This window comes from Halichoeres trimaculatus, unplaced genomic scaffold (assembly GCF_033239565.1).
Source record: "Halichoeres trimaculatus isolate MK-OKI-2021-1 unplaced genomic scaffold, fHalTri1.1 fHalTri1_scaffold_2, whole genome shotgun sequence".
NCBI classification, from domain to species: domain Eukaryota; kingdom Metazoa; phylum Chordata; class Actinopteri; order Labriformes; family Labridae; genus Halichoeres; species Halichoeres trimaculatus.
The window spans coordinates 11,788,630-11,860,718 of NW_027437180.1; the positions used below are offsets into that span (position 1 = coordinate 11,788,630).

Consider the following 72,089-nt stretch of genomic DNA (forward strand, 5'->3'; position numbering starts at 1 on the left):
TGTCCCCCGCGGAAGCCCGTGCCATCCCAGGTGAGAAAAATGCATCCTGAATCAAGTCTGAGGGCTAAAACCTCTGTTTCAGGTTTTACCACATTGAGCTCAGAACGTAAGGGCCGGACCTGAAATTTGGAGCCAAAATTGAAATTTTCAGTTTGGATGAAATTGCATGAAATATGTGTCCTCCGTGGAAGCCTGTACCATCCCAGGTGAGAAAAATGCATCCTGAATCAAGTCTGAGGGCTAAAACCTCTGTTTCGGGTTTTACCACACTTAGCTCAGAACGTAAGGGCCGGACCTGAAATTTGGAGCCAAAATTGAAATTTTCAGTTTGGCTGAAATTGCATGAAATATGTGTCCCCCGTGGAAGCCCGTGCCATCCCAGGTGAGAAAATTGCATCCTGAATCAAGTCTGAGGGCTAAAACCTCTGTTTCGGGTTTTACCACACTAAGCTCAGAACGTAAGGGCCGGACCTGAAATTTGGAGCCAAAATTGAAATTTTCAGTTTGGCTGAAATTGCATGAAATATGTGTCCTCCGTGGAAGCCCGTGCCATCCCAGGTGAGAAAAATGCATCCTGAATCAAGTCTGAGGGCTAAAACCTCTGTTTCGGGTTTTACCACACTGAGCTCAGAACGTAAGGGCCGGACCTGAAATTTGGAGCCAAAATTGAAATTTTCAGTTTGGATGAAATTGCATGAAATATGTGTCCCCCGTGGAAGCCCGTGCCATCCCAGGTGAGAAAAATGCATCCTGAATCAAGTCTGAGGGCTAAAACCTCTGTTTCGGGTTTTACCACACTGAGCTCAGAACGTAAGGGCCGGACCTGAAATTGGGAGCCAAAATTGAAATTTTCAGTTTGGCTGAAATTGCATGAAATATGTGTCCCCCGTGGAAGCCGTGCCATCCCAGGTGAGAAAAATGCATCCTGAATCAAGTCTGAGGGCTAAAACCTCTGTTTCGGGTTTTACCACATTGAGCTCAGAACGTAAGGGCCGGACCTGAAATTTGGAGCCAAAATTGAAATTTTCAGTTTGGATGAAATTGCATGAAATATGTGTCCCCCGTGGAAGCCCGTGCCATCCCAGGTGAGAAAAATGCATCCTGAATCAAGTCTGAGGGCTAAAACCTCTGTTTCGGGTTTTACCACATTGAGCTCAGAACGTAAGGGCCGGACCTGAAATTTGGAGCCAAAATTGAAATTTTCAGTTTGGCTGAAATTGCATGAAATATGTGTCCCCCGTGGAAGCCCGTGCCATCCCAGGTGAGAAAAATGCATCCTGAATCAAGTCTGAGGGCTAAAACCTCTGTTTCGGGTTTTACCACACTGAGCTCAAAACGTAAGGGCCGGACCTGAAAACTGGAGCCAAAATTGAAATTTTCAGATTGGCTGAAATTGCATGAAATATGTGTCCCCCGTGGAAGCCCGTGCCATCCCAGGTGAGAAAAATGCATCCTGAATCAAGTCTGAGGGCTAAAACCTCTGTTTCGGGTTTTACCACACTGAGCTCAGAACGTAAGGGCCGGACCTGAAATTTGGAGCCAAAATTGAAAATTTCAGTTTGGCTGAAATTGCATGAAATATGTGTCCCCCGTGGAAGCCCGTGCCATCCCAGGTGAGAAAAATGCATCCTGAATCAAGTCTGAGGGCTAAAACCTCTGTTTCGGGTTTTACCACACTGAGCTCAGAACGTAAGGGCCGGACCTGAAATTTGGAGCCAAAATTGAAATTTTCAGTTTGGATGAAATTGCATGAAATATGTGTCCTCCGTGGAAGCCCGTGCCATCCCAGGTGAGAAAAATGCATCCTGAATCAAGTCTGAGGGCTAAAACCTCTGTTTCGGGTTTTACCACACTGAGCTCAGAACGTAAGGGCCGGACCTGAAATTTGGAGCCAAAATTGAAATTTTCAGATTGGCTGAAATTGCATGAAATATGTGTCCCCCGTGGAAGCCCGTGCCATCCCAGGTGAGAAAAATGCATCCTGAATCAAGTCTGAGGGCTAAAACCTCTGTTTCGGGTTTTACCACACTGAGCTCAGAACGTAAGGGCCGGACCTGAAATTTGGAGCCAAAATTGAAATTTTCAGTTTGGCTGAAATTGCATGAAATATGTGTCCTCCGTGGAAGCCCGTGCCATCCCAGGTGAGAAAAATGCATCCTGAATCAAGTCTGAGGGCTAAAACCTCTGTGTCGGGTTTTACCACACTGAGCTCAGAACGTAAGGGCCGGACCTGAAATTTGGAGCCAAAATTGAAATTTTCAGTTTGGCTGAAATTGCATGAAATATGTGTCCCCCGTGGAAGCCCGTGCCATCCCAGGTGAGAAAAATGCATCCTGAATCAAGTCTGAGGGCTAAAACCTCTGTTTCGGGTTTTACCACATTGAGCTCAGAACGTAAGGGCCGGACCTGAAATTTGGAGCCAAAATTGAAATTTTCAGATTGGCTGAAATTGCATGAAATATGTGTCCCCCGTGGAAGCCCGTGCCATCCCAGGTGAGAAAAATGCATCCTGAATCAAGTCTGAGGGCTAAAACCTCTGTTTCGGGTTTTACCACATTGAGCTCAGAACGTAAGGGCCGGACCTGAAATTTGGAGCCAAAATTGAAATTTTCAGTTTGGATGAAATTGCATGAAATATGTGTCCCCCGTGGAAGCCCGTGCCATCCCAGGTGAGAAAAATGCATCCTGAATCAAGTCTGAGGGCTTAAACCTCTGTTTTCGGGTTTTACCACATTGAGCTCAGAAGGTAAGGGCCGGACCTGAAATTTGGAGCCAAAATTGAAATTTTCAGTTTGGCTGAAATTGCATGAAATTTGTGTCCTCCGTGGAAGCCCGTGCCATCCCAGGTGAGAAAAATGCATCCTGAATCAAGTCTGAGGGCTAAAACCTCTGTTTCGGGTTTTACCACATTGAGCTCAGAACGTAAGGGCCGGACCTGAAATTTGGAGCCAAAATTGAAATTTTCAGTTTGGATGAAATTGCATGAAATTTGTGTCCTCCGTGGAAGCCCGTGCCATCCCAGGTGAGAAAAATGCATCCTGAATCAAGTCTGAGGGCTAAAACCTCTGTTTCGGGTTTTACCACACTGAGCTCAGAACGTAAGGGCCGGACCTGAAATTTGGAGCCAAAATTGAAATTTTCAGATTGGCTGAAATTGCATGAAATATGTGTCCCCCGTGGAAGCCCGTGCCATCCCAGGTGAGAAAATGCATCCTGAATCAAGTCTGAGGGCTAAAACCTCTGTTTCAGGTTTTACCACATTGAGCTCAGAACGTAAGGGCCGGACCTGAAATTTGGAGCCAAAATTGAAAATTTCAGTTTGGCTGAAATTGCATGAAATATGTGTCCTCCGTGGAAGCCCGTGCCATCCCAGGTGAGAAAAATGCATCCTGAATCAAGTCTGAGGGCTAATACCTCTGTTTCGGGTTTTACCACACTGAGCTCAGAACGTAAGGGCCTGACCTGAAATTTGGAGCCAAAATTGAAATTTTCAGTTTGGCTGAAATTGCATGAAATATGTGTCCTCCGTGGAAGCCCGTGCCATCCCAGGTGAGAAAAATGCATCCTGAATCAAGTCTGAGGGCTAAAACCTCTGTGTCGGGTTTTACCACACTGAGCTCAGAACGTAAGGGCCGGACCTGAAATTTGGAGCCAAAATTGAAATTTTCAGTTTGGCTGAAATTGCATGAAATATGTGTCCTCCGTGGAAGCTCGTGCCATCCCAGGTGACAAAAATGCATCCTGAATCAAGTCTGAGGGCTAAAACCTCTGTTTCGGGTTTTACCACACTGAGCTCAGAACGTAAGGGCCGCCCCTGAAATTTGGAGCCAAAATTGAAATTTTCAGTTTGGCTGAAATTGCATGAAATATGTGTCCCCCGTGGAAGCCCGTGCCATCCAAGGTGAGAAAAATGCATCCTGAATCAAGTCTGAGGGCTAAAACCTCTGTTTCGGGTTTTACCACACTGAGCTCAGAACGTAAGGGCCGGACCTGAAATTTGGAGCCAAAATTGAAATTTTCAGTTTGGCTGAAATTGCATGAAATATGTGTCCTCCGTGGAAGCCCGTGCCATCCCAGGTGAGAAAAATGCATCCTGAATCAAGTCTGAGGGCTAAAACCTCTGTTTCGGGTTTTACCACACTGAGCTCAGAACGTAAGGGCCGGACCTGAAATTTGGAGCCAAAATTGAAATTTTCAGTTTGGATGAAATTGCATGAAATATGTGTCCCCCGTGGAAGCCGTGCCATCCAAGGTGAGAAAAATGCATCCTGAATCAAGTCTGAGGGCTAAAACCTCTGTTTCGGGTTTTACCACACTGAGCTCAGAACGTAAGGGCCGGACCTGAAATTTGGAGCCAAAATTGAAATTTTCAGATTGGCTGAAATTGCATGAAATATGTGTCCCCCGTGGAAGCCCGTGCCATCCCAGGTGAGAAAAATGCATCCTGAATCAAGTCTGAGGGCTAAAACCTCTGTTTCGGGTTTTACCACACTGAGCTCAGAACGTAAGGGCCGGACCTGAAATTTGGAGCCAAAATTGAAATTTTCAGTTTGGATGAAATTGCATGAAATATGTGTCCCCCGTGGAAGCCGTGCCATCCAAGGTGAGAAAAATGCATCCTGAATCAAGTCTGAGGGCTAAAACCTCTGTTTCGGGTTTTACCACACTGAGCTCAGAACGTAAGGGCCGGACCTGAAATTTGGAGCCAAAATTGAAATTTTCAGATTGGCTGAAATTGCATGAAATATGTGTCCCCCGTGGAAGCCCGTGCCATCCCAGGTGAGAAAAATGCATCCTGAATCAAGTCTGAGGGCTAAAACCTCTGTTTCGGGTTTTACCACACTGAGCTCAGAACGTAAGGGCCGGACCTGAAATTTGGAGCCAAAATTGAAATTTTCAGTTTGGCTGAAATTGCATGAAATATGTGTCCCCCGTGGAAGCCCGTGCCATCACAGGTGAGAAAAATGCATCCTGAATCAAGTCTGAGGGCTAAAACCTCTGTTTCGGGTTTTACCACACTGAGCTCAGAACGTAAGGGCCGGACCTGAAATTTGGAGCCAAAATTGAAATTTTCAGTTTGGCTGAAATTGCATGAAATATGTGTCCCCCGTGGAAGCCCCTGCCATCCCAGGTGAGAAAAATGCATCCTGAATCAAGTCTGAGGGCTAAAACCTCTGTTTCGGGTTTTACCACACTGAGCTCAAAATGTAAGGGCCGGACCTGAAATTTGGAGCCAAAATTGAAATTTTCAGTTTGGCCGAAATTGCATGAAATATGTGTCCCCCGTGGAAGCCCGTGCCATCCCAGGTGAGAAAAATGCATCCTGAATCAAGTCTGAGGGCTAAAACCTCTGTTTCGGGTTTTACCACACTGAGCTCAGAACGTAAGGGCCGGACCTGAAATTTGGAGCCAAAATTGAAATTTTCAGTTTGGCTGAAATTGCATGAAATATGTGTCCCCCGTGGAAGCCCGTGCCATCACAGGTGAGAAAAATGCATCCTGAATCAAGTCTGAGGGCTAAAACCTCTGTTTCGGGTTTTACCACACTGAGCTCAGAACGTAAGGGCCGGACCTGAAATTTGGAGCCAAAATTGAAATTTTCAGTTTGGCTGAAATTGCATGAAATATGTGTCCCCCGTGGAAGCCCGTGCCATCCCAGGTGAGAAAAATGCATCCTGAATCAAGTCTGAGGGCTAAAACCTCTGTTTCGGGTTTTACCACACTGAGCTCAGAACGTAAGGGCCGGACCTGAAATTTGGAGCCAAAATTGAAATTTTCAGTTTGGATGAAATTGCATGAAATATGTGTCCCCCGTGGAAGCCCGTGCCATCCAAGGTGAGAAAAATGCATCCTGAATCAAGTCTGAGGGCTAAAACCTCTGTTTCGGGTTTTACCACACTGAGCTCAGAACGTAAGGGCCGGACCTGAAACTTGGAGCCAAAATTGAAATTTTCAGTTTGGATGAAATTGCATGAAATATGTGTCCCCCGTGGAAGCCCCTGCCATCCCAGGTGAGAAAAATGCATCCTGAATCAAGTCTGAGGGCTAAAACCTCTGTTTCGGGTTTTACCACACTGAGCTCAGAACGTAAGGGCCGGACCTGAAATTTGGAGCCAAAATTGAAATTTTCAGTTTGGCTGAAATTGCATGAAATATGTGTCCTCCGTGGAAGCCCGTGCCATCCCAGGTGAGAAAAATGCATCCTGAATCAAGTCTGAGGGCTAAAACCTCTGTGTCGGGTTTTACAACACTGAGCTCAGAACGTAAGGGCCGGACCTGAAATTGGGAGCCAAAATTGAAATTTTCAGTTTGGCTGAAATTGCATGAAATATGTGTCCCCCGTGGAAGCCCGTGCCATCCCAGGTGAGAAAAATGCATCCTGAATCAAGTCTGAGGGCTAAAACCTCTGTTTCGGGTTTTACCACACTGAGCTCAGAACGTAAGGGCCGGACCTGAAATTTGGAGCCAAAATTGAAATTTTCAGTTTGGCTGAAATTGCATGAAATATGTGTCCTCCGTGGAAGCCAGTGCCATCCCAGGTGAGAAAAATGCATCCTGAATTAAGTCTGAGGGCTAATACCTCTGTTTCGGGTTTTACCACACTGAGCTCAGAACGTAAGGGCCGGACCTGAAATTTGGAGCCAAAATTGAAATTTTCAGTTTGGATGAAATTGCATGAAATATGTGTCCCCGGTGGAAGCCCGTGCCATCCCAGGTGAGAAAAATGCATCCTGAATCAAGTCTGAGGGCTAAAACCTCTGTTTCGGGTTTTACCACACTGAGCTCAGAACGTAAGGGCCGGACCTGAAATTTGGAGCCAAAATTGAAATTTTCAGTTTGGCTGAAATTGCATGAAATTTGTGTCCTCCGTGGAAGCCCGTGCCATCCCAGGTGAGAAAAATGCATCCTGAATCAAGTCTGAGGGCTAAAACCTCTGTTTCGGGTTTTACCACATTGAGCTCAGAACGTAAGGGCCGGACCTGAAATTTGGAGCCAAAATTGAAATTTTCAGTTTGGATGAAATTGCATGAAATTTGTGTCCTCCCTGGAAGCCCGTGCCATCCCAGGTGAGAAAAATGCATCCTGAATCAAGTCTGAGGGCTAAAACCTCTGTTTCGAGTTTTACCACACTGAGCTCAGAACGTAAGGGCCGGACCTGAAATTTGGAGCCAAAATTGAAATTTTCGGTTTGGCTGAAATTGCATGAAATATGTGTCCCCCGTGGAAGCCCGTGCAATCCTCGGTGAGAAAAATGCATCCTGAATCAAGTCTGAGGGCTAAAACCTCTGTTTCAGGTTTTACCACCTTGAGCTCAGAACGTAAGGGCCGGACCTGAAATTTGGAGCCAAAATTGAAATTTTCAGTTTGGATGAAATTGCATGAAATATGTGTCTTCCGTGGAAGCCCATGCCATCCCAGGTGAGAAAAATGCATCTTGAATCAAGTCTGAGGGCTAAAACCTCTGTTTCGGGTTTTTACCACACTGAGCTCAGAACGTAAGGGCCGGACCTGAAATTTGGAGCCAAAATTGAAATTTTCAGTTTGGCTGAAATTGCATGAAATATGTGTCCCCCGTGGAAGCCCGTGCCATCCCAGGTGAGAAAAATGCATCCTGAATCAAGTCTGAGGGCTAAAACCTCTGTTTCAGGTTTTACCACAGTGAGCTCAGAACGTAAGGGCCGGACCTGAAATTTGGAGCCAAAATTGAAATTTTCAGTTTGGCTGAAATTGCATGAAATATGTGTCCCCCGTAGAAGCCCGTGCCATCCCAGGTGAGAAAAATGCATCCTGAATCAAGTCTGAGGGCTAAAACCTCTGTTTCGGGTTTTACCACACTGAGCTCAGAACGTAAGGGCCGGACCTGAAATTTGGAGCCAAAATTGAAATTTTCAGTTTGGCTTAAATTGCATGAAATATGTGTCCCCCATGGAAGCCCGTGCCATCCCAGGTGAGAAAAATGCATCCTGAATCAAGTCTGAGGGCTAAAACCTCTGTTTCGGGTTTTACCACACTGAGCTCAGAACGTAAGGGCCGGACCTGAAATTTGGAGCCAAAATTGAAATTTTCAGTTTGGCTGAAATTGCATGAAATATGTGTCCCCCGTGGAAGCCCGTGCCATCCCAGGTGAGAAAAATGCATCCTGAATCAAGTCTGAGGGCTAAAACCTCTGTTTCGGGTTTTACCACATTGAGCTCAGAACGTAAGGGCCGGACCTGAAATTTGGAGCCAAAATTGAAATTTTCAGTTTGGCTGAAATTGCATGAAATTTGTGTCCTCCGTGGAAGCCCGTGCCATCCCAGGTGAGAAAAATTCATCCTGAATCAAGTCTGAGGGCTAAAACCTCTGTTTCATGTTTTACCACACTGAGCTCAGAACGTAAGGGCCGGACCTGAAATTTGGAGCCAAAATTGAAATTTTCAGTTTGGCTGAAATTGCATGAAATATGTGTCCCCCGTGGAAGCCCGTGCCATCCCAGGTGAGAAAAATGCATCCTGAATCAAGTCTGAGGGCTAAAACCTCTGTTTCGGGTTTCACCACACTGAGCTCAGAACGTAAGGGCCGGACCTGAAATTTGGAGCCAAAATTGAAATTTTCAGTTTGGCTGAAATTGCATGAAATATGTGTCCCCCGTGGAAGCCCTTGCCATCCCAGGTGAGAAAAATGCATCCTGAATCAAGTCTGAGGGCTAAAACCTCTGTTTCGGGTTTTACCACACTGAGCTCAGAACGTAAGGGCCGGACCTGAAATTTGGATCCAAAATTGAAATTTTCAGTTTGGCTGAAATTGCATGAAATATGTGTCCCCCGTGGAAGCCCGTGCCATCCCAGGTGAGAAAAATGCATCCTAAATCAAGTCTGAGGGCTTAAACCTCTGTTTCAGGTTTTACCACACTGAGCTCAGAAGGTAAGGGCCGGACCTGTAATTTGGAGCCAAAATTGAAATTTTCAGATTGGCTGAAATTGCATGAAATATGTGTCCCCCGTGGAAGCCCGTGCCATCCCAGGTGAGAAAAATTCATCCTGAATCAAGTCTGAGGGCTAAAACCTCTGTTTCGGGTTTTTACCACACTGAGCTCAGAACGTAAGGGCCGGACCTGAAATTTGGAGCCAAAATTGAAATTTTCAGTTTGGCTGAAATTGCATGAAATATGTGTCCCCCGTGGAAGCCCATGCCATCCCAGGTGAGAAAAATGCATCCTGAATCAAGTCTGAGCGCTAAAACTTCTGTTTCGGGTTTTACCACATTGAGCTCAGAACGTAAGGGCCGGACCTGAAATTTGGAGCCAAAATTGAAAATTTCAGTTTGGCTGAAATTGCATGAAATATGTGTCCCCCGTGGAAGCCCGTGCCATCCCAGGTGAGAAAAATGCATCCTGAATCAAGTCTGAGGGCTAAAACCTCTGTTTCGGGTTTTACCACATTGAGCTCAGAACGTAAGGGCCGGACCTGAAATTTGGAGCCAAAATTGAAATTTTCAGTTTGGATGAAATTGCATGAAATATGTGTCCCCCGTGGAAGCCCGTGCCATCCCAGGTGAGAAAAATGCATCCTGAATCAAGTCTGAGGGCTAAAACCTCTGTTTCGGGTTTTACCACACTGAGCTCAGAACGTAAGGGCCGGACCTGAAATTTGGAGCCAAAATAGAAATTTTCAGTTTGGCTGAAATTGCATGAAATATGTGTCCTCCGTGGAAGCCCGTGCCATCCCAGGTGAGAAAAATGCATCCTGAATCAAGTCTGAGGGCTAAAACCTCTGTTTCGGGTTTTACCACACTGAGCTCAGAACGTAAGGGCCGGACCTTAAATTTGGAGCCAAAATTGAAATTTTCAGTTTGGCTGAAATTGCATAAAATATGTGTCCCCCGTGGAAGCCTGTGCCATCCCAGGTGAGAAAAATGCATCCTGAATCAAGTCTGAGGGCTAAAACCTCTGTTTCGGGTTTTACCACACTGAGCTCAGAACGTAAGGGCCGGACCTGAAATTTGGAGCCAAAATTGAAATTTTCAGTTTGGCTGAAATTGCATGAAATATGTGTCCCCCGTGGAAGCCCGTGCCGTCCCAGGTGAGAAAAATGCATCCTGAATCAAGTCTGAGGGCTAAAACCTCTGTTTCGGGTTTTACCACACTGAGCTCAGAACGTAAGGGCCGGACCTGAAATTTGGAGCCAAAATTGAAATTTTCAGTTTGGATGAATTTGCATGAAATATGTGTCCCCCGTGGAAGCCTGTGCCATCCCAGGTGAGAAAAATGCATCCTGAATCAAGTCTGAGGGCTAAAACCTCTGTTTCGGGTTTTACCACACTGAGCTCAGAACGTAAGGGCCGGACCTGAAATTTGGAGCCAAAATTGAAATTTTCAGATTGGCTGAAATTGCATGAAATATGTGTCCCCCGTGGAAGCCCGTGCCATCCCAGGTGAGAAAAATTCATCCTGAATCAAGTCTGAGGGCTAAAACCTCTGTTTCGGGTTTTTACCACATTGAGCTCAGAACGTAAGGGCCGGACCTGAAATTTGGAGCCAAAATTGAAATTTTCAGTTTGGCTGAAATTGCATAAAATATGTGTCCCCCGTGGAAGCCTGTGCCATCCCAGGTGAGAAAAATGCATCCTGAATCAAGTCTGAGGGCTAAAACCTCTGTTTCGGGTTTTTACCACACTGAGCTCAGAACGTAAGGGCCGGACCTGAAATTGGGATCCAAAATTGAAATTTTCAGTTTGGCTGAAATTGCATGAAATATGTGTCCCCCGTGGAAGCCCGTGCCATCCCAGGTGAGAAAAATGCATCCTGAATCAAGTCTGAGGGCTAAAACCTCTGTTTCGGGTTTTACCACATTGAGCTCAGAACGTAAGGGCCGGACCTGAAATTTGGAGCCAAAATTGAAATTTTCAGTTTGGCTGAAATTGCATGAAATATGTGTCCCCCGTGGAAGCCCGTGCCATCCCAGGTGAGAAAAATGCATCCTGAATCAAGTCTGAGGGCTAAAACCTCTGTTTCGGGTTTCACCACACTGAGCTCAGAACGTAAGGGCCGGACCTGAAATTTGGAGCCAAAATTGAAATTTTCAGTTTGGCTGAAATTGCATGAAATATGTGTCCCCCGTGGAAGCCCGTGCCATCCCAGGTGAGAAAAATGCATCCTGAATCAAGTCTGAGGGCTTAAACCTCTGTTTCAGGTTTTACCACACTGAGCTCAGAAGGTAAGGGCCGGACCTGAAATTTGGAGCCAAAATTGAAATTTTCAGATTGGATGAAATTGCATGAAATATGTGTCCCCCGTGGAAGCCCGTGCCATCCCAGGTGAGAAAAATTCATCCTGAATCAAGTCTGAGGGCTAAAACCTCTGTTTCGGGTTTTTACCACACTGAGCTCAGAACGTAAGGGCCGGACCTGAAATTTGGAGCCAAAATTGAAATTTTCAGTTTGGCTGAAATTGCATGAAATATGTGTCCCCCGTGGAAGCCCATGCCATCCCAGGTGAGAAAAATGCATCCTGAATCAAGTCTGAGGGCTAAAACTTCTGTTTCGGGTTTTACCACACTGAGCTCAGAACGTAAGGGCCGGACCTGAAATTTGGAGCCAAAATTGAAATTTTCAGTTTGGCTGAAATTGCATGAAATATGTGTCCCCCGTGGAAGCCCGTGCCATCCCAGGTGAGAAAAATGCATCCTGAATCAAGTCTGAGGGCTAAAACCTCTGTTTCGGGTTTTACCACATTGAGCTCAGAACGTAAGGGCCGGCCCTGAAATTTGGAGCCAAAATTGAAATTTTCAGTTTGGATGAAATTGCATGAAATATGTGTCCCCCGTGGAAGCCCGTGCCATCCCAGGTGAGAAAAATGCATCCTGAATCAAGTCTGAGGGCTAAAACCTCTGTTTCGGGTTTTACCACACTGAGCTCAGAACGTAAGGGCCGGACCTGAAATTTGGAGCCAAAATAGAAATTTTCAGTTTGGCTGAAATTGCATGAAATATGTGTCCCCCGTGGAAGCCCGTGCCATCCCAGGTGAGAAAAATGCATCCTGAATCAAGTCTGAGGGCTAAAACCTCTGTTTCGGGTTTTACCACACTGAGCTCAGAACGTAAGGGCCGGACCTGAAATTTGGAGCCAAAATTGAAATTTTCAGTTTGGCTGAAATTGCATAAAATATGTGTCCCCCGTGGAAGCCTGTGCCATCCCAGGTGAGAAAAATGCATCCTGAATCAAGTCTGAGGGCTAAAACCTCTGTTTCGGGTTTTACCACACTGAGCTCAGAACGTAAGGGCCGGACCTGAAATTTGGAGCCAAAATTGAAATTTTCAGTTTGGCTTAAATTGCATGAAATATGTGTCCTCCGTGGAAGCCCATGCCATCCCAGGTGAGAAAAATGCATCCTGAATCAAGTCTGAGGGCTAAAACCTCTGTTTCGGGTTTTACCACACTGAGCTCAGAACGTAAGGGCCGGACCTGAAATTTGGAGCCAAAATTGAAATTTTCAGATTGGCTGAAATTGCATGAAATATGTGTCCCCCGTGGAAGCCCGTGCCATCCCAGGTGAGAAAAATGCATCCTGAATCAAGTCTGAGGGCTAAAACCTCTGTTTCGGGTTTTACCACACTGAGCTCAGAACGTAAGGGCCGGACCTGAAATTTGGAGCCAAAATTGAAATTTTCAGTTTGGCTGAAATTGCATGAAATATGTGTCCTCCGTGGAAGCCCGTGCCATCCCAGGTGAGAAAAATGCATCCTGAATCAAGTCTGAGGGCTAAAACCTCTGTTTCGGGTTTTACCACACTGAGCTCAGAACGTAAGGGCCGGACCTGAAATTTGGAGCCAAAATTGAAATTTTCAGTTTGGCTGAAATTGCATAAAATATGTGTCCCCCGTGGTAGCCTGTGCCATCCCAGGTGAGAAAAATGCATCCTGAATCAAGTCTGAGGGCTAAAACCTCTGTTTCGGGTTTTACCACACTGAGCTCAGAACGTAAGGGCCGGACCTGAAATTTGGAGCCAAAATTGAAATTTTCAGTTTGGCTTAAATTGCATGAAATATGTGTCCTCCGTGGAAGCCCGTGCCATCCCAGGTGAGAAAAATGCATCCTGAATCAAGTCTGAGGGCTAAAACCTCTGTTTCGGGTTTTACCACACTGAGCTCAGAACGTAAGGGCCGGACCTGAAATTTGGAGCCAAAATTGAAATTTTCAGTTTGGCTGAAATTGCATGAAATATGTGTCCCCCGTGGAAGCCCGTGCCATCCCAGGTGAGAAAAATGCATCCTGAATCAAGTCTGAGGGCTAAAACCTCTGTTTCGGGTTTTACCACACTGAGCTCAGAACGTAAGGGCCGGACCTGAAATTTGGAGCCAAAATTGAAATTTTCAGTTTGGCTGAAATTGCATGAAATTTGTGTCCTCCGTGGAAGCCCGTGCCATCCCAGGTGAGAAAAATTCATCCTGAATCAAGTCTGAGGGCTAAAACCTCTGTTTCAGGTTTTACCACACTGAGCTCAGAACGTAAGGGCCGGACCTGAAATTTGGAGCCAAAATTGAAATTTTCAGTTTGGCTGAAATTGCATGAAATATGTGTCCCCCGTGGAAGCCCGTGCCATCCCAGGTGAGAAAAATGCATCCTGAATCAAGTCTGAGGGCTAAAACCTCTGTTTCGGGTTTTACCACACTGAGCTCAGAACGTAAGGGCCGGACCTGAAATTTGGAGCCAAAATTGAAATTTTCAGTTTGGCTGAAATTGCATGAAATATGTGTCCCCTGTGGAAGCCCGTGCCATCCCAGGTGAGAAAAATGCATCCTGAATCAAGTCTGAGGGCTAAAACCTCTGTTTCGGGTTTTACCACATTGAGCTCAGAACGTAAGGGCCGGACCTGAAATTTGGAGCCAAAATTGAAATTTTCAGTTTGGCTGAAATTGCATGACATATGTGTCCTCCGTGGAAGCCCGTGCCATCCCAGGTGAGAAAAATGCATCCTGAATCAAGTCTGAGGGCTAAAACCTCTGTTTCGGGTTTCACCACACTGAGCTCAGAACGAAAGGGCTGGACCTGAAATTTGGAGCCAAAATTGAAATTTTCAGTTTGGCTGAAATTGCATGAAATATGTGTCCCCCGTGGAAGCCCGTGCCATCCCAGGTGAGAAAAATGCATCCTGAATCAAGTCTGAGGGCTAAAACCTCTGTTTCAGGTTTTACCACACTGAGCTCAGAACGTAAGGGCCGGACCTGAAATTTGGAGCCAAAATAGAAATTTTCAGTTTGGATGAAATTGCATGAAATATGTGTCCCCCGTGGAAGCCCGTGCCATCCCAGGTGAGAAAAATGCATCCTGAATCAAGTCTGAGGGCTAAAACCTCTGTTTCGGGTTTTACCACACTGAGCTCAGAACGTAAGGGCCGGACCTGAAATTTGGAGCCAAAATTGAAATTTTCAGTTTGGCTGAAATTGCATGAAATATGTGTCCCCTGTAGAAGCCCGTGCCATCCCAGGTGAGAAAAATGCATCCTGAATCAAGTCTGAGGGCTAAAACCTCTGTTTCGGGTTTTACCACACTGAGCTCAGAACGTAAGGGCCGGACCTGAAATTTGGAGCCAAAATTGAAATTTTCAGTTTGGCTTAAATTGCATGAAATATGTGTCCCCCGTGGAAGCCCGTGCCATCCCAGGTGAGAAAAATGCATCCTGAATCAAGTCTGAGGGCTAAAACCTCTGTTTCGGGTTTTACCACACTGAGCTCAGAACGTAAGGGCCGGACCTGAAATTTGGAGCCAAAATTGAAATTTTCAGTTTGGCTGAAATTGCATGAAATATGTGTCCCCCGTGGAAGCCCGTGCCATCCCAGGTGAGAAAAATGCATCCTGAATCAAGTCTGAGGGCTAAAACCTCTGTTTCGGGTTTTACCACACTGAGCTCAGAACGTAAGGGCCGGACCTGAAATTTGGAGCCAAAATTGAAATTTTCAGTTTGGCTGAAATTGCATGAAATATGTGTCCCCTGTAGAAGCCCGTGCCATCCCAGGTGAGAAAAATGCATCCTGAATCAAGTCTGAGGGCTAAAACCTCTGTTTCGGGTTTTACCACACTGAGCTCAGAACGTAAGGGCCGGACCTGAAATTTGGAGCCAAAATTGAAATTTTCAGTTTGGCTGAAATTGCATAAAATATGTGTCCCCCGTGGAAGCCTGTGCCATCCCAGGTGAGAAAAATGCATCCTGAATCAAGTCTGAGGGCTAAAACCTCTGTTTCGGGTTTTACCACACTGAGCTCAGAACGTAAGGGCCGGACCTGAAATTTGGAGCCAAAATTGAAATTTTCAGTTTGGCTGAAATTGCATAAAATATGTGTCCCCCGTGGTAGCCTGTGCCATCCCAGGTGAGAAAAATGCATCCTGAATCAAGTCTGAGGGCTAAAACCTCTGTTTCGGGTTTTACCACACTGAGCTCAGAACGTAAGGGCCGGACCTGAAATTTGGAGCCAAAATTGAAATTTTCAGTTTGGCTTAAATTGCATGAAATATGTGTCCTCCGTGGAAGCCCGTGCCATCCCAGGTGAGAAAAATGCATCCTGAATCAAGTCTGAGGGCTAAAACCTCTGTTTCGGGTTTTACCACACTGAGCTCAGAACGTAAGGGCCGGACCTGAAATTTGGAGCCAAAATAGAAATTTTCAGTTTGGCTGAAATTGCATGAAATATGTGTCCCCCGTGGAAGCCCGTGCCATCCCAGGTGAGAAAAATGCATCCTGAATCAAGTCTGAGGGCTAAAACCTCTGTTTCGGGTTTTACCACACTGAGCTCAGAACGTAAGGGCCGGACCTGAAATTTGGAGCCAAAATTGAAATTTTCAGTTTGGCTGAAATTGCATGAAATTTGTGTCCTCCGTGGAAGCCCGTGCCATCCCAGGTGAGAAAAATTCATCCTGAATCAAGTCTGAGGGCTAAAACCTCTGTTTCAGGTTTTACCACACTGAGCTCAGAACGTAAGGGCCGGACCTGAAATTTGGAGCCAAAATTGAAATTTTCAGTTTGGCTGAAATTGCATGAAATATGTGTCCCCCGTGGAAGCCCGTGCCATCCCAGGTGAGAAAAATGCATCCTGAATCAAGTCTGAGGGCTAAAACCTCTGTTTCGGGTTTTACCACACTGAGCTCAGAACGTAAGGGCCGGACCTGAAATTTGGAGCCAAAATTGAAATTTTCAGTTTGGCTGAAATTGCATGAAATATGTGTCCCCTGTGGAAGCCCGTGCCATCCCAGGTGAGAAAAATGCATCCTGAATCAAGTCTGAGGGCTAAAACCTCTGTTTCGGGTTTTACCACATTGAGCTCAGAACGTAAGGGCCGGACCTGAAATTTGGAGCCAAAATTGAAATTTTCAGTTTGGCTGAAATTGCATGACATATGTGTCCTCCGTGGAAGCCCGTGCCATCCCAGGTGAGAAAAATGCATCCTGAATCAAGTCTGAGGGCTAAAACCTCTGTTTCGGGTTTCACCACACTGAGCTCAGAACGTAAGGGCTGGACCTGAAATTTGGAGCCAAAATTGAAATTTTCAGTTTGGCTGAAATTGCATGAAATATGTGTCCCCCGTGGAAGCCCGTGCCATCCCAGGTGAGAAAAATGCATCCTGAATCAAGTCTGAGGGCTAAAACCTCTGTTTCAGGTTTTACCACACTGAGCTCAGAACGTAAGGGCCGGACCTGAAATTTGGAGCCAAAATAGAAATTTTCAGTTTGGATGAAATTGCATGAAATATGTGTCCCCCGTGGAAGCCCGTGCCATCCCAGGTGAGAAAAATGCATCCTGAATCAAGTCTGAGGGCTAAAACCTCTGTTTCGGGTTTTACCACACTGAGCTCAGAACGTAAGGGCCGGACCTGAAATTTGGAGCCAAAATTGAAATTTTCAGTTTGGCTGAAATTGCATGAAATATGTGTCCCCTGTAGAAGCCCGTGCCATCCCAGGTGAGAAAAATGCATCCTGAATCAAGTCTGAGGGCTAAAACCTCTGTTTCGGGTTTTACCACACTGAGCTCAGAACGTAAGGGCCGGACCTGAAATTTGGAGCCAAAATTGAAATTTTCAGTTTGGCTTAAATTGCATGAAATATGTGTCCCCCGTGGAAGCCCGTGCCATCCCAGGTGAGAAAAATGCATCCTGAATCAAGTCTGAGGGCTAAAACCTCTGTTTCGGGTTTTACCACACTGAGCTCAGAACGTAAGGGCCGGACCTGAAATTTGGAGCCAAAATTGAAATTTTCAGTTTGGCTGAAATTGCATGAAATATGTGTCCCCCGTGGAAGCCCGTGCCATCCCAGGTGAGAAAAATGCATCCTGAATTAAGTCTGAGGGCTAAAACCTCTGTTTCGGGTTTTACCACACTGAGCTCAGAACGTAAGGGCCGGACCTGAAATTTGGAGCCAAAATTGAAATTTTCAGTTTGGCTGAAATTGCATGAAATATGTGTCCCCTGTAGAAGCCCGTGCCATCCCAGGTGAGAAAAATGCATCCTGAATCAAGTCTGAGGGCTAAAACCTCTGTTTCGGGTTTTACCACACTGAGCTCAGAACGTAAGGGCCGGACCTGAAATTTGGAGCCAAAATTGAAATTTTCAGTTTGGCTGAAATTGCATAAAATATGTGTCCCCCGTGGAAGCCTGTGCCATCCCAGGTGAGAAAAATGCATCCTGAATCAAGTCTGAGGGCTAAAACTTCTGTTTAGGGTTTTACCACACTGAGCTCAGAACGTAAGGGCCGGACCTGAAATTTGGAGCCAAAATTGAAATTTTCAGTGTGGCTGAAATTGCATGAAATATGTGTCCCCCGTGGAAGCCCGTGCCATCCCAGGTGAGAAAAATGCATCCTGAATCAAGTCTGAGGGCTAAAACCTCTGTTTCGGGTTTTACCACACTGAGCTCAGAACGTAAGGGCCGGACCTGAAATTTGGAGCCAAAATTGAAATTTTCAGTTTGGATGAAATTGCATGAAATATGTGTCCCCTGTGGAAGCCCGTGCCATCCCAGGTGAAAAAAATGCATCCTGAATCAAGTCTGAGGGCTTAAACCTCTGTTTCGGGTTTTACCACACTGAGCTCAGAACGTAAGGGCCGGACCTGAAATTTGGAGCCAAAAATTAAATTTTCAGTTTGGCTGAAATTGCATGAAATATGTGTCCCCCGTGGAAGCCCGTGCCATCCCAGGTGAGAAAAATGCATCCTGAATCAAGTCTGAGGGCTAAAACCTCTGTTTCGGGTTTTACCACACTGAGCTCAGAACGTAAGGGCCGGACCTGAAATTTGGAGCCAAAATTGAAATTTTCAGTTTGGCTGAAATTGCATAAAATATGTGTCCCCCGTGGAAGCCCGTGCCATCCCAGGTGAGAAAAATGCATCCTGAATCAAGTCTGAGGGCTAAAACTTCTGTTTAGGGTTTTACCACACTGAGCTCAGAACGTAAGGGCCGGACCTGAAATTTGGAGCCAAAATTAAATTTTTAAGTTTGGATGAAATTGCATGAAATATGTGTCCCCCGTGGAAGCCTGTGCCATCCCAGGTGAAAAAAATGCATCCTGAATCAAGTCTGAGGGCTAAAACCTCTGTTTCGGGTTTTACCACACTGAGCTCAGAACGTAAGGGCCGGACCTGAAATTTGGAGCCAAAATTGAAATTTTCAGTTTGGCTGAAATTGCATGAAATATGTGTCCCCCGTGGAAGCCCGTGCCATCCCAGGTGAGAAAAATGCATCCTGAATCAAGTCTGAGGGCTAAAACCTCTGTTTCGGGTTTTACCACACTGAGCTCAGAACGTAAGGGCCGGACCTGAAATTTGGAGCCAAAATTGAAATTTTCAGTTTGGCTGAAATTGCATGAAATATGTGTCCCCCGTGGAAGCCCTTGCCATCCCAGGTGAGAAAAATGCATCCTGAATCAAGTCTGAGGGCTAAAACCTCTGTTTCGGGTTTTTACCACACTGAGCTCAGAACGTAAGGGCCGGACCTGAAATTTGGAGCCAAAATTGAAATTTTCAGTTTGGCTGAAATTGCATGAAATATGTGTCCCCCGTGGAAGCCCGTGCCATCCCAGGTGAGAAAAATGCATCCTGAATCAAGTCTGAGGGCTAAAACCTCTGTTTCGGGTTTTTACCACACTGAGCTCAGAACGTAAGGGCCGGACCTGAAATTTGGAGCCAAAATTGAAATTTTCAGTTTGGCTGAAATTGCATAAAATATGTGTCCCCCGTGGAAGCCCGTGCCATCCCAGGTGAGAAAAATGCATCCTGAATCAAGTCTGAGGGCTAAAACCTCTGTTTCAGGTTTTACCACATTGAGCTCAGAACGTAAGGGCCGGACCTGAAATTTGGAGCCAAAATTGAAATTTTCAGTTTGGATGAAATTGCATGAAATATGTGTCCCCCGTGGAAGCCCGTGCCATCCCAGGTGAAAAAAATGCATCCTGAATCAAGTCTGAGGGCTTAAACCTCTGTTTCGGGTTTTACCACACTGAGCTCAGAACGTAAGGGCCGGACCTGAAATTTGGAGCCAAAATTGAAATTTTCAGTTTGGCTGAAATTGCATGAAATATGTGTCCCCCGTGGAAGCCCGTGCCATCCCAGGTGAGAAAAATGCATCCTGAATCAAGTCTGAGGGCTAAAACCTCTGTTTCAGGTTTTACCACATTGAGCTCAGAACGTAAGGGCCGGACCTGAAATTTGGAGCCAAAATTGAAATTTTCAGTTTGGATGAAATTGCATGAAATATGTGTCCCCCGTGGAAGCCCGTGCCATCCCAGGTGAAAAAAATGCATCCTGAATCAAGTCTGAGGGCTTAAACCTCTGTTTCGGGTTTTACCACACTGAGCTCAGAACGTAAGGGCCGGACCTGAAATTTGGAGCCAAAAATTAAATTTTCAGTTTGGCTGAAATTGCATGAAATATGTGTCCCCCGTGGAAGCCCGTGCCATCCCAGGTGAGAAAAATGCATCCTGAATCAAGTCTGAGGGCTAAAACCTCTGTTTCGGGTTTTACCACACTGAGCTCAGAACGTAAGGGCCGGACCTGAAATTTGGAGCCAAAATTGAAATTTTCAGTTTGGCTGAAATTGCATAAAATATGTGTCCCCCGTGGAAGCCTGTGCCATCCCAGGTGAGAAAAATGCATCCTGAATCAAGTCTGAGGGCTAAAACTTCTGTTTCGGGTTTTACCACACTGAGCTCAGAACGTAAGGGCCGGACCTGAAATTTGGAGCCAAAATTGAAATTTTCAGTTTGGCTGAAATTGCATGAAATATGTGTCCCCCGTGGAAGCCCGTGCCATCCCAGGTGAGAAAAATGCATCCTGAATCAAGTCTGAGGGCTTAAACCTCTGTTTCGGGTTTTACCACACTGAGCTCAGAACGTAAGGGCCGGACCTGAAATTTGGAGCCAAAATTGAAATTTTCAGTTTGGCTGAAATTGCATGAAATATGTGTCCTCCGTGGAAGCCCGTGCCATCCCAGGTGAGAAAAATGCATCCTGAATCAAGTCTGAGGGCTAAAACCTCTGTTTCGTGTTTTAACTTACTGAGCTCAGAACGTAAGGTCTGGACCTGAAATTTGGAGCCAAAATTGAAATTTTCAGTTTGGCTGACATTGCATGAAATATGTGTCCCCCGTGGAAGCCCATGCCATCCCAGGTGAGAAAAATGCATCCTGAATCAAGTCTGAGGGCTAAAACCTCTGTTTCGTGTTTTAACTTACTGAGCTCAGAACGTAAGGTCTGGACCTGAAATTTGGAGCCAAAATTGAAATTTTCAGTTTGGCTGACATTGCATGAAATATGTGTCCCCCGTGGAAGCCCATGCCATCCCAGGTGAGAAAAATGCATCCTGAATCAAGTCTGAGGGCTTAAACCTCTGTTTCGGCTTTAACCACATTGAGCTCAGAACGTAAGGGCCGGACCTGAAATTTGGAGCCAAAATTGAAATTTTCAGTTTGGCTGAAATTGCATGAAATATGTGTCCCCCGTGGAAGCCCGTGCCATCCCAGGTGAGAAAAATGCATCCTGAATCAAGTCTGAGGGCTTAAACCTCTGTTTCGGGTTTTACCACACTGAGCTCAGAACGTAAGGGCCGGACCTGAAATTTGGAGCCAAAATTGAAATTTTCAGTTTGGCTGAAATTGCATGAAATATGTGTCCTCCGTGGAAGCCCGTGCCATCCCAGGTGAGAAAAATGCATCCTGAATCAAGTCTGAGGGCTAAAACCTCTGTTTCGTGTTTTAACTTACTGAGCTCAGAACGTAAGGTCTGGACCTGAAATTTGGAGCCAAAATTGAAATTTTCAGTTTGGCTGACATTGCATGAAATATGTGTCCCCCGTGGAAGCCCATGCCATCCCAGGTGAGAAAAATGCATCCTGAATCAAGTCTGAGGGCTAAAACCTCTGTTTCGTGTTTTAACTTACTGAGCTCAGAACGTAAGGTCTGGACCTGAAATTTGGAGCCAAAATTGAAATTTTCAGTTTGGCTGACATTGCATGAAATATGTGTCCCCCGTGGAAGCCCATGCCATCCCAGGTGAGAAAAATGCATCCTGAATCAAGTCTGAGGGCTTAAACCTCTGTTTCGGCTTTAACCACATTGAGCTCAGAACATAAAGTCCGGACCTGAAATTTGGAGCCAAAATCGAAATTTTCAGTTTGGCTGAAATTGCATGAAATATGTGTCCCCCGTGGAAGCCCGTGCCATCCCAGGTGAGAAAAATGCATCCTGAATCAAGTCTGAGGGCTAAAACCTCTGTTTCGGGTTTTACCACACTGAGCTCAGAATGTAAGGGCCGGACCTGAAATTTGGAGCCAAAATTGAAATTTTCAGTTTGGCTGAAATTGCATGAAATATGTGTCCTCCGTGGAAGCCCGTGCCATCCCAGGTGAGAAAAATGCATCCTGAATCAAGTCTGAGGGCTAAAACCTCTGTTTCGGGTTTCACCACACTGAGCTCAGAACGTAAGGGCCGGACCTGAAATTTGGAGCCAAAATTGAAATTTTCAGTTTGGCTGAAATTGCATGAAATATGTGTCCCCCGTGGAAGCCCGTGCCATCCCAGGTGAGAACAATGCATCCTGAATCAAGTCTGAGGGCTAAAACCTCTGTTTCGGGTTTCACCACATTGAGCTCAGAACGTAAGGGCCGGACCTGAAATTTGGAGCCAATTTTTGACTTTCCAGTTTTGGCTGAAATTCCATGAAATATGTGTCCCCCATGTAATTCTATACGGTCTGTTAGTGAGGTCCCTAGGAGCGTCCCCAGTGGGTTTTCTCAGAACTGGGTTCCACATCCAACGTTCTTGGGTGTGTCCCTGAGGTCCCCAGGAGTGTCCTGTGTCCAGTGGATTTTCTCAGAACAAAGTTTCGGGTCCAACTTTCAGAAAAATGCTGTTTTTTTTTCAGTTTTTTCGTTCGGGGAAAATAAGGCCTGCTTTTAGCCTTTCACCAATTAGGCTGTAACTCCACAAAACAAAGGCCAAGGGTTTCAAAACTTCTAAGATACGTCCATAGTGTGCCCTAGGAGGGTCCCTAGAGGGTTTTCTCAATACTGGGTTTTGGTTCCAACTTTCGGAAAGATTGCATTTTTTTTGCGGGTTTTGTTTTTAGGGCAATTTAGGCCTTTTTTTAGCCTTTGACTAAGTAGGCTGTAACTCCACAAATTGTGGCCCGAGGGCTCCGAAACTTCTAGGGTGCATCCGTGAGGTTGCTCGGAGTGTCCCCAGCTGGTTTTCTCAGAACAGGGTTTTGGGTTCAACTTCTGAAAAACACATTTTTTTGCAGGCTGCTTTTCAAGGTAATAGGCAAGAAAACCCAAAATGCTGTTACTGACCCAAAATGTAACAACTTGTAACGCTTTGGTTTCAGCATCTTTTACATTGTCAAACAGTTATTGCATTTTGGATTTTATTACATTTTATTTATCTATTTTAAAATGATTAAATTTCAGGTTATTTTCACAAATTCTCATCTTACATACCTTCCCATCTTGTTTGATCTTAATGGGACCATAGATTGTAAAAAAAAAAAAAGGGTTGAGCCCTGGTGGCTGGCTGCAGTATAGGTCAAAACAATCTCGCTCTCCAGCAATTTCAGATGGGCTGTGGTCAAAATTCAAAATTAATACACCTCATAGAAATGTTTCTCACATTAAATTGTTTAGGTAATTTCAAGATATCGGGCTGCCTTGTATTCAAGTCCTCTTTTTCTGAAAATTTTCATTTGTATTAGTTATAAGAGTTTAACAAATAGGTTGTTACGTCATGTTTAACAATGATTGACAGCTGCTATCCTTTTTTTTTAGTTGTTTGGGATTGTAAAATATATTGGGAGGGAGAGTCAAGAAGAGATGTTACTCTTGAAATAGAAAAAAAATCTTACTTATGTCACTCGGCTCCACTCAGATTCTTCATGAGTCCCTCAAAGCCTCTTCTGCGCAGATTCTGGCTGCCAATGGCAGTGTCTGTCATGGGGGTGTTCTGGCTTCAAAACCATACAATGGTAAATGGTGGAGCCAGGCTGTCCACTCTATAACATTCTATGAGTGGGACCAGATTCTGTAAGGGCTATTCGGCCAAAGAGAGTGATGGAGAGCTTCATCGGATGATCTGGTCTTCACAATCACTCTGTCTAAACTCAGTTGAGATAGTCTAGGATGAGCTGGACCTCAGAGTGAAAGATAAACAGCCAACAAGTGCTCAGCACCTCTGGGAACTCCTTTCAGACAGGTGGAAACCATTGCAGGTGACGACCTCATGAAGACAACAACAAAAGGGTGCAAAGCTGTCACCAAAGCAACATTTCGTTTACTACATAATTTTGTCATTTTGATGTCTTCAGTATTAAAAGCATAATTAAAGGGAAGAACTCTCATGAGCTGAGGACTATCGTGTAGAGAACAGGAGTCCAGCCTATTTTCAACACAGCCTGTACAATACCAAACATAGACTAATGATGCAACAGGCAGGGAGGCTAACAAAAATCTGTTTTAAAATCAGCCTGTACTCGTGGCAGCTTTGTGCTGCTAATGGAGCTTGTTCACCTTTGTGTTCAGCTGTGGTGATAGTTGTCCAGAATTGTTCAGCGACCAGACTGACACTTGGGTCAGTCTACACAATCTGATATGGGACCACCATTCCCTGAGTCTCTACGCTCAGGTTTATAATCATTCTCAAAGCGTGTTGTCCTCGCCTTGAAAGACTCAACGAAGTGCATAGAGAACTCCTGGCTCACTTGATCATATCTCTGTTGACTCAAGGTAACCACAGCTTAATTATAAATCATTTTAAACCTCATTAAAATGTTCCCTGGTGAGTTATATAAGTATGATCCCTGATTCTCTGGATCAGTTGTCGTGAAACTGTGTTGGGAAAGTGATGGAAGCAGCTGTGCAGCGCTGGGTAACTGAATATTTCTGAATACTTCTGGATGTTCTCATCGCTGCAGCTAGTACAAACATCTGCAGGAAAAGGTCATCAACAGTCTGGACACAAACACCCATCAATATGACATAAAGTCAACATTTAGAGAGTGCAGACAGAGACCTCTCTGATAAACGTAAATTGTTTTCTGAAAGTACCACATGAGGGTTAACTGCCAAGGACTCAATTTTTTACCTGAATGATATTACTTTGAAGAACAGTTAATGACTCACAGCTGTGTGTGAAAGCAGTGAGTGAATAGAAGACATCAGCAAGTGGGCAGATATTCAGTGGACACTGGTTTTAATAAACCAGAAACCCTTTCTAAGCCAAAGACTAGCATTCACAACCACTGAGTCTAAGACCTGGGTAATCATAAAGGAGACAGAAAACTACATCCAGACAGAGACCTGCACTAAATCCATCGGGAAAATATTATTATTATTATCATTAATAGTAGTAGTAGTAGTAGTAGTAGTAGGAGTTTTATCATTATTATTATTAACAATAATTTTATATTATTATTATTATTATTGCTATTACTATTATCATTATTATTATTATGGAATTGCTATTTAGCGTTGTTAAAGTTTGATAACATACTGTAGTTTTACTTTGCGTAAAATCTGTTTCTGTAAATCAAATTTTTTACTCTTATTAGGTCTGAAGAAGTATACCAATATTAAACTTCACCCAGGAGATGGTGCTCTAATCTGGCTGGAGCTTCGTTAAGGTGATGCAGCGTCAGGACAGTCACTCCGTAAATTTACATGCAATTTAAGAAATCAGACAATGAGCTTAGTCGTATCAAGATCAGACTATTAAACCCATGTAAGCAGCTTAGTCAGACCAAGCATATCAACACATCTAGATAATGCAATTGCTATTAGACTGCAGGTGAATTTGGCATGACTCGGCAGGTCTCGATACGCCTTGGCGTTCAGCATAAGCATTTTTTTTTTCTGAAAGAGGAAGTAGATGAATATTAGACATAGGGTCACTGCACTCCAACATTACAAACACCATGTAATGTAACTAACATACTAAGAGCTACAGCTGCATCCATCTCAGCCATCATAGTTAGAAATTTGCTTCCTCTTCAGACAAACCAGAACTAGTCCTATATACACACAGCGGAGTGAGACGTTCTCGGCCAGAAGTCCAGTTCTCTTCTCTGCATGTATACACAGAGAAGACCAGATCCTCCTTTTTCCTCTGAGAGCGCTCCAAAAATGATCTGGGTCTGTTCTACCAGATTTATACCTTTCATGAAATACACAAAATAAAAACAGGACTCTTAATTTTGCCAGCTCCCAGACATGGATGTCGCTGGTGCTTCAGTGTAAAGTATAACCCTGTTAAACTGAAGACTGTCAGCTGTTAAATACTCAGCACGCTGACAGCAGCCCCACAAAGGTCACAGCTCGCTGGCAAAGTCACACCCCAAAAAGAAAGCAACAGTTTAACAATGGTTGCCACAGAGATGGACGCAGCTGCATAACCACATTACATTGTGTTTGTTGTGTTGGATACATAGACTGTATAAAACATGGCAAAAGGGTCAATGTTTAAAGTGTTTGCTGCATTGGAGAGAGCACAAATGGAAGTCTTAGTTCAGAGCTTTACATGTCAAATGTGGACTAAAGATGTGCCTTAGCGGGTAGTGACTCTATATTGGTGCCAACTTTCCAGGAACCTCTAGTTTGACTCTTCTGTGTCAGTTTCTTACAGTCTGAGGTTGCAGTTTAATGTAAACCCATCAAAGCTGCAAGTCAACATATTTGAAGATACACAGTCTGAAAAATCCACTGTGATTTGTTGACCTAAGCGTAGAATGATGACAGCATGCTCAGTGACATTTAAGCGCCCAACCAAAACAAAAAGAGAACGTCTGTATTTGGCAGTGACAGACACATGAACAGACTCAGCTTCAGTGAAATCCTGACACACTTTCACTCTGTCTTAGGCCTGATCCTGCTCTTGCTCTCTACAGTTTTTACTTGAGTCTTTGTTATTATCTTACAGCTGAGCTGGTGTCCGTGCTCCTCTCACGCCCACTCTGGTGCCATGAAAGAGCACATGAAAGCCTTTTGCTCCAACCGTGCTCCATAAATATTGCAGCACACAAACATGTTTGGCCAATTTACACTTTCCCTTTTTGTTTGACAGCTCCATCAACAGGCAGCTGGGTGGCTTCCATTCACATAAATAAAAAATCAGGCAGAACAATTTGCTCTTTTAACAAAAGTTTCTTTCCATCTGATGCCTGGTGTGGATGTGTTGGAGCATGGAGAAGGGAGTGACAGCTCTCACATAGCTTTGATTTTATCTGGTCTGGCACACAAACGGGTATTTCACTCCACAGGAGGCAGTCACACTGGTCTTTCTCTCCTCTCAAAGCTATTTTTAAACTTCAAAGCTACAGAGGACACATAATATCATGGAAATAAATGCAGAATCTACTCACAGGACTTGCCGCAGAATGTTTAAAATTTAAACATGCTTGTCGCAGCCTTTACAAAGTGCCTGACAAATTATCAGCAGTGGCTGTGAGGACAAGAAATGCCTCCCCAGATCGAATGCTTTTAATAGCCTGGAGACGGTACATTGGCGAAATATTTGCTTTGTTGGTGAGAGATCACTCCTCAGAGCCTCCATCAGTGTGACAGCCGGGAGAGCCGTGTAATAAGTGCTTTAACAGCCTCAACACCTGGCAAAAGGATGACAACACTTTTATACAATGTCTTGACTGATCGATAAAGGAAGAGAGTCAACACCTCTTTCAGAAAACAACTTGTGCTGAAACTTTGGGAGAAGTCTGGGAAACATTTCGAGCTGCACGGAGGTCCGGCAAAGGGATTAAAAGCTTTGCTTTCTGAGGTCAGAGCCAAAACGCGATCTGCAGCTCAGTCAGAACTGCAAACATACTAAGAATCAGAGTCTTTGGGATCAATTTGACTCAGAGACACACAAGCCTCATCTTCGCCCAGAGGAAAGACTGTTTTTTCAGTACCCAGTAACCTTTCTTTCATCTGCTGGTTTGTGTTTTACTGTGGAGGCTCTGCACAGACTGTTAGCTGCAGACAAAGAGAGGCCTGAGCTTCTGAGGCAATTTCAGTGACACATGCAGGAGGTTGGTTTCAGCATGGCTCAGTGCTCGGGATGATTGAAAAGTGTTAATGTGGGTATACAGCAGCCTGATAAACATGATACTCTGATCAGATCCATTGTGATTGCCTCAGGAGAAAACTTTTATATATGAACCAAAACCACTAATTTTTCCCTCTGAGGTCTTTAAATAAGTTGATAGATCGATCATTTTTAAAATATTTTCAGCATTTAAAGATGCTATGAGGAGGATCTGTTTTTAATTGGACTGCTTCTCCACCTTCTGGCCCGGAGTCTCACACAGTCATGAAAATGTGACTTTTAACCAGGGGTGCGTCTCGTTGCATCAATATCATGCCTCCTCTGGATTAGGAAAAGTTGGCATATGGATTGGGAAAAGGTACAGTGGAAACTCTGCAACATTAGCCAAGAGGGGTCTTCGAGTAAGCTTTGAATAGTTTGTTTCAAGCTCTTTTACTTTGCCCATCTCTGGTCAGTAGCTGTCTATTGTAGTGTTATCAGCCTGGTGCCGTGACATGTCTATAGGCTTTAGTGACAATATGCAAACCAGTTTGTAGAGTAGTTTAGTAGCCGTCCATACATAGTGCTACTGGCAGCCTATGCTAAAAAAAGATAAGAGCTGGCAGGACATAACCAGGATTCATCCTAGTTATATCCTGTCAGTCATCCACCAAGCAGAGCTAACGTAACCTCACTCTTCATTTTATTGATAGACTCTCAAGTTTGAACAGACCACTGCAGAATAACTGCTGACTGTGGGTTGGAATGAACATTAGCACAAACAGATCAGCCCTTTTAGCCTTTAGCTCGGGTAGTATCTCGCTCCTGTTTATCTTTCTTCTGCTCTTCTGTCTGACAGTTAGGCTCCAGTGTCCACCATCACAGATCTCTCCTTTCACTACTAAACTTCATCAGCTAGGGTGGTGTTGTCATAGAGACCTAGAAGCACCGCAAATCAACCCAGTTCTGCTCGACCCGATCTGGAAGCCAAGAAGTAGCATTTCAAAACTACCAATATTGGTGATAATCCCATTTTAAAGTGTGTATATTGATCAGGCATGTATCTAAAAGGGAGACTTTTTCTAGATCACTTTCAAACTCCTCACAGCCCTTTTAATCTTAAGAATGGATTAAAACTTAACACCTCACATATTTTGCCTTTTTAAATGTTTGAGAGTCTTTTACTCCAGACTAGTTATGAATGCCTCATCTCAGTTAATCAAACTTGATGCTGCAGTTGATGATACAGCACAGGGTTCATTTTAACTGTCCATATAAACGCAGGGACCCCGGCACTAACCCAAATACTCCTCATTGAGATCCACTGTCTTAATCCAACACTGATGAAGATGAAAACTCTGTGTTTTCGTCTCTTTTACAGTAAGATGTCTTATTAGACTTAACATGAGCCACATCCCCCTGACAATTCCAAATAAATATCTCACTTTCAGACTTTATAAGCCAAAAAAAAGTCTGGTGAGAAGATCTCTCAATGGAAAACAGAAAAATTAACTTGTCAATTGTTTTATCTTAATGAAAAAAGTGAATATGTATGTGTTCTTTTATCAAATCTATTGAGACAGTTTGTGAAATAAGACAGAAACATGTTTAGTTTTGATTTCTGAAAATATTTCAACACTCTTTATTTGCGCATAAATTTTGCTTTAGCTTGTTTGTCTGCATGAAAACAATAAGCACGAGGGTACAACCACTGCAAATTAACCAATCCCCAGAGTTCATGAGCAACACCTTGTGTTTTCATTTTTTCTTCTCTTGATTTGTTAAAAAAAAAGGAAAAGAATCCAGCTGCGTGGACTTTAGATCTGTGTTTTTCCACTATTATTCATGACACAGATAATATCAAACATTATAAAAGACAGATTCATTGATGACGCTGAACAGAGATCCTGTAAATGGAGCTAAAAAAGATGAGCTGATACATACGTCATGAAGCTCACACTGCCAATGGAAACTGAGTTTGTACCCACAATAAGCCTCGTGCCTCTGAGTCTCCCTGCCTGCAGACATTAAGCCTTTTTGCTTTCCTGGACACTGCTGTTGAACCAGGATAACGTTCAAGCACTGCACTGGTTCAGAGACAGATCGTTGCAATCATCTGATTATCACTGTGAGTGTGTATATTTATGTTTGTGTAAGTGTTTCAGGGTTTCAGAGAGGACACAGTCAGTACAGCACTTTTAGCTCAGTACTTTGGCACCTCCAAATGGTGGAATAAGGCAACTGCTGGACTTAAAATTTAAGAAATCAGGAATTAATAAATGTTTTGTTCCCACAATCTGCAGATCTCCATTTCATGATGCCTGCCTGACAGCCTGTTATTACTTGACAGAAGTCTGGATGTAAACATAACAGATAGTCATGTAGCAAAGCTTGAGTTAGTATGTAATATGTAATATGGGGGTTTCATCTTGAGATTTTGTCTTTGACATATTTGCCTGTTCATTAACCACTATTTAAAATGAGATTTGATCATTTCTAATTATTTCTAATTATGAGGAGTGAGATACATTAGCTCTGCTTGAGGTTGGAGTTGGTAGGTAACAAGGATTCACTAACGTCAACGACACATCTCAGTGCATGAAATTTAGCTGGTTACAAAACCACAAACTGAGTTATCAAAGTTTGGTTGTTGTCAAATTTTTACAAAATAGTACTATGTAGCTACAAATAAATACAAGGCCTTGTCACTTTGCATCCTGGGAAAAGTTGTCTTGAACAAAATAAAGTGTTAAAAGAATCTTCTCTTTGTTTATTTGCTTCCAAAACAAATCTGCTTTGACAAAAGTCACGTCTTTATAACAGTGGATGATGGCGCTCATGGGAAAAGGAGTCTTTACTCCAGAGAAACATTTCTGATTCCAGTCACAGGTATTCCTCTGATCAACACCAAACACATAGCCCTCACAGGCCTTGAGACACCCTCAGAGTCTCTGGGTTACTAAAGATTATTTGCTATATGGTCTGAGTTTTTAGATAGTATCCTTTTTTTCTCTTCTTTAAAGGTTATTTTTTTGGGCTTTTATGCTTTTAATTGGATAGGAGAGAGGACAGTGAATAGAGCAGGAAACAGGGTGAGAGTGGGGAATGACGTGGGGGAAAGAGGCCACAGGCTAGATCCAAACCTGGGCATGAGGGCAAACCTCGTTGAGTGTGACCTAGACCACTACACCATCTGTGCTCCAAAGCCTTTAGATCTGGTCTTTAGGAAGACTGTGAGTAACAATGTGTTACAAGAAGAGCTAACTGTCCTCATGTGCATTAAAACTACAGTGGTGAGCCTGAATTGAAAACACAAATAAAACCTAAAGTAAAATGAAAAAAAATGGTAACAGTTTATAATAACCATTATCCATAAAGAGTAGATAGGAGTAAACATTTAATCAACCATTAGTTATTTATTTATTTATTTATTTTTAGTAACAACAATTAAATTGTAGGTACCAAAAAACCTTCAAACTGGGCTAAATTAAAGATACCTCTCTCCTTTAATTAAGTGAAACAGCACAATAACTTCAAGCAACAACTTCACTGGTTGCAAAAAGAATCCAGTACATGTTTGTCTGCTGGAATTGTTCATGTGCTTTGAGGTTGACTTACAATCTCCTTTTTCCTTTATCTCTTGTTCATCCTCTCCCTCTGGCACAATCACATCACCTTCTCCACTGTGCTGCTCTGTTGCCTGCTCAGACTCTGTAGACTTTCCTGCCATCATCTTCTCCTTGACCCGCTCCCATACAATGCTGTCCTCCACAGTGTGTTTGTAACATGGGTCAACTGCAGTGGCCTCTTCAAGAAAACTTCTGATGTCATCATATTGGTACCGCTTTGACATGTTTCCCCAGACAGCCTGCTTAAGGGTGGATGCCTGCTTACGGGTGATCAGGGCACTGATCATCTCCCTGCAAAGAAAGATTCAACATAACAGTAGCTGTCATTATACAAGTTTTCTAGTACCAGTTTTTTTATTTGATTCTACAAACTTTGGCCTTGTACATTTCCAACCCAAATCACACTGTTTTGTTGTTAGGAAATCAGTAATACAGCGTTGCAGTGGCAGAAATACACAAATGCAAGAGCTGAAAATATTTCAAATGAATACAGAATGTCTGCATTGTGTTAATTTCATTGTATAGATTCGTCTTAATTTAATTCTATAAAAATTCAATCGTTTTATAGTTTGCATATAATTGAGGTTTGCAGGGAAATGCCTATACAAGACAAAATACTGTATTTTTGCCACAGGATTTAGGATGGAAATATGCGACGTTACACTATTTAACTTACCTGAATGATGGAGACTCGACGACCGAGAAAGGATGTAGTCCTTTCACTACAAACTTGGTTACCGCACGGTGACACTCCTCAGTTTTCTCTTTTGTCAGCCTCCTTTTTGCCAACGTGAACGGTGTCTCTTTAGGGGCTACTGGTAAGGTGCTAACGCTTGTAGCAACATTAGCACTGGCTGTGTCGGTCCGCATTAGATCGAACACTGTACAGTCTTTCAGCTCAATGCCATGTAGTCATAAATGTTTCGTAAGTTTTGATGTGCAGTCTCTCTTGCAGCTAATAAGCTTGTGGCATATGTTGCTCTTTTCCTGTTAATCTCTTTGTTTTTCAAAATGAAGCCACACTTTAGAGATGATCCATAGTTAGCAAAGTTTCTCTGGTGTTTTTTTTTCCTTTACATGACTACGTCAGACATTCACGCTGAACGTGTGATGTAGTCACATAACAGACAGGTCTCCCAGCGCCCACTCGCTGAGGTTTCCTGGCAGACACGCAGCCTTCGTAAAATAGGTTATAAGTCCGTCCAAGAACCAAAAAGCAGAACCGAAAATGGGTGCTACTGCTGCTACGAATGGAACCTCATCATGCCACAGATGCAAAACCTTTCAATTGATGAGGAGGTCAGCGTTGCAGCTTCTGTCTACATCACAAATAATAATGACTTCCCTGCACTACTGAATGAGGGTGTCTTACAGACCTTTTTCCACGTACCTAGGTACGTGAAAAAAGCAGTAGCACTCCACCTCTGTCGACATGACTTCATAATTCTGACAATCGACCACCATATGTCTGTCATCCTCTCTCTCTTTCACGGCTCCAGCTGCGACATGACTGTGCCTTGTCTCTCTCTCTACCCGTTCTAACTGCATCTGATGAATTTCAGCATCAGTATATTCGGGTTCATAAATAAATCCCCATGGCTCTGTGCTAAATGTAATGTCATCTTCATCAGTGTCGTAGTCAGACATGTTATCATTAACTTTTTTAAGTTGTTATGACGGTGCCAACGCGCGCCGGGCAGCTGGATGCACCACGCGGCGCAGTGATACACACCAGAAAGTAGTGCCAAACGTAAAGGGAGTCTGACTTTTTTCCGGTTTGCAGTTTTGTGATGCAAATTTATCACTCTTTTGAACACAAATTGTTTTGAGAGGAAAAACGCTTTATTTTCGTGATCCCAGCCATGTTGCCGGACTACTTTCATCTGGACCAAAACTGCACCAGATCTCGGGTCACAGGACGCTGACAGGGGTAAGACAGCGCTCATGTACATAACTATAGATGAGGATGCCATACAGGTTCATGTCAAAAAATCCGAACTATCCCTTTAACTGGAGCAGTAGCTCAGTAAAGGATGGTGGTTTATCTCTTTTGCTGGAGATCAGCTAGAAGGGCATTATCCCAACACCCCCGACAAAACTGGCGTAGAAGGTGTCGATCTGCTTCACTAGCTACAACACTGCCTCTTTTCAAAGCTTTAGTGAGAGCTTTAGTGAGAGCTGTTTGCGAGCGATGGAGATATTGTGAGGGCTTCTCACCTGCGTCTTGGAATGTGTTGAGGAATTTAGCGAAAAGCTCATCGCCATCTTCCACTATGCCAAAAGCTGAATTAAGCAACTCAAGATAAGCTGATGGCAAGGCTTGGGGGCCTAAAGGTTTCACAACGATTTTCCGCAGTTCACTGAAAAAAAACTGTGGGTGGTGCTGTTTGTAATAACTGACATATACTCAGTCGACAGGGCTCTTATCTCATAAGTGACTTCTTTTGGACTTTCAAAAGTGTAGGGCAGTAAGGGTTCAAGTGCTGTCAAAGCAGCTCCACTCTCATATTCCACAATGGCATTTTTGTGGTAGGGAGACTGGAGATCATCTATCTAAAAGGTTCACGCAGTTCGGCCATAGTTGTTCCAGAAGTCAGTTAAATCTTTATCGACATCTGTGTCAGAAATTCCCTTAATGACAACTGAGTTGGGAATTTTGATGTTTTCTCATTTAACTACATCCATTTTGCCGGACTTGGCCTATTTAAAAGGTCTGGGTCAAAAATAAAGGTTGAGGGTAAAATTACTGCTCCTGGCTGGCTCGCCATATCTGTAACACTTTTAAGGTAGTTACAGTACACTAGGATCAATGTTAGGTTCGACTACTGGAGCAGTGATTGATGTACCGTGCAATAAATAACCACAGACCAGAAAATAAGTTTAAATTGCCGGCTTGAAATGTTAAGTAAATGACAAACAAAAACATTTAACATGCAAAAGACATACAATTTTCAATATCAGTAGAGAAAAATGAAATATTTTTCCCTTTATGTTCAAGTTTTTTCAACTTATCAATACCTTTTTTAGAGTTAAACCTGTGTTTTGGCTTAGAAAAGATATTATGTTCTCAACCTTGGTTTTGTATATTTTAATCTCTAGTTTAATCCTTTAATCTATTTGAGTTAACTCAGTTTTATCCTGAATACGGTCTAGTTGTATTTTAGTTTCAAGATTTAGTTCAAGTTCTGTTAAGTTCCCTTTTTAAAGTTCAACCATTCCTCATTTTGTTTGTACAACAAAAAAATAACACCTTCAATGATACCATTACATCAACATGTATGGTTAACAAAAACAAGAAATATTTAAAACACAATTTAAAATAATCCAGCAAAAGGCTGAAAAGTTTGTTGTCATTAAATGAAATCCTTTGATTGTCCTGAATTGTTAATCCAGTGTCTCTGAGAGTCTTCTGCAGTTTTGCAGGGAGATATGGATAAATCCTACCAGTTTTTGATTAAACCGCACAAAATCCAGCTAGTGGAGCAGATAAGTGAAAAAATCGTTCACATGATGATGCAAGCATGAAATTTGGCACATATACTCTCTAAGGGACACTCTTTTGAAATAAAACGTTAGATATGTCAAAATTCAAAATGGCGGCCATTTTTAAAGATGGACGCCATTTCTATCAGACGATTCTTTTTTCAAAAGTTCAAATGGTGATGCAAGCATGAAATTTGGCACAAGTTATCTCTCTAAGGGACACTCTTGAAATAAAACGTTAGACATGTCAAAATTCAAAATGGCGGCCATTTTTAAAGATGGTCGCCATTTCTATCAGACGATTCTTTTTTCAAAAGTTCAAATGGTGATGCAAGCATGAAATTTGGCACAAGTTATCTCTCTAAGGGACAGTTTTTTTAAACAAAAGGTTAGACACGACAAAATTCAAAATGGCGGCCATTTTTAAAGATGGACGCCATTTCTATCAGACGATTCTTTTTTCAAAAGTTCAAATGGTGATGCAAGCATGAAATTTGGCACAAATTATCTCTAAGGGACAGTTTTTTTAAACAAAAGGTTAGACACGACAAAATTCAAAATGGCGGCCATTTTAAAAAATGGACACTTTTTTGTTGAACACTTGTTATTATAATGTATTTCTATTGGTGATGTGAGCATGAATTTTTGCACATAAACTCTCCAACACTCGTGAAAAATTCATTTAGACACCCCAAAATACAAATTGGTGACCATTTTTCATGATGGGGGTCATTTTATTCAAGATTGCTACCATTTCAGTTGAACGCTCATTATTCCAACCCAAACTCAAACGGTGATGCAAATGTAAAATTTGGCACAACTACTTTTTAAGGGCCACAAAAACTATGCTAGACATACAAAAATTGAAGATTGCCGCCATTTTTCGAGATGGCCACCATTTTGTTTCAAAAGCTCTGTTTTCGAGAACATTAATAATAATGACTATACTAATAATTTAATGGTAAAAACAATAATTACATGAATGCTAAAAAGAGTACATTAAAAGACATTAAATCGAAATAATAATTGTTATTACTATTATAATAATTTTAAGAGGAAAAATAATAATAACCTGAAAAAATTACATATGTTTTATGCTACAGAGGTAAGAGAATTAAAATACAGGCACTTATTTTGCAGGGTATTTTTTTTTTTCTATCAAACAGCTTAAGTTGGAAGGTGCAAATGTTTCAGGTTGGGGTTCACCTGCACAGCATTGTGCAGCTGCAAGTGTGAATAGAAGAGTAAGCAGCCAGCTTGAGTCTCTGGTATGGCTCAGTCTTTGTGTAGTTATCTTTCTTTCTGTGTCTCTCTGTCCCCCTCTCTCTCTTAAAAAAAAAAAAATATATATATATATATATATATATATATATATATATATATATATATATATATATATATGCAAGCATAAAAAGCAAAAAAAAAAAAAAAAACGATCAAAGCCTCCCTTGTGGCTGTTACCTTGTTACGGTAAGGGAGCTTGTGTACTCGGATGAACTCTGTGAGCTATGCCCTTAGGGCGCAGTCCTGGGAAGTTCAACCAATTTGGACAGGTCAAGGGTAAGGAGTTAGACAAAACACAGTCAAATAAACACTCTTGGCTTACAGTTTTGAAGTTTCGAGTGGCTGTAAATGGTTCCTTGTAAAGGGACCTCACGAGCACTCTTAACACCAGTTTTCTAGTACGGTGGTGGTTATCCTGAAAAATGACTACCATTTTTAATATGCAATATCAAATGTCCTTGTAAAAATGACTGGCTCAGAAGAAGTATTTGTGCCATCTTTTAAGCTTGCATTAACATTCAAACTATTGAAAAATGTGAATACAATAAAAATGGCCGCCATCTTGAAATTATGTTGTGTCTAACATTTTGTTTCAAAAAAGTGTCCCTTAGATAGTATCTGTACCAAATTTCATGCTTGCATCACCATTTGAACTTTTGAAATAAGAATCGTCTGATAGAAATGGCGTCCATCTTTAAAAATGGCCGCCATCTTGAATTTTGGCATGTCTAACGTTTTATTCCAAAAGAGTGACCCTTAGATGGTATTTGTGCCAAATTTCATGCTTGAATCACCATTTGAACGATTCTCTTGAAATTTTACAGTTACCCGCTCCACTAAGCTGAGGGCGTTTTGCTTCAGTTTGATGCACAGCTCAAGGAATCCTGGTATGGCTCGCCATCTTGTATCTCGCACGTGGACTCGAACTCCAGTATCCGCTCAGAATTTTCCAGATCCAACCTTAATGGCCTGCCATAACATCCAAAATAATATGCATAAAAATCAAACAATGCATCTGGTAGCTTCAAACATAACTAAAAATCTGTTATTAGCTCATTCAATACTTTATAAGGCGACGCACTCGCCGTCGCGGCTGTGAGGAAAACTAGCATCACAGGACACTGAACTACAGGCTCATGCTAATTTCTCAGCACATTTCCACCTTGTATTCACCATTTCAACAAAACAATGATAATCTGCTACTTAACCTTTCTATTTCCATGAAATGACTAATACATCATGACAAACATCCTCTTACATATAACGAAATACACTGTTTACACTCACCAAGTCCCGTTCAGAAATGAACACAAAAATGGCCAAATCCTGGACAGCAGGAAAAGTAAAATGACTCCTCCAGAGTAATAACATAACTTCTAATGGACTCTTTACTCTCTTTTCTTCTACTTTCTCCCGTTCTCAAGAAGCAGCTCCGCATGGACTGTCTGCATCTCTCGTACCTGCGTGTTTTTCCCTCGTTCTGAAGAAGTAAAACAGAACAACAACCCGGTTGGCTGTGGCTAGTCACATGACTCACGCTGCAGCGTGTCCTTTCAAAATAAGAGTTTTAACATTTTTAACCATAAATGAAATAAATAACATGAATTTACAAGTTTTTAACTCTTAACCATTTTTAAACCTTATTTAACACCATACCATGAAATATATTGTTTTTATACATGTATTTATTTATTTATTCCCTTTTCTTTTCTTTTTCTTTTAAGTTTAACATGTTAACACATTTGTTATCTATTTATCACTTACAATGTTTTTGTAAATAGCTGTTTTTATTAACAAGCTTTTATTACATGAGGCTATGTAAACCCAGGGTTACACTTACTACCAGAAAATTTAAATTATTCTTCATTTCAAACTCAAAAGTGAACTATTCATCATCTAGACAAATCAATAACCTATAGCTACCAATATGTCATACGTCTGGAGGACAATAATCAATGAGATACCGTAGAGTCAAATTATTTAACATGCATCTGTTTTTACTTAAAGATTTTTCACATTGTTCTCGATACAAAATAAGACTCAGAAAAGTTTTGATGTCAGAAAGATTTATAGTGAATTGTCCTGATTCTGCGATATTGTCTACATACTGTATATCCCTTTTGTTTTTACTGTATATTTCTATGTTTTTAATGTTTGAATGTAATTTTCAATTTTTATCTGTCAAAGCACATTTTTTACTTTGTTTTTTAATCTTATTTTATTCCAACTTTGTATGATTTTAAAATGAGGTTTGAGATAAGCCCTGATGGGTTTCCACCTCACCTGCACATGCAATTTATCTTTTTTGTTTATTTGTTTTTCTGTTTGGCTTATCTTTCAAAAATAAAATGAGAAAAAAAAAACGTCTAAATAGACTAGACAAAAACTAAATGAAATAACTGGTGGTCATGTTATAGCAGATATGTTTCATTGACAGTTAGTGTTAACTGTTATAACTTAAAGCAGTTAATGTGTTATGTGAAAGTGTTTGTAAAATCCCTGAAGCAGTTGGAAACAAGCTCGATGGATAACTTTATTTGATTAAGAGTTCCTCATTAGCTCAGAGATGTCAGATGTTGGGTAAAGTTTTCTGGCCTCTGTCTGGTGCTCGTCACGTGGCCCATCAATGAACAGCTCCAGCCTGTGGCCCAATGTGGAGCTGGTCCTGCTGTTTAGCATGTGTTTGTATCAGATTGTGTGTTTGTGTGTGTGTGTGTAGATGACCAGACAGGGCAAACACAGCCCCAGGACCTACAGACGTAGTGAGCTTATCGAGGATCTATTCTTTCCCACACTCCCCTGCTCTGACCCAAACCAGACCTGCTCTGATTTCCCTGGAGTAAAGCCGCAGCAGCTCTGATATTCTCCAGCAAACTTTATCTCTCCTGCAAAGTTAATGGTTGAAAAGATCAAGACATGTTGGCTCAGCTGATCACTCAGGAGCAGCCGGTCCGGTCGAGAGGGAGTGCATGGCCCCGGCCAATCAATAACCCACTCAGCACCAGTGCGTTAGAATTCATTGACAGTCAGCTGGGGAATACACGTGCTGCCTTTGGGATAAGCACAAAATGTTCAAGTTGTACTGTAAATACAGAAAGAGTTTGTTTCCCCTCTGTTCCTGTGCAGGAATCAGTGATTGAGTAAGAGGACGTGTAGGTTAAAGTAACACAGAGACCACTGTGCTCTTCTCCCCTTATGGTTCACGGAGGAACCACCTGGGTCTTAACTGTTTTTGACTTTAGGTGCAATGGATAGAAACACATTTTCTATACTGAAAAACATCCTGAAGAAAACAATCATATTTTCTCCACTGGAGCTGGAATATCATTGTTTTTTACAAGAACATTTCATCAAATTGTCTCTGCTAACAGCTCTAACAAAGGACATTGTGATGTATCATTGTCAACTTTTTATATTCAGTTAGTTACTTTGAGTGCACTTCATCCAGTTTTCTTCCCACTTAATAGAATTGTCTTACAGAGCACATTTGCAATCCAGAGCACACCAAGCACCTACCCATTTTTCAGCAGATTATCAGCTTTTTACAATTTTGCAGATCTCATGCAGTAAAACGTGACTTCAGTGTAAATAAACACGTCAGACAAACAGTAAGAAGCAATGATGGTCATTTCCAGCCTCTTAAATGCCCCCCCAAAAAAGGAGAAAAACCCTCACATACACACACACACACGCACACACACACACACACACACACACACACACATACACACACACACACACACACACACACACACACACACACACACACACACACACACACACACACACACACACACACAAAATGATCATGGGAAAAGCCATGGAGATGGCGGGGAAGTGGGCTGTATGCATTACTGTGTGAGTTGGTGCTGAGTAAAGGTAATCACACACCATGTGTTTGTATAAATCAGACAGTCAGTGAGGCCTTGGCTGATTTTGATCATAAGGGACAAAAATCAATCCAATTATCCTGTGTAGTGTAATAATTATTATACATTTCATTTAGAGGGACTGTGAGGAGTTTGAAAGTGATCTTGAAAAGGTCTCCTTTCTAGGTATATGCCTGATTGTAATATACACTTAAAATGAGATTAGCGATGGCAACATAAAAGGTTACAAGTTATCTTAAATTGCTACTTCTTAGCTTCCAGGGCGGGTCTGCAGGACTGGATTGATACACGGCACGTCTCGGTCTCTATGACAACATGACACCGGCTGACAGAGTTTGGCTGAGATATGAGAGATCTGTGTTTTCCTCTGCTAAAAATGATTTCTGGGATTAATTTTGTAGTGATGGTGGACACTGGAGCCTAACTGTCAGACAGAAAAAGGACAGAAGAGCAGAAGAAAGATAAACAGGAGAGTGATAGAGCACGAGCTTAAGGCTAACACAGGGGCTAATTGTTTGTGCTAATGTTGATTCCAACCCACAGTCAGCAGTTATTCTGCAGTGGTCTGTTCAAACTTGAGAGTCTATCAATAAAATGAAGAGTGAGGTTACGTTAGCTCTGCTTGGTAGTTGACTGGCAGGACATGACCAGGATTCACTAACGTTACACATTACAGACATGTCTTTGAGCATCGGGCTGTCAGCTGTGCTTAATATAGACAGCTACTAAACTACTTACAAACCGACAGTGTTTACTTGTTGTCACGTTAGCCAACAGATACGTCAAGAATCAGGCTGACAATGTCGCCAACATAAAGCCAGCTTGATGTCACATTTCAAACCATAGCACTACGTAACTGTACTGATAAATACCTCACCTCGGCGCATTGTATCCAGTAAAAAGTTGTCTTGAACAAAGAAAATTTGTTTTGATCCGATCTCCATTCAATTCCAAAACAAACACACACCTTGCTAAAAGTTATTTACAACAGTGTACATGAGACTCCAAAAGGTGGCGAGGGGGTGCAATTAAAACAGATCCTCCTCATAGCATTTTTAAAAGCGCTTTTTAAAACTCTCAAGGACACTTTACTGTAGTTAAAAACACAACCACAATAGAGATAGATAATACTGACAAACAAGAGTGGCATGAGGTTAAAATTAATTTGTGGGAGTGGAAAATGCAGATTGAAACAAATGGGGTTTGAGTTTATATTTGAATAAAACAAGAGAGTCAATGTTTCTGATGTGAGGTGGGAAAGAGTTCCAGAGCTCTGCTCCAATGATGCTGAGACGGGGCACAGAGAGGTGGACAGAGGAGGAAGACCTGAGAGAGAAGGACTGGGTGGCAATATGGAGGAGATCAGACAGATACAGGGTTGTGCGAGGTTATGGATGGCCTTGGATGTATACGGAAGGATTTTTAAGGTGATTCTGAATTTAACTGGGAGTCAGTGAAGCTGCTGGAGGACAGGGGTGATGTGGTGGCAAGAGGGGCTCCTGGCCTTTAGTCTACATAGAGTACTGGATAAGTACCAGGGCATGAGCTGATCTGACAAGTGTTGGGTGAACACACTTGGAACATGAAGGAGTAGTGAGTGCAGACAACAAGGCACAGGAGAAACACATTAGGGAGGGGTCAGGGATCACACAGGAGGGAGACTGGGCCAGAACTGGAAGAGAGGGAGACAGATGTTGGCATAATAACACAGAAACTTTAAACCAGAATGACACAATGGATAATTGGATGGATAACCATTACATGGAGTGCACTTTCTCTTGACCTTTGACCTTTAGTCTGCTGTGTCCCCCATAACAGCCTACAGTAGTCTGAAAGACATTTTCTCTTGTGGACAGGTTTTTTCATTAAATATCTTTTTTTTTTTTTAAAAAAAAAAAAAAAAGCATGTTTTCTCCATTAGAGGGTCTTACTGTGTTTTTTTTTTTTTTTTTTTTTTTTTTTTTACATTAAACTGAGATTAATAAGGGTTTTTTTTTTATGTCAAACTGTTTAATACTTTTTGCTTAAACCACTGTTCATGGGAGTGTTGCCAAGACCCTCTATTTAGCCGCGTTTCCCCTGAGCAGACCAGTTCGGTTCATCTCGGTACGACACGCATTTTATGGCGTTTCCACTGACTTATCCCAGGACAGATCCCCAAATAACCGAGACGAGCCGTCCCACTTTTTGGGACTCTTTCGTATGGGTGCCAGACTGAATCCATCTGCTTTCGGAAGGTGAAGCAACAACTCTGCAGACCGTTGATTGGTCGAAAGTATCGTCACTTACCATGCAACAGCGGCTGCATTTCTCCTGGCGGCACACAGACTTCTCTGAAACAAAGTTTGATTGCACTTCGTAAGAGAGAGTTACATGAAAATCACAGAGAGGACTAAATGCTGCATGTCTCCCGTCTATGCTCTTTGTTTACTGTGTCGGGTTTTTCTCCTTCTCTGGATTTATTAGCGGGCAAACTGTGTCACGCTGCTATGGCGTCATGCTATTGTTTAACAGCTGCGGCTGTCTGCATCTGGCTTACACGCCGCCTACCATGAGAGGGCACATGTTTGCTGTGTACACGCAAACGGTATCAGGCTTAACTGTACCAAATAGTACCAAACCATACTGAACCATACTGACTGCATGGTGAAAAGGCAGCTTTTTTCAAAAAGGCCACTAGCAGCCAGTCTAACAACTTTTATGGAGTTTGTAGTCAGTAAAAGCATGAATAAATCTGATGGCTGAATGTGTCTCTGCTCTATCACAACACCAAGATAGCTTTCTATTCAAGCTAATGTGTCAGCTCACACTGGATCCACTCCATTGTGGTCCAGTCGTGTGGATAGTCCAGCAGGTCACAGGTTATACGCCACCATCCTGTTTTTGCTGGATGCCAGAGCTGTGACCCGTCAGTTCACAGAGCAGGACAGGAAGTCGTGCACAGAAACTACCTAAAAACACCCAGTGACTTTCAAAATAAAACAAATGGTGACAAAACCAGATCATATTTATCTTGACTGCAACAACAAACCAACACGAAGTGCAGAGACCAGGAGGAAACAGGTTCGAGGTTTTACAGCCCAACATGAATGAGGAGAGACTTATCAATGGAGGGGGAAGCGTGGGAACTCCTCGGTCTCGTGACCGTCTGTCCGTCAGCTGTCTGTCAGTCGTGGGTCTTGCCAGGCTGGACACACAGCCAGTGTGAGTTGAGCACAGCTGGACTGCAGATGTTGTAGTGTATTTTAGGCATTAATCTTCTCAAGGAGCTGTAGGTCCTGCTATGGCAGTCCCTCCCAGCTGCAGCCAGAAACAGGGAATGTATAGAAATGAGATGTTAATGCACAAAACTGCTGCTGGCAGATCCCACCCCACCAGTATCTCTTTTGGATCACTTTGCTGTTCCCCTCCCTGGGTATAGGAGAAAGGTTGTTACTTTGACATTAAATTAAACAAGAATCAACAGGAGAAAGTTCATTTATGAGTTCTTAACATAGCTACAGTGTTTTCACTCACGACATCATTCCTATTTCCTACAGCAGCCATGATAATTACAAACAAATGGACAAATATGCAAATTTGAGAATGACATCATGAAGCAATTTCTCATGATTTCTAGGACAGCCAATATCTGCTTTCCTTACTGAAAAGTTGGCCACAATGGTTCAGAGTGGCGAAATATGAAGAAGTGCCAGCTCACTTCCTTCCACTGAGCAAAGCATCAAACTCTTAACAGTCGTACTACTGTGATTTTCTGCCTTCTTCCTTTTTCATCTCCTTCTCCTTTTTCCTTTTCCCCTCGCCTTTGCTGTTTTGAAAAGAAAAACATGTGTGTCATCAATTAAAAAAAAAAAGTATGACTAATTAGATTACATCTGAGAACCATTTTTTATCAGAAGTCTTCAGCACTTTGACTCTACAGGGAGATTTTGTAATCTGAGGTTGTCCGCCCAGTGCAGCAGATTAGGGCAAATATCCCCACGGAGTCCAGCCCCTGGTGGAGCTGGTGGTTGATGAAATCTGCTGAGGCTGATGAAATGGCTCTGCAGAAGCTGCTCAGGCTGGGCGGTGTGCAGGTGGGGCAGAGGCAATGATAGGACTGAATGCCAAGTGGTGTAACAATTAAAAAAAAACAAAACTACAGGCCCAAGCACGCCAAAATACAGTCCTCCTGACTGAACTATGCTGGAACTACTGGACAGGTACCAAACCTTCAGGCAGATGAAATTTAATCTGTGGTACTGCACCTTAAAAGTTAAGTACAACCTAACTGGGTGGATTTACTGAGTTATGAAACAGCAGAGTGATATCTATACTCTGAGCACAGTCTCTGGTTTTTCTGTGCAGAAATGCACAGTCATCATATTTTTTTTTACCACTCAGACCACTTCTCTGTTTGTTCTACAATGACTCCTTTGTTCTCAGACTCTCCTGTTTGGATTTCTGCACATCCATCATCAACCAAACACTTAAGGAAAGACTCTGCACACTTTGAAACATTGTACAGCACATTCTTCATCATAAACTTAACCAATCAGTAAATATTCATTGTTAAGCGTGATTCATTGTTTCCATGTTTTTGCTATTGCACAATCAGCGTCTTGTCAGATTTACTTCAAAAACAAACTGACTCTAACACGTCACAATTCTCCACTAACTGCTTGTCTCTGCCTGGGTGGCTTTCTGTGTCTGTTTGCCAAAAACAGCCTGAAGAAGCTCTTTTGGAGAAGAGGTGAAAGGTCCCAAAATTCTCTACCAAATCAATAGAGATGTCCCAATCTCTAGCATTGAATCAGGGCCTATTTTGCCATTTTTTTATGTATTGGGGATCAGGAATTTAAGCTGATCGTTTCAACTGAGTAAAAAACTGCAACCAAATGCTAATGCATCAGTATAACTGAGAACCCTGAGTTTAGCAAAAGCAAGACTAGGTAGGTTGATGAAATTCTCCTGTCTTCTGCGACACATTTATACATGTTGCCAACGTCACATGAGATACATCAGGTCCCCTCGGAAACTTGAGATGATGGTGATTATGCCATTTTTTTTTTTAAGTTTTTAAATTACACTTTATATTAAACACCCCCTGTTTAGCATCAGTGAAGCATTAGCTAACACTCGACTCATCATCGGCAATGCATTGTTCATACAGTAAAACTCATTTGTACTCTTGGACATGGTTCCACCTCGACCGAAATGCATCAGGATCTTTGTGTACCGGGTCACCACTTGGTCTGGTGTTTGTGCATGATGTACAAATGAGTATTAATGTACGAACAATGCATTGCAGATGATGAGTTAAGTGTTAGCTACTGTTTAACTGATGCTAAACAGGGTGCAGTTAATAAAAAGTGTTTTCAGTTTTTGGATTGGACAAATTGTAAGTGCCAGTCATATTAAAATAGGTGGTATTGTGAGCCTGTGGCAAAGCATTGTCTCTTATAGTCCACACATACAGCACACTCTGTGCAGCAGTCTAAAAAAATGATGTCATGCAGATAAAAATAAAAATAAATAGCCTATTTTTAAGCGCTCTCAACACCATCTTAGTCGCCGCCCCTCACCCCAAGCGTGACTAATGTACTGACATTTTACCGGGACAAAATGTGTTCTTAGTAAGAACAGGATTAGAACCAACTTAGCGCTAGCACCAAATGAGCACTGGTGTAAAAGGGGTATTCAAGAGCCTTTTTTCCTCATTAAATCAGTGTCCTCTTTATTTTTCTGCAGAGTTTATGTTAAATACCAAAGTGATCAGCAATGACGGTTGCTCCGGATGTGAAATGGCATGTGTGTGGACATATGTTTTTGTGTGTTTACTGCTGAAACTAAACTGATTGATCTCAAAAATCTTTGAAAATAACTCTTGCTTCAGAAACAGTTGGATTACATTCTCCTCCCTAAGAATGTGAATAGTTTATCTTGCGTGTCAGGTCAACATCTTGTGACTATTGAGTAAAACTACAACAGACCCAGGATGTTTTCTATGTGGTCTTGTGCAATAAGTAAAAAAGTACAACTTTTTTTTTGTTTTTGTTGTGACTTGATGTTGATTCCTATGTTGCTAGCTTGACCGCAGTATCACAAACTTTAGCAGTTGTAACTCGTCACTTTTCACCTTGTTTGACAGCAGAGCCGTGAGATGCTTCAGGAATCCTCCTCTCTGTCAGCCCGCCTGCAGCTGCTGCAAACAGCTGTGGTCCGACTCTCTCCCAGGCATCATTTTAATTGTTATCGTGCGTCTCCCTGAGGAGGGAGCGGTGTTCTACAATAACAATTCATCCGTCTTTCCCCGTGACAAAGTCACTTCAGTGTCCTCAAGTGCATTTTTTTTCTGCAGAGTAAAAACTGCTTTTGTTATGAAACTTTGGTTTTAACCACAGGTTTAATCAAGAGAGTTAAAAAAGTGGCGGTCTGAAGAGTTTTCTTTGTTTAAAGGGCGATGTAAAGAGGTATGTGTGCAAAGGGAACCTTTATACAAACTTGATGAAGCATTTATTTGTATCAAAATCAGATTTATTAGACTTTACAAACATTTGTAAAAAACACAAAATATAAAGAAATAGAATTTAACAATAAATAAGGCTTCTTAAATAATAAAGTCAAGCAAAACAATAAAGATGTGTGCATTTTTACACTGGCTTTTTACAGACTTGCTGTTATAAAACTGTACATGTTTGTAATCTCTCCCCCCACCCCCCACCCCAGTCCTGCCTCAGAGCTGTAAATTATTTCCTCCCCCATGGCTGTTCCCCCTCTTGCTGTCATTTCCCAATCCTCTGCAGTGCAGGAGTTCAGTGAAAGCTCTGCTCTCAGCGTTCTCAGGCTCGTGGGCTCAGTCTTCATGTCACCTCCGGGACTCCGGTCCGGATTACTTTCCTCCCCGATCAGGCCTCCCCTTGTGCTCTCACTCTGCCTTTCTCTTTCTGTCGATGCACTCCCACTTGCGGGTCTCGTTTTTGTTTATCCTGAAGAAAGGGAGGAAGAAAACTGGGATCAGGCCAGAGGACTAACACGAAACATCTGGTGGTCCGTGCAACACGTCACATGTTAATGTGATTAGAAATGTTGAGCAAATGTCTTGAAATAAAACAGTTTTTATGAGCAGAGGACTTGTGTTTCATTGACGGTGTGTTTGTTGCAAAGTAAACTAGCTTGAGGCCAAATCAAAAGTGCCTGCTCTCTTGTGAAAACCCAAATGTTGCAGGAGGGTTCAGTTAGTCTCAGATGTTTGATGAAAAACACATCTCTCTATAAAAGCGGACTCAAAGTCAAAGCTGTTTTCCAGAAAGAAAAGAGTGTTGATTTGTGAAAGTTAAGCATGTCAAGTGTTGTTTACTTCACGTATCGTTATTTACCTTTCCCAGCATCTCAGAAATGCCTTGGCCATCTTCCCCTGAGTGTTCATGCAGATTTTCTCTGTGCTGTTGTTTGAGTTGCTCATGGTAACACTGGAAATAAAAAAAACAAAGATATAAGAATCAATCCAAGTTCAACTGAAGAGGTTTGAAATGTTGTGGAAAACTGCAGGCGTCCGTTCCAACTCACATCAGCTCAGTTTGCTCACATCCAGATCGTCTCTCATAGACTTCGAAGTCCGAGATGTTGCCTTTGATGAACTTGATGAATTCGTGACAGTAGCAGCGATCAGGAATGTCAATAGCTGCAGGGAAAACATGGAAAGAGTTAATGAAGCCCCCGTAATTAGCACAAGTCATGCAACACTTCCACACCAAAACATCTCAGCTTAAAAAAAAGCACAACGAATCATTTAAACTGGGTCATGCATCACTACTCTCTTTTTCTTTAGCAGTATTTGCATCCTGTAAAATGGCACTTTTGTAAAAATTAACTTGTACTCACCCTGATGAAGCTGAATGGAAACAGCCGCCACGAAAACCAGCAGGAGAGCACAGCTACTCTGGGACAAAAAGGCCATTGTTGTTTTTTTTGTTTTGGTTTTTTGTTTCGCTGCAAGAAGACGAAAGTCCAGAGATCCCTCGAAGGACAAAGTGCAAACCGAGGCAGGCTGAGGAGGGAGAGTGAAGTGAGCTGCTGTGAGCCTGGGTCTCCTTTTATAAGGCAGTTCAGTGAGTTTTCCCAGAGCCCATGCTTTTTCCCGTCAAGCCAACCTGCTCCGCCTCCTGGAATTCCCACACTCACTTGAAGGAATGTGCTCTCGCTCCCTCCGCAGAAAGAGAAGAGAAAGGGAGAATGATGGACCAATTAAGAGGAAACTGACTCAGCGGCATACCAAGATGTTAAATACGTCATGTGACACTTTGCCCAGACATGTCAGAGTGAACAAGTCCGGGCTAACACTGCCTCAAATCAAACTACACTGCAGATCAGGATCAAGGAGTCCAGTTGCACCGTTTGGACTTGGACTGTTCTGCTGACCGGAAGTAAAGCTTTAGCTGTGAATGAGCATAGAAAGGTGGGGGGTTGCTTGGAAGCAGAGCTGAATTTGACCATGAGGTCATTTATTGTACAACCCAGATTAACAGCTTAAAGCTTTTCTGTTAGAAATCACTCCAAGGTGTTTAATCTTCCATATTTTAAAGGTAAAGAAACACACAAAACAACACAATCATACCAGTTCAGAAAAAGAGGAAAGATTCAGAAAAAAATAACTTATTATGATGAAATGCTACTTCACTTGCAACCATTAAATGTACGGAGCCACTTATTGCCCATCTGTTAAAAAAAATGTTATTGTTATAACTCAGTCATCTCATAAAAAACTCAAAAACAACTGCAACACCACGCCACCTGATGAAGTTTAGCAGTGAGAAGAGAGATTTGTGTTTTTCTCTGCTTGAAAATAGGACATTTTGTTGTGATGGAGCCTGTCAGACAGAAAAAGGGCAGAAGAGCAGAAGAAAGCTGAACAGGAGAATGATACAGCCCGAGCTAATGGCTAACACAGGGGAAGTTATCCTGCAGTGGTCTGTTCAAATTTTAGAGTCTATCAATAAAATGAAGTGTGAGGTTACGTTAGCTCTGCTTGGTAGATGACTGGCAGGACATAACCAGGATTAACTGGTGTTACACATTCCAGACATGTCTTAGAGCACCAGGCTGTCAGCTAAATATAGACCGCTACTGAACTATGGTTCAAACTTAGTTTATAAAGTTTGATTGTTGTCACGTTACAAACAATAGCCCTACATAACTACAGATATATAAATTGTATTTGCCTTGGTAAGAGTCATGTCCTCATGACAGTAGGTGCAAGTGCTCATGGGAAGTCTTTTATCCTGAAAAAAAAAATAAACAGAGTAAATTATTTAAAATGATTACCATACAGTATCAAATACTTGATTCTGATTGGTCAAAACCACATGACATATATCATTCATTCTTAAGTCAAACTGACACCCTAAGGCCCTGGCCATTTCTGATAGAGAAAAGTGGAGCAAAATCCTGTCCTCCAATCCAGACAACCACAGCCAACATAATACATAACTGTAATGGCCAAAATAAACCTGCTGCATACAGCAGCTTTGGATCAGACAGGATTCTGTTCAAGTCACACTGGATTCACTCTGTTGTGGTGTAGCTACATCCCCGCTCCGGCAAGTTGGAGCTGGACACATCACATACCCCTGCCTCTTAATTTGGCTGAATGCTGGGGCATTAACAGGAAGCTTGCATGGAAACTACTAAAACACGTACAGTGACTTTCAAAATGAAAAAAAAAAACGGTGTCAAAACCAGATCATAATAAGCTTGACTACAACAAAAAAAAAAAACATATAATGAGCAGAGTCAGGCCAGTCCACAGGTTTGAGGTTTTACAGCCCAGCGTAAATGAGGAGAGGATGAATGAATGAATGTATGAAAGAATGAATGAATGAAAAAGTTAAAAAGAAAACATATATATATATATATATATATATATATATATATATATATATATATATATATATATATATATATATATATATATATATATATATATATATAAAACAGAGCCAACCCCCCCTAAATAACTTAAACAATATTAACATGTTTGATAAGGAGTAGAAGAAGCATCAGCTGATTTAGTCTTACCCCTTCTCCTCTTTCATAATTAGTTATTAGTTCACATTTTGCTACATCCCAGTAGTTTTTAAAGGGGGGTGGGGGTGGGGGGGGGTGGGGGGTCAGGAGGCACCAGGGGGGCCTTAGAAATTTGGAGGGAAGGGAAAAAAAATTGCATCTAAATGTTATTATTATTATTATTATTATTATTATTATTATTAGTAGTAGTAGTAGTAGTAGTAGTAGTAGTAGTAGTAGTAGTAGTAGTTGTAGTTGTAGTAGTATTATCGTTGTTGTATGCAGTTGTCTTGAACACAAAATATGTATTGTGTCGTGTAAGTTTTTCAAGTTTCTGATTGTACTTAACCACCCCTTGTGTAACAGCTGCAACTTCTGTAAGATGATGTTATAATCTGTGTCGACCTGGTGGTTTGCGCCTTTTTTTTGAAGCTATCCAAAAAACTAAACTGAACTTTGAGGCTCTTTCCCTGTCTAACTATTGGCTACATGTACACAAGGAGTATCCCACCTTGGCTGACAGAACCCTGAAATGTCTTCTCCCTTTTGCGACAATTTACTTGCGTGAGTCTGACTTTTGTTTAATAATTTCTTGTTTTAAACGAATGTTATAATTATTGAAAAGGGAATTTAAGTTAGAAAACATATTCCTAAATTTGACATTACTTTACATATTTTGAAACTTTGTCTGTTTCCAGAGGGGGTCCCCGGCCAGAAGCAAATGCTGTTTGGGGGGCCTTGGTATAGTAAAATTTGGGAACCCCTGCTATATCCTAATCACAAACTCCCAAACATATTATCCTCTGCTGACACCAGGATCATCATTGAGGTGGCATTTCAGAGAGTTCCTGGGTTTCCTGACTCCAGCTGTCTGGAAATCCTGCTGGACTAAAAAAGCAGCCAATGTGAGTTGACCAATGAGAGTCTACACACAACGGAACAGGGTCAGACTGGAGACACATCCAGGATATTCTCAGCAGAAACTGCCAGTCTCTACAAAGTCTCTGAAAACATGAGAGGAAGTGATGATAGTGACAATGTTCAAAGTTGAGGCGTTTGCCTCAGTTATGCTGAATGGTAGTGCAGTGGTTAGCTTTGTTGTCTCACAGTAGGAAGGTTCCTGGTTCGAGTCCCCGATTGAACAGCAGCCTTTCTGTGTGGAGTTTGTAGGTTCCCTCTGAGCATGTGTGTGTTCTCTGTGGCTTCTTTCCACAGTCAAAAACACACTCATCAGGTTGGTCACTCTTAATTTCCTGCAGGTGTTGGTGTGTTTGTGAATTACTGTCTGCCTGTTCATGGTGAATTCTGCCTGCACAGTCACAATAGTAGCAACTGTGTTTACCTATATATTTTTTATTTATTTATCTATCTCTCTTTTTTTTTTTAGAAATGGCAAAAATTTAAGTTTCTCCTACAGCTGTAATAGTCAGAGTTCCTCTTAACTGGGGAAAAAATTGACTCAGACAAAGTGTTTGTACTCTAAGGTGATGTAAGTTCAATTAAATGATGAGTGTTCCTGAAGGATGAACTGAACACGCAATGAATCAAACACTATTTTTCTATCTGTAGAGATTCAGAAATGTTTCTGGATAACACTGATTTGAGTAATGGAAACCATGTGTCAGACTTTTTAGGAACAGCTTTCCGACTGCTTTTTTACACCCCAACATTCCTCCTGCATGTAAGGATTTACTGGCAACTACAATAACATGATGACACAGTGAGCGCCGTCATGCTGGATAAATGTGTGTCTGTGTGTTACAGGATGGACGTGGGCCAGCAGGCCAGCACCTGTTTGATGCAACACGCTGAAACACTCTGACAGTAGATAATGGTTTATCATGTGATCAATCTGCTCCTGTTTCCGTTTTTACAAGCCTGTTTGCATATACAGTGTAAACACGCTGTGACAAGTAACATCCTATTCATAACTCAACAACTCACAGCATGTCAAAAGATCACTTTCCCAGAAACCACACACACACACACACACACACACACACACACACACACACACACACACACACACACACACACACACACACACACACATAGAGCGGAAACAGTTCCCAACAGATGGATATATGTCTGCAGTGGTTGCTCCACCAGGAGCTGGTATTTCAGCAGTTTGCACAACAAACACTTAAGTTAGAAATGAAACCTAAGAAAAAGACAAGTTCTACAAATTTGTGAGACTGTACAAGCTTCCACCTGATTCTTTTTCTAAAGTTGGCCATGAAACATAAGCGACATCATGTAAAAGTGAACGCCATCAACACACCGTTTACTGCTGAAAATAAAGCAATTTCCAACAAAAGTGTACATAAAAATGAGGTTACAGTACTTTTTTTTCTTCCTCAAACTACAGAAGCACAAAAAAAAAGAATATAATTTCTCTTTATCTGTAGTCTGTCTTATAAAGCCCCATTTCCACCAAGTGGTCTGGGTTGGTTCAGTACAGTTTGGTGTGGGTTGGATTGGTAGAGCCTGATCCTGCTTGCATTTCCACAGCCAACCATGCTCCCAAAACATGACGGCATAGCAGTGCAACACAGTGTACCCTGCTAATACATCCAACAAAGAAGAAAAACGTGGCAGTTTTGTTTCCCCAGCAGGTGTTCATGCTGCTTGGTGACACCATTTTCCAAACAAAGAGAAAGTTAATTTTACAAAGCCAGCTTGAAATTTTAACATGGCAGGCTTATGTGTTGTTCACTACTACCACTGTCACACAGGAAGTGACAATTCTTTCCACCATTTATCGGCCTATCGGCTAGGGCTGTCACTTTATGTTCGATATTTGAATAACCAATCGAACATGGGGATAAATATCCGTAACCGATTAGTAAATACATATTCGAATGTAAAATATTGGGTTCAGCAGCTCATCAGAGTGCCTGGAGCAGGGAACCCTTTCATCCAGCAGAGGGCGCTGTCCGCAAAGCTTGACAGTTCCATCGCGTATGAACTTCTCTCTTGACCTCAGTGACCAAAGAGTGAAGTATAGTTCGATAAAAATGGAAGACGCAGAAAGCCACAGTGGACAACGTTCAAATGTTGTCATTGACAGCTTGTCACGTGAGATGAATGACTATGAAACAGACAGTGACTGTAAACCTGAAGAGAGGGCAGCTGCTGTTGGAGCGATGGGCTCCCTGTTTGGGAGTTTGTACAAAACGAGTGACTCTGTTGTAAGTAATGCGAGTTCCATTCAAGAAATACAAACCTACATGAGAGAGAACCCACTCTCTGCAGACAGCAACCCCCTGCTTTGGTGGAGAGAAATGGGGTGTGCTCGATACCCGCAGCTCTCAAAGTTGGCTCGTAAATATCTGTGTGTGCCGGGTACCTCAGTGCGCTCTGAACGGGTGTTCTCGTCATCAGGCAACATTGTTAATAAAAAAGAGCTGCACTTGATCCTGAGCAGGTTGACAGGCTTGTGTTTCTGGCAAATAATATGAGAAAATAAGTCAGTTAGTGCCGTTGTGCAGTGTTACGTTTGTGGCAATAAAAAAAGGCTGAGAAGAATATAAAGGAAATGTCTCGTGTCTGTGATTCACAGCCGGTCAGCGGCGGCGGGGGGAATCGATTATCTTCGGTTATTTTCGTTTGTGGTTGAAAATCGTTTGACTTTGATTTTGAGGAAAAGTGACAGCCCTACTATCGGCTCCACCTACTAGTGTCAGATCAGTATGTCTGGCACTCCAACAGAAGGGTAACAAAGAGTGGGGCAGTAAAGGTCAGTAATTTTGGGACCTGTTCTGGTTTTAGTCAAAGGAAATGTCACAAGATGTGTGCCGTACTGAGACGAACCAAATTGAACCACTTGATGGAAATGGGGCTTAAGAGTTAAATTCTCTCCATTCTTTTCAGCACTTATAAATTTTAACTCAGCATTAATTTTTCCATAACAAAACAATTAATGCACCGCATTAAATCAATCTACCCAGCCCTTGAAATAAATGATGTATTGGCTGAATTTCTTAGTTACAGGCAGTGCTGGAGTACTTCAGTCCTGGACTAAAGCCTGAGTGGAGTCCAGAATTTCAGTGATTTTTTTCTATTTTCAATAAGGGGTCTGATTTTATGCATGTTTGTTTGTATGTATTAGGGCTGCACGATATTGGAAAAAACTGACATTGCGATTTTTTGGGAGGTTGCGATATATTGCGATATATATATTGTGATATATATTGCGATATTAAAAAAATAATAATTTTCACCAGATGACTTGAATAGCTCTGTTTGGGAAGAATTTGGTTGACTCACAATGACACTATTGTATTCCTATAATACAGTTAAATCCAGGCTAAGGGGGTTTATCTGTGAATGATGAAGATGTGCGCGATGTGACTATTGCGCATGTGCATATTGCGATGGCGATGTTCAAACGATATATTGTGCAGGCCTAGTATGTATGTATGTATGTATGTATGTATTTAGTTATTTATTTATTTTTATAGTCTGATAGTGTGAATGTGTCTCTGTCAGCTCCCGGTGTTACAGTCTAAAGAGTGACCCTGTAAACTGGAGACCTTCAGCTGAACGTGTCAGTGGAGATCCAGTTTACAACAGCTGTTCATACAGATAAGAAGTCCTTGAGAATGCATCCTAGTTTAGTTTGTGATATGTTTATGTGTCAAAATATTCTCATCAGATAAGTATTTGATGATGATCTAAAACCGTTTAAGAAGGATGTGTACTGCTGAAAGTCTTTGATCCAAAGGCACCATTATGTTTTCCTCCATATATTTAATTAATCTCCCTGTGTCCTTAGCCTACAGTGAAATCACGGACAAACAATGAGCCATGGGAACCATGTAGTTCATTACCAGGAATAAAAAGTTCCTGGACCTTGAGTCAGATTCGAATGAAAATGGTTAAATGTCAAATATCAGATTATGTCGCTGTCTGACCCCCACCAAGACAGGAAAAGTCCCGTCTTGTCTCCAGCATGCATCATTACAGAGGCATTTGAGACACAGCAAACCACACTCTCCAGGGTTTTATTCATCACTGCACAGGAAGAGGTGAATTTGGTGACACACTTGGCGTTGCACGAGGGAAAATATGAATGTTAGTCAAAGCGAGGTAAAATTTGTGTGAATGCCTAAAACTTGCAAGGTTGCAAAACAAACAACAAGAGAAACAAAAGTGCAGGGACTGGTTGAATTTGGATAGATTCCCCAAATCCCACAACCACAATTCCCTGGAGGGACTTACTCAGACATAGCAGCTTTCTGGTCTGGATGTGTACTCAAGGTGCTTAACAACATTCGCCGTTTCACCCTCACACACTCTGATGCAGCACCATACAAGGCTAGCAATCAGCATATCCAGCATATGCACGTTCATACACCAGGCCAGGCTAGCAGGAGAAATTTGGAATTATGTTTCCTGACCATTCACTTTGACATGTTGACTGTTTCCTCCAGTGACCCACTGCTTATCCAAGAATAATAAACGGGCCTTGTCAGAGACCTCGACCATGGACAGTAGATATCTGTTCTTAACCATAGTGCTACACCTCTGCATTGTTTGCAGTATGTCTTCTCCTTATACACCACCTCAATTGGTGCAGTGATCTGCTCCCATGGCTTTTCCTACCACTGCTATGCTGACGACACTCATATTTTCCTGTCTTTTCCATATGACGACACAACCGTTTCAGCTCAGATATCCGCGTGCCTGGCTGATATCTCCGCATGGATGAAGGAATGTGTCCTTAAGCTAAATCTGTCCAAAACTGAGCTCATTGCCCTTCCAGTATGTTCCTCGGTTCAACCACAGATCAGTGTCCTGCTTGATTCCAATCAACTTGTGCCACAAACTCTGCCAGAAATCTGGGTATCCTGATTGATGACCAGCTGGACCTTAGCATCCTTTATGGCCTCCCCTCCTCAGACCTCCAAAAACTCCAGTATGTTCAAAACTCAGCTGTTTGATTACTCAACCACTCCCGCTCCTATGAACACACCACATCCATTCTCCAGCACCTCCACTGGCTCCCTGTCCGACATAGAATCATCTTCAAGATCCTGCTCATCATCTACAAAGCTCTCAATGACCTCGCTCCCCCATACCTTGCAGACCTCCTTCAACGTCCCTCCCCGAGCCGCCATCTCAGATCATCGGACACCAACCTCCTGACGTCCATCACCACACCAGGCCTCGTAGCCAGCTGTGGCTCTGCAGCGGAGGTAGCGCCGTTTTACGACACGATGAGAACTAGAGCCTTCTTTAGCTGTGTTTTTATGTGAAAGTAACGCGCTGGAAATTCTCTAAATAAAGCGTAAATGCAGACCAATATCAGATTTTTTCGGTGGGAGTCCGTTTGTGTTTTTGGTCAAGTAAAATATGGCCCCGTCTGAGTGCAGAGGAAACCGGCTGACGAGCAGGGAGGGGGTGTTTGATGCTAGCGCTCTGGGCTTCTGCTGCACAAAAACACTGCTGTAGGGGTAATTTCTGCCCTAAACCTTGTGATAGGACCCAACTTGTTCCATCCCGGAAAAACACTTTAAGAGATGACTGAAAACTCATCTGTTCAGGGAACACTTTCACACTTAATCTGACCCTTCTCCTCTTTCTCTTCAGGGGGTAGAATAAGTCAGGAGGTCTCAGACCCAGCTCTTATAGGGAATTTTCAGCACTGATCATTGAATGGTATTGAAGATTGAAGCATATTGTTGCAGCAATTAACTGTGGTTAGTTATGGCTACATTATTCCACATGGAAAAAATCTTCTTGCACTTAATGGCAGCACCTGCAGCCAAATAATTTTTAGCACTTTGTCATACTAAGGTTTTTCCTTCTGTCTAAATTCTTGCTTGTGTTGGACAAAAGCATCTGCTAAATGAAACTGTAGAATTGTGAAATGCAGAGGTCTCAAACGCTAAGTTCTGTATCTCCTTCTAGTGCCAGCCATGATAGAAACACATCAGTGCTTTCACTGAGTCATTCAAATGCACTCCTGTCTTCTGTCAATAAACCAAGACGGTGGCCTTAACGTCAAACACAAAGCTTCATGGGGGGTTCTGATGTCACCGTGGCTGGATCCACGACTCTTATACGGTCTGTGATCTTTGATGTGGATCTTGTCTGTATAGCCCCAAGTTGACCACACTGAGCTACATGTAGTCAGCGGAGGATCAGGCTCGAAACTTTCAACAAAGAAGTCTGGCAAAGAATGACTTCCCAGCCTGGTGTGAGTTAACGAAAAACAAAATATTACGACATGATGGAAAATGATTGCTCAGTTTAGCAGAGAATCAAGACACTGGAGGGTTTCATCCAAACAATGTCCAACTCAGATGAAAAAGTTTTTAAAGCATACACAAACATTTTTTGTCCTTGGTGTTATTATTTGATTTTTTTAACATAAATTTCTAATTTTAGTGCTTGTGCAGTAGAAATATCACCATGTATACAACACTGCTGTTGGAGCAGACATAAATCAGGCAGTGTAGAAAAGAAAAAGATTAAGATAAACATATTTGTGGATCTGTTTTCCAAAAGATGATTGCCGCTGTCATTTTTCATAACAAGGCCAACAGCTTTATATGAGCCTGGGAGTGTCAGGAGCTGACAGCAGCTTGTTTCCCCACTCAGGTAAACAACAAGAGATGGGTCAACAATGTCCTGGCTTGGAGAGGCATCTGAGGACAGCGAAGCTTGCCTTTCAAAGCAGAAGGTTTGTTACATAAGAGCCAGGAGACTTCTGCAAAGTACAACCCACTCAGAAGGTTTCTGACCTGACAAACCCTCTGCTGCACCGATGGAGCTGGAGTCAGAGATAATCAGAGGAAGTCAGGAAGGCTGGTTCAGTCTGCGCAGCACCATCCTGCCGCCCAGCTGGGTTTCTGATTGCTACAGAATAACTATAAATAAAAAGCTGTTGTTTTGCTCTGTGACAAACTATTTCCTCTTCAGGTGATTCACAGTTTTAATTATTAGGATGCCTTATCAGTTATTGTTCATTAAAGAACAGGAACTAACAGACTTTACTAGCACTATTTTTTTACTGACACTTTTACGTTAAAGCTGACACAACTGTCTACAGATTTTCCCAGCACCTTACATTACAACCTAAACCCTAAACAAACCCCAACCCCAGCCCTAACCTGAGGCATGCATCATATCTATATGGTAGATTGGAAGAAAGTTGCATTAAAAAATGTCCCTTATGACCCCAATTATATCTCCACTATCTTGACGACATCTTCAGACTTTGGCAACATTCACATGTTGGCTTCGAACATTTCCTGTCCATTGGAAAGCTCACTGCCCCAAAATAAAGTTAAAATACAACCTGCAGCTGAATGGCGTCAAGTTTTTGAACACATCAACAGAAAGGGCTGATCACATGGGTGTACTTCAAAAACATTGATAGACATGCACTCTCACTTGAGTTATCACCCTAAGAATACCTTCTGCAGTGTTGTAGTGTCCACGGTTTCCTTAAGTTCTAAACCTTTCGTGTCAATCACGCTTAGGCTAACTGTTACTTTAGACCTGTGTTTCTCATAGTGGGGTCCCAGGACCCCAAGGGGTCTGCGAACAATAGCTTGGGGACCACAGAATAATTAAAAAATGATTGTAAAAGTGTGCTGGATCACTGAAAAAGTAAAACAACAAACTAGAACATCTTGAACCAGGAAAGTCAGCTATTTTTTTTCCAATACTCTAACCTCATTAAGTTTTGTGCCATGAGCTCAATTCTCATAGGTTGTGCATTTCTATAGTGTGCAATTTATAAAAAATAAAACCCTCAGGAAGAAAAAAGAACACTTTGTTGCAGTGGTGTATACAGACTTTTTGAAGAGTAGGGGTAAAAAGAAGAAAAAAAGGCATATTCTAACTATCCAAAAAGGCAGTAAAGTGTGTTTTGCTAACTAGTAGGACAATTTGCTACACGTTTTTGCACCCAGGGGGGCACTATAGCATGGGTTTTTGGGCCCAAGGACACAAATAGGGGGTTGACCACCCTTCCTGCTCCTCCTTCTGGGCACACCACTGCCTCTGGAGTCAACATTCTGTCAAAGTTTACAAAATGAATTGCTTGGAAATTATAAATCTATTCTAATTCTATTGTAGTAAAATACAATGGAGAAAATTATTAAATAGTATTAATATTATGCTAACTATTTTACAATAATGAGGAGGTCCTTGAAAAAATGTCCAACCTGAAAAGGGGTCCATGGTATGAAAAGGTTTGAGAAACTCTGCTTTGGATGCTTGTGGCTCCAGAGAAAAGGATGGAAAGTCCAGAGGCTGGGATTCAAAAAATATATATAAAGAATGGAATTGACATTTATAATTAACTGGTCAAAGAAAAAAAAACTGTAAATAAAACTTTCTCAAAACCAAGACTTCCTGCATGTCCGCAAGGTCTGAAGATTCTGTGCTTCAGTCAGCCACACACCTAGACCTCAGCACCTTCCTCTTAAGCTCTCCGACCTGCAGGGATCAAAGTCATTAAGTGCACACACCACACAGCCTGGAGATATAACTAAAACATGCTTCAACTAATGAATATAAATGTAAACCAAGGAATTGGCTCCTACAGGTGTAATGATTTGGTCTCTGGTTTGCTTTTCGCTGATCACAGGGTTTGTGGTTTCTTTTGTTTCTGTCACCTGGGGTTTCTTCACAATTATTCTTTGTGATTTTTGTCTTGTGATTCCTATTTTAACTGCCCCTCATGTGTTTCACCTGTGTCTTGTTTTACACCTGTGTTGAATGACACTTAGTCTGGCATGTCCACCTTATATATTTTTATACATTGAGGCCTGTCACCCACACAAAACCACCTTTTTAGGTTACCAACCATGATGTTTTCTGAAAACTCTGACCAAAGTAAAGATTTTGGAAAACACTGGTTTCATTACTTCATGTATGCACAGGGGTACAGAGTTTTTGGTTTTCAGACGTCACAGCTGAATGAAAGGGATTTATTTTGATCAGCTGGCACATGTTTTAGATCTGAAAAACAGCCATCTATGGGTTTGTCATACTTCAAGTCACACTTATCAGCAGACTTGCATGGGACGAAGGTATTTTTAAAAACGGAGAAGGGGGAACTATTTTTTAAAATACATGGCTACATGTATACAAGGCCTTGGGTTTTCTTCCTGGCCTTGTGTTTCCCTCCAGTTTAACTGCCCCTCATGTGTTTCACCTGTGTCTTGTCTCACACCTGTGTTGATTCCTCCTTTGTCTGTATAGTCAGTGTTAAGGTCTGTTTCTCAGCAGATCATTATTGCTTTTTGTTGTCACTTGCTTCCACAGATAAGTTCTTTGTCTACAGTATTTCGTGAAGTAAGTTTTCCAGAGTTTTGTTTAGGAATTTTGGATTTTTGGACTTTGTTTGGGATTCTTGGGTTTGGTTTAATTAAATACTTTTTGAGTTATCTGCACATGGATCATTTCCCTCTGGTACCCTGCTGATTTATGACACATGATTTAATAAAATCACAATTAATTTGATTTCACAGTTTGTACTTAACCTTATGATGTAGAGGCAGCAACTTGCAACCTATTCACAGCCTGCCGGGCTGTTCACGACATTTACTGAGGGAAATAAAGTCTGAAGTTAAACACATGTTCCATTTGCCCGCAGTAGGCAATTGAGGCCATGTCCACACGTAGCCAGGTATTTTCAAAAACAAATTCCCCACCTCATTTTTTTTTTTTTTATACTTTCGTCCACACGCAGCGGGTTAATCTGCAGAGAGGTGCGGCTCAAAGCATGCCATAATGGGCAGTGTTTTTCAGACGTAAAACCTGTGCCAACCAATCAGAATGAACCAGAGTTTTCCAAAATCTTCACTTTGGCCAGAGTTTTCAGAAAACCTCATTTTTAGTGACATAAAGCTGCAGTTTCACGTGGACAACAGGCGTAAACGTATAGAATATATCGGATTTCCCAAATATACCCGGCTACGTGTGGACATGGCCTTAGCCACAGAGCCAACTGATTCGGGGGGCTCCTTCTAGAGGACAAATTTCCCAGTTACTCACACACACACACACACACACACAAACACACACACACACACACACACAGAGGCAAAACTCGAAACAATTCTTGAAGAATCCAAAGTGAAAGCCATTACAGTGTACCACAGACTCCCCCTTTTTACTCTAACCCCAACCCTAACTCTAACCCTTAAGTAATTATAGGAGACTCAAGCCCCGTAGACACTTCCGTTCAAACTGACAGGTGCCCAGGAGCAGAGACTCATCACATTACAAAGATGATCAAAAGGATTCGTCCCTCACCTCAGGTCAGCAAGGTCATCCTCTTAGTGGGCTTAATATGATCTGTGAACTGTCCAACCTGTTCCAAACAACAAACAGCTTCAACAATTATTCTCTAAGCCAGAACAAAATTACCACAGACCACAGTCACATTCCCAGTAATTAACTTCTCTCTAAGGCTGGAGAATGGGCAGAGGTACGTCCAAGAATAACTTAACAAATCCATCATTTAATGAAACTCTTATATCTGAGAAATAAACTCATTGCTCTTCCAGGTGATGCCCCACGATCTGGACCACTAGAGGAACGAGTTAAACATGTAAGAGGGGATTGGATCTTGCAAACCACCTCCACCTGAAAAAGAAGTGACACCACTTTCATGGATCCCTCCATATGAGAGCTTGACTTCAATAACATGTCCACACTTACACAACTAAAGCCAGACTGCCACGCCTATTCTACCTCCTGCTCAAAATCCACAAGGCACTGGAGACCTGGCAGGTCTCTGCAGGGAGGCCAAGTGATTGGGGTTCTGAATGTTTCAGAATCGCTGAATTAATTGATTTTATACTGATTGTTCAGAGTTTTATATCCATTTTAATACTGACTGATAGATGTGGAGGGCATTCACCCATAAAGTTACTGGTTTTGGGCTCCAGTCTGTCAGGAGGATTCAAAAAGACCCAATAAAACTATCTTGCAACTTCCTAAAATTATACTCACCCAATTGAATGATGATTTCCAGTTCAATTATTAATTCTTCCTTCAGGTAAGTGGATGTGCTGCAGGTTGGAAATATTCTCCAGGGCATGTGAATATGTTCATGGCAGAGTGGGGGAGAGGCACATCAGCGAAATGCCCAATAAAACCTCTTCTGTACATCACTTAATTGGATGTTATTTTCATCCTATGGTCCCATTTACAAGCCAATTTTGATCAATTCATGTTTATTTTAAACACTCACCACCCAAAATAAAATATAACCTTGAGTATATAACCGTTGAATAGTGTTGGATGTATGGACACCCAGGACCCATTTTTCCTGCCGTGTAGAGATCAATATAAAGGTCTAGTCATGTGGGTGTATTTTATGGACACGGACAACCATGCGCTTCTGCACAAGTCCAGTTACCACCCTAAAATACATTTTAAGGGCTACTAAAGTCCCAATTATTACATTTTACAGAATTTGTACATATCTTGATGATGGTGAAACCACTACTCACACCTTATTTACAATCCCCCGCCCACGAGGCTATTCTCAGCACTTCCTAAAGGACATAAAGTCCGAGGTCAAGCGGATGTTTAATTTGCCCACAGCAGTGGACTGAGTCTCTGAGGGGGATGATCCCAAACTGCACTAGTCCCCTGTGGGTCAAACTCAAAAACAAGTTTTAACAGACTCAACCACAGTGGGAGCAAGCGCACAGGCTTGAGGTCATGACGGCGAACAAACACAATAAAAATTTAAAGGACATTTCAGTCTCACACAGCTCTTCATACAGGTGTGAAACAGACCTGGGACATGAAATTTAGACCCTTCAAAAATAGGGTCTCAGGGAGGGGATGCCCACTCATAAAGAGGTTCAGTCCACAAATGTAATTTACACAAATGAACTTAATTCAGCCTCGATCCCCTGATACCGGCCCCAACCCTAAACCAAACCCAAATCCCTGACCCCAATCCTAACCCTTGACTCCCTGGCCCTGACTCAAACCCTATGCTATCAGGTCTAAGTCCACACCCAACGTAATGTAGAGAGAATGGGCCTGGAGAGAAGCGGGGACCACTGCCCAGGGAGGAGGTGGAGAGGAAACTTGAGACTGACACAACCCACCTAACCCCAATCCCCTAATCCTAACTCAGGTATACATAAACCATATGTATTGAACTTCAAATTAAATCAAAGTGGTGTTTAAAAATATGAGTAATCCTAGAGGTATATGTCATAAGGAGCAAGTGATAAGAGATTACCAGTATCAGCTCAGAAAGGTTATTACTCTGCTAAATCAGAGCTGTAGACTTATTTAAAACCTGCTCAACAGCTCAGTTTTCCATCTTTCTGGGAGGGTTGCAGGCTTTTTTTGTTCTCTTTCTACTGTAACCAGTCTGAAACAAAGCCAAATAAACTTGTGGGTTGCTTGCCCAAACCTGTGATGGGAGAGTGCACAGCAGTGGAACACTAATAAAACAAGTTGTCTGAAGTAACATGTCCTCATAAAAACAGCCTGCTGACTTCTCAAGCCACTCTGCATTCCTACTTACTTTTGTACTTCATATTTCTTTCATTGTATTTATAACAAACCGTTTTTTCTTCTTCTTACTTTTCACTTAGTTTGTGCTGTGGCACAAAATTTACCAAAGGATTAATGAACTTACTCTTATCTCATCTTTGAGAGACAAAGGCTTTGCTTAAAGGTAAGGTCAGCAGGAGTTTTTTGTTACTTGTTAGTAAACACAGCATTCAAACCAGGCTCCTCCTCCTTGGCTCAGTGCCAGCAGCAGCTCACACCCACTGCCTACATGAACACATTCTCTAGCCGAGCAACCACCTGTAGCATCGAGGTCCTATGTAGGAGAGTCTTTGACTTGGCATGTTAGCACAAGCTAATTACAGGTATTTGACACATACCCGGTTGGCCAAATAATAGAAATATAAAAATTAACTTTTCTAAAAAGTGTTGTACAAAATGAAACAAATAGTAAAAAAAAATAAGAGGAAAAATAAACGAGGTGTAAAAGAGAAATGTGAATACAAAAAAATACATCATATAAAAGGCTAAAAACCACCACTAATTAAAGGTAAGGAAAAAATCAGAAAAAAAAACAAACAATAACAACATCAAAACAGATTAAAACAACAAAAGATAAGAATTAAAGATCCTGCCCATGTACTTTAAAAGAAAAAAGTTTGTGGTAAAAGAAAATAAATGTTGAATTTTAACAATTGAAACACACTCAGCTAAAATCTCCACTAAAAGCACATTGATTAAAAGAGGAGAAATAGTCTGCCAATCTGAACTACTCAGGGCTGATAAACAGCACCTCAGTCTTATCAAGTTTTAATTGTAAGAAATTATGTGACATCCAGCATGTTATGTCTTGGATGCAGTTCCCCAGTGTGTTTAGATGGTTAAAATTATGTGGGTTAAAAGACGGATACAGTTGTGTATCATCTGCATAGGAGTGGAAGTTAGTGTTATGGCTGCGGATGATATGTCCCAGGAGTAACACATATAGAGAGAAGAGGAGTTGTTTGAGGACTGACCCCTAGGGAACTCCACAAGTCAACTTTGATTGAGATGACTGTGAGCTGCCAATTTCCACACTAAAAAATCTGTCATGTAGATAAAAAAAAATAAAACCAATGTAAACTAAACCAGACATGCCAAGGTAGTGTTTGAGTCATTCCAGTAAAATAAAATGATCAACAGTATCAAGGGGCAGCACTTAAATCTAAAAGAACTAAAGCAGAAGATTTTCTAGCAGAAGGCTAACTCACCTCACTCTTCATCCAGTGATGCTCTCCAAGTGTCTGAAAGCGAGTAAAAGTCTAGTCAAGCTTCACCCTTGTTTAGGAAAGAGCTTTATTTGTTTGGTGTTTCAGTTTACTTGAGTTCTGTTTTTCTTTCTCCATGCTATGTCCACTATCATGACTGCTCATCAACCCCTTAATAAACAAGTCACTTGGGCACTGGGCGCAATGTGATTGACTGATGTAACCACACTTACTCTCTGCTTAGAAACATCCCAATACAATCAAAAAATCAATATACGGGCTGTGGGGGGATCAAGGCAGACACACACACTGACATGCATGTTAAAAGGTCCTGAAGTGAGGATTGTGCAGCATTATTCCTGTAAAAGTTGACATTTTATTTTTACGGAAGACCCTACCTTCAAGGAGACAGGACAAGCTAGAGTGCAGACACTGACACCTTTTATGTAACTTGAAAAAGGACAGACAGCAAGTACTAGTTCAAACTTTCTCAAATATTCTTTTTGGTTAATTGAGCAGTCGGCAGATTTCTGTGATTTCCAATGTTTTTATTGCATTTATGTGGTATCTTTATATCAGAAAAACTACTCTCTGAGCCGGGAAAAGGCAAACACATGTAAACAGGAAGTACAACAAGACACTGAATAAAAGGTAAGACGCTATCAAATATAGCTGGAGGAAAAATGAAGAAAATACTAAAAATTGAAGACAATAAAATACTCATTTATGGAGATATTTCCTTTAAGAAAATGCTGACCCAAAGTGAACTTTATCTGTTAAATCAAGTATATGCTGCATGCTTTTGACCTGGGATAAATATTTTCCATTCAAGGTAATAAGTAAAACAAAACTTCCACATCTGGGCTCGAAGCCACCTTCACTGTAAAATATCAGAGCTGTTGCTGCCAAGTGAGGGCAGTGACCCAAACAGTAATGTGCCACCCACCAAGTCCAGCAGCCCTCTGAGGCTAATAAAGTCCCACTGTGAATAACAACATGGACATAATTGGACACACACCAACCCACTGAAACACACTCACCCAAACCAACACATAAACTTCAGGAAAACGGCTTGTGCTGGTTTTCACACTTTAACAGGAATGAAACGGATTGAAGATATAAAATGTGTTAATTGGTGAAATTTAGAGGAGCTGGCAGATTTTCTAACTTTTGGATAGAGGCAGTTCTCCTCCCAGCATCTGAAGCCAACAGACTCCTGGCTCCATTTTTATATTACACATTCATTTTAGAGAGCAGTAACCTTCTACCTCTGTTGAACTCCAAAATATTCATTTAAAAAAAAGGTTATTTTTATGTCATTCTACAACTTTCTTTATACTGTACTCATATTGTTGTGATACTGGTATAAATGTCACATAAATATTTAATTTCATACATTTCTGCAAAGATTTTTTAAGCTTTATAGTTTCTTAGGAGGAGGTAGAGACCAAGAAAAGCAGAAAAACAAATGAATATTAATTGATTAGTGACCCAGTTGAAATTGCTGGGGGGATTGTGTTCTGAATTCATGGATTTCTTGACTTTTTCAGTTGGTCTCCACAGTAAGCACACTAACAAAACTGTACTTTTCTGCACACCTTTAAGGCCTTTGCGCGCCAAGGGCCGATCTGCTAAGATCCCCCCAAAAACAGCAAAACGTACAAAGTAAAAATTGCACATGCTATTAATGGGTGTGTTGCTGTCGATCTACTTAAACTGCCTGGCAAGTGATAACAGGAGCAAACCGCCCTCTTTAAATGAGTATTTAGCACGTGCTACCTGCTGTCACCATGGAGAGTTTGGGAAAGCAGAGTGGTAGTAGAGGAAAAATAAAGTTTGAGGCCACTGAATATATGTTTTTATGAAGGAAAATGCTAAATGGATTGCACATGCTATTTTGCTCATTTGACAGACACAGTCCTGGGCTGCACGGTGCCACAGCGGTTAGCGCAGTGGTTCCCAACCTTTTTCGGGCTGTGACCCCATTTTTACATCACAAGTTTCTGGCGACCTCAGACACCTAAAACAAACGATTTTTTTGCTAAAATGTATAAGTATATGTATATGTATATATATATATATATATATATATATATATATATATATATATATATATATATATATATATATATATATATATATATATATATATATATACATATACATATATATATATAAACCTTAATTTTAACCAATACTAAGGCTATATAATGTATACTATTATGGATGAGGCAGCAAAGTTAGGTTGAGAATTTTAATGTCGCTAGTCAGGATATGTACATTCATTGGAGCTTATATTTACAAGGCTGCAAATTAATACTGAACAAATAACTCAAACAATTAATTATGAAGGAGCTGCAGCATCTTAAACCAGCAACAATGAGCATTTCAAAGATAAACCACAGTGCTTCAGTTTCAGTTTTTTGTGTCTTTTATGTATTGTGACTGTCTCTCTCAACTCACCATATTTAAAGTGATACTTCGGGATGGAACAAGTTGGGTCCTATCACAAGGTTTAGGGCAGAAATTACCCCAACAGCAGCGATTTTGTGTAGCAGAAGCCCAGGGCGCTCGCACCAAACAACCCCTCCCTGCTCCTCTGCCGGTTTCCTCTGCACTCAGACGGGGCCATATTTTACTTGACCAAAAACACAAATAAACGGACTCCCACCGAAAAACTCTGATATCAGTCTGCATTCACTCTTTATTTTTATTGTACATTATTTTTTTATCCAGTTGAGAGCGGTACTTTGACTTCATAGATATTATATACTGCATTTTTTTAAACTTGTTTTTTTTTAATCATAATAATGATAATAATTATAAAGGAAAATGTGTGTCGTTTTGATTTAAATGAAATATCGAGGCCTATTCAATCATTAAAAAATATATTAGTATTTTTTTATCTTATTTTTTTTTTATCATTTGCTAGAAATTCCAGGCGACCCCATTTGAATTCCAGGCGACCCCACGTGGGGTCGCGACCCCAAGGTTGAAAAAGACTGGGTTAGCGCCTCACAGCAAGAAGGTCACTGGTTCAGTTCCCAGCTTGGCCGGAGGGCCTTACTGTGTGGGGTTTGCATGTTCTCCCTGTGCATGTGTGGGTTCTCTCCGGGTACTCCAGCTTCCTCCCACAGTCCAAAAACATGCTTATCAGGTTAATTGATCACTCTAAATTGTCCGTAGGTGTGAGTGTGTGAGTGAATGGTTGTTTGTCTTTGTGTCAGCCCTGCCATTGGCTGGCGACCAGTCCAGGGTGTACCCTGGCAGCTGGGATAGGCTCCAGCCACCCGCAACCCTGAACAGGATAAGCAGTTCAGAAAATGAATGAATGAATGAATGAATAACAGACACAATCCACAGTGTACCCAGTTTGTAAAACAACTGTGTACGCGCTATCAAGTCAGCACATGTTTTTATAAATGCAAGCATTTGGTAGACCAGGTCCTGAGTCAGTGATTTTAATCTGAAACTGATGCATGTTTTAAAAAACTTGATCCCACATTACATCATGTTTTCACACTCACGCCAGAACTTTTCTCAGAAAAAATGACAATTTTTTTTTGTGTTTTTGTGCATCCTCCGAGCTCGTTTCCAGGATAGTTTGACTATTTAGAGATGTCATAGGCTACTTGCAATGTCACATTTGAAATTTTGTGTGTGTGTGTGTGTGTGTGTGTGTGTGTGTGTGTGTGTGTGTGTGTGTGTGTGTGTGTGTGTGTGTGTGTGTGTGTGTGTGTGTGTGTGTGTATGTGTGCCTACCTCAGACACAGAGCCAGCCCCTGCTCAGCTCCTTTAGCAGCAGGTGAAACTCTCCTTGCTCTTTTCTTGTTTCCAGGAACTGATAGACCCAGTGTTTTTTTTCCTTTTCTCAAGCAGAGAAAGAAAATCGTTGTCATTGCTTGATGACTCAATTTTTTACGGCAGCGCTAATTTTTTGCAATTCATAGAAAAATGCACACAACAGATTCAGTGTGCAAGTTGTCCTTGCCTGATTTTTTTCTTTTCTTTTTCTCTTCTTTTTTGTTATGGCTTACGGATCAAAAATAAAAAATCCCAAAAATAGTGTGCAGAGGACTTTATTGGCTACATGTTCAAACACAGAAAAAGCGAAGACAGACATCAGTCATGTTTTACGTTTTAAACTTCTCCCAGTGCAACTTTTTCTTTTTTTAAATATTTATTCTTTGGAGTTGCAGTTTTAACCAAATGCAGGTTTGAGAGATCACATTCTAGACCCTGAGAAATTTTCACTTCATATAAACAGTCTGTTTTTTTTTTATCAAGTTGCTTCATATCTAACAACGCCCACCATGAACTGGATTGCAAACAGCTTGAACAGAAATCAGTCAAACGCTGCAGCCTTGGAATAATTTGGCATCAGTGGATGGCTTGAGCGCAGCAGCATGTCCAGTGAAGTAATCAGTCAGTGGTTCTTTCTGTTTCGTTATGACCCAGGAGACGTTACTGACACCAGAATCTGACTTGGAGGTCTTTGTCTTCATGACTAAAGCTCGTTGTTTCATCTTAACGTTCAGTTGTTGTCTTTCTGGAATGCATGTTTTTGATTTTATCACCTCAAAAACAAACTGAGATCTTGCTTTCTGTTAAGCTCTGTTTTCTTTCACTGCTCTCTGCATCAGTATTTCATATCCAACGCTGCACTTCAGAGTGTTTACAGAGCTCATGGCTCTTTAGGGCTTAAAAACCAAACTTTGAATCAACTGCAGAAAATCTGTTTTGTATCACTCCCCAACACGCAGCAGTATATCTTTCTGCACAGCAATGCATAACAGTAACTCACTCCTTCTCTAGTTTAATGGGCTTTGGAGAAAAGACAATATCTGCACCTCGACATTAGTGTGAGTTTAATTAAAAAGAAATTAATGTTCTCGTCTGACATATTGCTGAAGCAGCACTGCTTTCTTATCAGCACACCATAAACCTAACATTCATGAATGAGTCAGGTTGTTCTTTGAGGAGATCAGGTTTCGTTGCAGTATTTTTGCAGGATCATTCGTCTCTCTTATGTGTGTGTTTGACGCACCCTGAGTTTCACAATGTGTTGGAGCAACTCAGGGTCAGCCACTTTAAGACTTTTAGGCTTTTCTGAGGAAACGTCTCCAGGGGGCCCGCTGCACTCCCTCTTCCCCTCACCACATGTTTGTTGGCCTGTCTCAGGCGAATTCCTGCCAAGACTCAGCTGGAGACACTTTCCACTCAGTCACAGAGGTTCAGGGAAAAAGAAAGTAAAAGTGGATGGCCGAGCACAGAAACATGGTTAGGAGGAGCTGGGTTTCAAGAAAGACAGGATGTTTACATGTTCAAGATCAAAGAGTTTTTAAAGCTCCACTCATTTCCTGTTTATTTGTCTTACACAAAATGTCTTTACAGATTCAAACCCTGTGACTGACATGTGCCACTGTATGCTTACAGCATGCTGCAGGTTTGTACTGTCCCTGGGGTGTTGAACCAAAGAGCTACAAGTGTCTGTTTACATTGAGTTGAAGGATGGTTAAGAGGTGGGTGGGTTGTGAACCCAGCATGCTAGCAAGTAAGCAAGTATGAATATGATGGTACATTGTTAGGGTTCCAACCATCTCTGGCCCAGTTTGGATCAGTAAAGTCTGATCCTCTTTGCATTTCCAGAGCCAACTGTTCTTCTCCTTGGTAGGCGGCATTTAAGCCGGATGCCATAAACCACGTCAGCAATGTAAAAGCTCGACGGCATTGCAGTGTGACACTGTGTACCCCACTAATAAATCCATAGAAAGAAAAAAAATGTGACAGTAAACAAAGAGCACCGATGGAAGACATCCAGCAATTCGTCTTCTTTGTTGTTGGTATGTGTTACAAAGAACAATCAAGTTTTGTCTCAGCATAAACATGACAGGGTTATGTATTGCTCTTCAAGGGCAACTCCGGTTTTTTGACACCTGGACCTTATTTATAGGTGTGTGCATGCTCATATACTCACTCAGGCAAACATCGTGCATCTCGGAGTCCTTCAGAAGTTATTTAGATCCAACTGATTTTAGCCGCACTTAGCGGGGGCCACGGCAAGGGAGCTTCAGCGCGGGACATAATCCCTGCAAAATCGCTCATTTTGGCTATATTTTTTCATCCATCGCCAGTGCTATCATAAAGTCAGCTCGTCTACCGTCTTCAGGTAGGTCAGCTGACCCAGAGCTGACCTGGTAAACAAACGTTTGACGGTTGTCCTTTACCGGTTTGAGCCTGAGTACATGGACGAGGAGCTCCATGAAAGAAAGATGCAGAGGGAGAGAGACGAAGAGCTGGCTCGAGAACAACAAACAGGAGCACGTCCACGGCTCAATGCGAACTGATGGTGCGCTTGTGGACAGTGTTCGCCTATGGCAACAGAAGAGGAGTGTGTTTGTGATAACACTGGCGATGGATGAAAAAATATAGCTGAAATGAGCGATTTTGCAGAGAATATGTCCCGCGCTGAAGCTCCCTTGCCGTGGCCCCCGCTAAGTGCGGCTAAAATCGGTTGGATCTAAATAACTTCTGAAGGACTCCGAGCTGCACAATGTTTGTCTGAGTGAGTATATGAGCATGCACACACCTATAAATAAGGTCCAGGTGTCAAAAAACGGGAGTTGCCCTTTAATTACCACTGTTGCACAGGAAGTGACAATTCTTTCGACCAATCAACAGACTGAAGTGTTTCTAGCTCCACTTTCTGGGATCAGATCAGTTTAGTCCGGCACCCCAACAGAAGGGTAAAAAAAAGGAGGGGACGCCACAGGTCAGTAATTAGAGGGCTTGCCCTGGTTTCAGTCAAAGGAAACACCACAAAATACGTGCTGTATTTAGTCGAACTGAACTGATCTGCTTGGTGGAAACAGAGTTTCTGATAAAGAACAGAGGAGAAACATCCTGACATCCAGCCCATGCTGACGTTCCCTAAACTTAATGAAACATTTTAGCTTCAAAGTATATCAGACTTTAACCATGACTCATCCAAAGTGTCAGGACATCTTCGATATAAGAGGAAAAGTCACAAAAAAGGTTTTCTTCCAACTGAGCTCTCAGGATGCGAAGCGGTTTCATGTTTTCACTTTACTCAGAAATTTAAGACATATACTGTCGCTGTTTGTGAAAAACAACATATCTCCACAATTCCTTTTTCCTGGAGCCAAAAACAAAGATATTTTCTAATACACAAAGTTTCAATTAAAACACAAAATTTTGTAATTTGACACAAATAAGACCCAAAATGTAACAGTTACATGTATAGTCATCTAAAAACTATTCAGCATATCAGATGGACTTACTTGTGTAAGGGTTTAATTAGCTGTAGTGATGGTTATTATAAACCTGAGTCTCCTTGTTTATGTCCCACTACATTGATAAACTGTTGATAGCAGATTGTCCTACAATTCCACTCAGCACATTTCCCTGATCAATGCTTTTCTTGAGATTTTACCCTGAAATCATGACAGTCTAAAGGTC

At 41.9% G+C, this 72,089-nt stretch overlaps 1 protein-coding gene and 1 long non-coding RNA gene across 2 annotated transcripts; both read right to left on the minus strand.

Annotated features, from left to right (window-relative positions):
• Positions 1-31,009: 31,009 nt before the first annotated feature.
• LOC141787187 (uncharacterized) lies at positions 31,010-37,336 on the minus strand. The gene is made up of 3 exons (XR_012598045.1): positions 37,205-37,336; positions 36,746-36,886; positions 31,010-31,441 (listed from the first exon to the last, which is right to left on the minus strand). It is a non-coding gene; the product is annotated as an uncharacterized LOC141787187 (long non-coding RNA).
• Positions 37,337-46,581: 9,245 nt separating this feature from the next.
• Positions 46,582-47,875, minus strand: cxcl18b (chemokine (C-X-C motif) ligand 18b). Its single transcript, XM_074699327.1, has 4 exons — positions 47,671-47,875; positions 47,356-47,470; positions 47,166-47,258; positions 46,582-46,775 (listed from the first exon to the last, which is right to left on the minus strand). The coding sequence occupies exons 1-4, from the start codon at positions 47,744-47,746 to the stop codon at positions 46,715-46,717; spliced, it is 345 nt and encodes a 114-aa protein (XP_074555428.1). The 5' UTR covers positions 47,747-47,875; the 3' UTR covers positions 46,582-46,714.
• Between the last annotated feature and the right edge of the window lie 24,214 nt (positions 47,876-72,089).

Coding starts and splice junctions, on each gene's coding strand:
- cxcl18b (XM_074699327.1), bottom strand. CDS start 47,746: ATGGCCTTTTTGTCCCAGAGTAGCTGTGCTCTCCTGCTGGTTTTCGTG. Junction 47,259..47,355: donor TGTGAGCAAACTGAGCTGAT/GTGAGTTGGAAC, acceptor TTTTATTTCCAG/TGTTACCATGAGCAACTCAA. Junction 46,776..47,165: donor TTTCTGAGATGCTGGGAAAG/GTAAATAACGAT, acceptor CCCTTTCTTCAG/GATAAACAAAAACGAGACCC.